The sequence below is a fragment of the Protopterus annectens genome, chromosome 4.part0, assembly GCF_019279795.1.
Source record: "Protopterus annectens isolate FY-2018-M chromosome 4.part0, PAN1.0, whole genome shotgun sequence".
Lineage (NCBI taxonomy): Eukaryota > Metazoa > Chordata > Ceratodontiformes > Protopteridae > Protopterus > Protopterus annectens.
This window is the reverse complement of record NC_056733.1, coordinates 1,283,851,518-1,283,923,606: the sequence shown is the minus strand read 5'-3', so window position 1 is coordinate 1,283,923,606 and position 72,089 is coordinate 1,283,851,518.

The following is a 72,089-nucleotide window of genomic DNA, read 5'->3' as shown; positions in this document are numbered from 1 at the left end:
CTATGATACATTTGGAGGTTTCACAGTAAACACAGTATTAACCTGCTACTTTGCATTACCTGTGTTTGTGTCAGCTGTTGCTGTGTCACTGGTGCTACTTGCTGTTTGCTGCTGCTGCTGGTTTTGTTGCTGTGATGATGCAGTTTTTTTTATCACTGCCTTTATTGCTTTATTTCTTTCTTTCTTTCTTTCTTTCTCTCTCTCTCTCTCTCTCTCTTTCTCCATCGGTTTGGTGCAATGAATGTATTGCATGTGTGGAGTGTTAGTACTGGATGCTTTTGTAGGTATCTGCATAGGTCCATGTGATGGCCTCTGCACCAATTGTAAGGCAGCATTTGCTAATTGCATGCAGCCAGTTGTGTACTGATTGCATGTCTCACTGTGATTTCAGGACAGTGCTATAAAAGGGTATGTGAGATAGGCGTTGCCCTTTCAGATTGTAAGGGCGTGGACCATGCTGCTATGCTGTCGACAGTGTTCTGTGAGTGTGAAGGTTAGTAAGTCTCTCATGATTCATGCTGTGTTGTAAATTCAGGTTGCTGCATTTCTCTCACCTGTTCCCTGTAGTGAGTGTGTATGCATACTGACACCTACAACTATATTTCATATGTATTAATATATATATATATATATATATATATATATATATATATATATATATATGTGTGTGTGTACATATACATACTTTCATATATGTACATTAGCTGACATTATTAAGTACAAGCTAACAATTAGCAGGGCTGTTTCTGTTAACACTAAACTAGTATGGGAATCCAGTAATTAGGACAGTAAAAGTCTACTTGACATGCTTTGGGTAGTACACATCCTATATTGCCTTTATCTTCATTCCTACTATTACATGTTCTACTTATTTTAGCACTATATTCCTGTATGAGAGTCATGGCTTAGTGGTAGGTCATACAGACTAGTGTTACAATGGTCTTGTGGTAGGGCCTAATAGTATGCTTTTATTTTGCTCTCAAATTGAGTACAGGGCCTATCAATCAAAGTGCTGAAGGCACCTTTAAGCAGTTAAAAGGGTTAGTAAGTCTCACAGGAGTCAGGCTGTGTTGCAGATTCTGGTTGCTGCATTTATCTTCACTGTTTCCTGTAGTGAGTGTGTATGCATACTGACACCTACCACTATATTTCATATGTATTAATATATATATATATATATATATATATATATATATATATATATATATATATATATATATATATATATGTATGTGTACATATACATACTTTCATATATGTACATTACCTTACATTATTATGTACAAGCTAACAATTAGCAGGGCTGTTTCTGTTAACACTAAACTAGTATGGGAATCCAGTAATTTGGGCATTAAAAATCTACCTGACATGCTTTGGGTAGTACACATCCTATATTGCCTTTATATTGATTCCTACTATTACATGTTATATTTATTTTAGCACTATGTTCTTGTATGAGAGTCATGGCTTAGTGGTAGGTCATACAGACTAGTGTTACCAAGGTCCTGGGTTCAAGACTGACAGTGGGAATTTATTTTTCTTTCAAAATGAGTACAGGACCTGTCAATCAAAGTGCTGAAGGCACCTTTACGCAGTTAAAAGGGTTAGTAGGTCTCACAGGAGTCAGGCTGTGTTGTAGATTCTGGTTGCTGCATTTATCTTCACTGTTTCCTGTAGTGAGTGTGTATGAATACTGACACCTACCACTATATTTCATATGTATTAATATATATATATATATATATATATATATATATATATATATATATATATGTGTGTGTACATATAATACTTTCATATATGTACATTACCTTACATTATTATGTACAAGCTAACAATTAGCAGGGCTGTTTCTGTTAACACTAAACTAGTATGGGAATCCAGTAATTGGGCATTAAAATCTACCTGACATGCTTTGGGTAGTACACATCCTATATTGCCTTTATATTGATTCCTACTATTACATGTTATATTTATTTTAGCACTATGTTCTTGTATGAGAGTCATGGCTTAGTGGTAGGTCATACAGACTAGTGTTACCAAGGTCCTGGGTTTGAGACTGGCAGTGGGAATTTATTTTTCTTTCGAAATGAGTACAGGACCTGTCAATCAAAAGTGCCAAAGGCACTTTTAAGCACTTAAAACCAGGTCTGCGCTGCTTGCTGAGCTCACTCATGCACTGGCGGTGAGCTCACACACAAGCGCACACCAGCTATTTTCTTTGAAAGAAAAGAAAAGGGGTGACAGGAAAGTGGTGAAAAGGGGTCACAAAGAGGGTAAGACAGTAGGGAAACAAGCTTGGGATTTGCAGGAAGGATGTAGGTGAGGCCCATAGCTGCCCATGTCTTTCTCAGCAACAGCTGTGCATTTGTATGTAATTTGGTGTGACATTTGAAACCTTCCACCCGAGAGAGGTGTCAGGACAACATTAATACCTGTTGTACAGCCAATTGTAATTAACAGTTTCAATGTCCAGCGGACATGTGTGCAACATGGACAGCTATGTATGGGGCGTAATTTTTTGTGGGTACAGAGTGCCCTTTTTTTTTTTTCAGGTGAGAGTGGTATGTCAGGTGAAGGTAGTCGGTATAGCTGGGGAGGTAGGTTGGGTAGGTTAACAGACAAGACAGACAAGACGCATACAGGGGCGGTGTATGACACATGTGGGGGGGTTACACAATTGACGGGGACGGAGGTTGGGATATCCAGGGCACATGAGCCCACAGATGGCAACAGTGGAACTGATATCCCCACCCATAGGCAGTTGCCACTGTTCCTTCACAGCCCAGGATGGGGCTGTGCTGGGGCTGTGCAGGCGGGACAACGGCCATGCCCGTAAGCTGTGCCACCCTGGCCTCAAGCTGGCGTAGGGGCCCAAGAACAGAGTCTTGAATCTCCCTTCGCACCACAGACCGGACACCTTGGAGGGTGAGTGGACAGGCTCCTCCGGCCACGCTTGCAGAGGGGGGACAGGCCCCATCCCCTTGCAGCGCTTCCACCCGAAGGTGGCACAGGGCCACCGGAGGAGGGTCCGGCCTGGGCACTAGTGCCAGGTGCAGTCGCCAGATGAGGTGGGAGAGGTGGGTCCGCTGGGACCCGCCTTCCCAAGCGTTCTAGGTTTGTGAGTATGTTATGTTAGTTTGGGTTAGTAGCATATTATTCCATTCAAATTAGTTGTAACAGCATGCATTGGTATTCCCATTAAACAAACACCCAGATATTAACACCATTGAACAACAGGCATATCAATATCACATGCATTATTTGAACAGAAATACACAATCAAACAACATGCAGGGTTGATTAATGGCAACAGGCCATCAGGTTTGCAGGTATGAACAGGGCACATGCAACAACGGACATGCATATATTTTTGAAACAACAGGACAAATGTCCATGGTTAATGAAATGTTCACATACCAATATTTAGTGAGTTTTTAATTTGCAATTATAGGGTGGGGTGGAGAAAGAAAATGATGACACATTCATAAATTATACATTAATATACATTTGTAATAGAAACACAATTAACTTGTGGGTGATAGTTTCCAAATGATTTTTAATTGACTGTCATGCTAGACCTGTTACAGATACATCACTATCCTAGTTATTTTGAATTTGATCAGATACATCATCCTGCTACACTTTGATGACAGGGCAGGGGACAACTATGGATGTTTAGTATGTCAGACAATCATTCATTCTATCTGAAAATTGTTGACTGTCATCACCATATACAGATTTTGGCTTAAACATTCAAGATTCAGACACACTGAAATCAGTTTGGGATGTTAATTCTTAATTCCCACATGCATTTAGTTCTGTAGAACCACACTGAGGCTTATATATTCAGGAGTTATTACTACTTTATTTATTGATACATGACCCTTTCTGTCACTCTCACACATCCTGCTATTTCACAGTTCAGGTTGGTACTTCTAGGCTTTGTTCACATATTAGACCTGTGGTGATTCAAACACTTTCCAGCAGCCTCACTTCTGTCATGATTCAGCATTTCAACAGGGATATATCTCACATGTGATTAACTCAGCTTCTGAAGCTGTACTCTTGAGACTACTGCAGGTTATACTACATTTAATTAATGGTGGGACATCTGTATTACAGAACTATTTATTTCTATCAATTATATTTCCAGTTTCACTTGCATACTGATGAACTTGTTGCAGCCATACCTGCAGACTTTCACTTGTTGCTTGCACATTCTATTACTTTTAATCAATACACTGCAGTGTTCTGCTACGTGCTACACTATAATATTTATTTACAAGTACTAGGTGGGGTTACTAACCTGCATGGTGGCAGCCGCACCAGCCTGCGGTCATGTGCCCTGCGATTACGCAGAGCGGACACCTGCAGCTGTAATACAAAACAAGTAATATTGGAATACACATCTCCATGGTATCAGCTAGTTGAATTCCTTACATACATAAGTAAAATGTAACTTACTCAGTAGTGGGGCGTTGGGCATATCCCGGCCTCCTGGATCCATTGGGTCAACTGGTCTTCTTTACGTCGCTTCAGGTCCGCATGGTGGTGACGGACCTGCTCACCAGTACGTGGAATCCCAGTAGCACTAGTGAGATCATGAGCCAACTGGTCCCATGCCTCCGCCCTGTATGCTCCCCATGAGACCTGGCCCTGCATGAGTTGGGCCTCATGATGGTGAACTAGGAGCCAGACCATGTATCTGGACTCCTCAATGCCCCACCGCTGTGCTCGAAAGCAACGTCCCTCCCTACTCCACTCATTCTGCCTGCAGGTCTATTCTACAATCGTTTATGCTGTGTATTCCCGCCTATGGGGCTTATATATGCTGATTTTCCTGCACATTTCTATGATTGGCCGTTTTGGAATTGTATCTACTTCACAGAAACTGCTTTATCATGCTCCATTTTGGATTATATCCTATATATATGCTATTTCTGCATTTCTAAGTACTGCTGTCATGGCTTATTGGTTTAGTACCTTGACTCTAGTGCATGGTATCCTGGGTTTGAATCTGACCACTGATTTTTAATTTTTATGACTGTCTAGAAATGAGTTCAGGACCTGTCAATCAAACATGCCAAAGGCACTTTTAAGCACTTAAAACCAGGTCTGCGCTCGTTTACGCAGAGCTCACGCATGTGCACCGGCGGTTAGCTTGTGGGCGAGGCGCGCACATCCGCGCAAACGGTGTGCGCTGAGTTAAACCTTAATTGGCTAGTAACACGCATGTTAAGCTAAGCACAGCTAATTGCACACAGTTTGAGCCTGTTAAACCAGTGCTTAGCTACAGGCAAGCAATTTGCAGCCTTTGAAACACTACTCAGCTATGGGCACTCTGTCTCACAGCAGCTTAGCTATCAGTACATTTCTAAATATTTTTATTATTGTATTACTTAAAAATATATGCTCCATTTCATTCCATTTTACAAAAGGAAATACTTTTACATTTGTACAATACTGTCAGGGGCCTTTTTAGTGCTTATTTACAAAAAAAAGGTTGTTGTGTGGGCTCGAACCTTGCCTGCCTGCTCTTAAGCCGACAACTCTATCGCTATGCAATTACTTCTTGGCTTACTTTGCATATTTAGTTCTTATATCCTTTTCCACTGATTGCTAACTGCAGTTGCGCTAGTAGCACACCCACGCACGAGCGCAGTAGCAAACATTTACGGGGTTTTATAAAAAATAAAACAGTTTTCATTTTCATTTTATAACATCTGCTCACTTTTTACATTGCTGGTCTGTGGGGGCATGTGTTGTGTAGTGTGTTTATTCACATTTCCATGGCCTCTCTCGTGGCTGTTTACTTTCTGCCATTCTAGACTTCCGGGGGCGTGTTCGCTTGCAGGGCTTAGCCTACGGACACGCCCCCTACTGTCTTACATGGACCGTGTAAGAGTTACAGTGTGATTAAGCATGCCTCATGCACCTCATGCATATGCATGACATGCTGACATCACACCGTTTAACTGCAGCCTCCGTGTAAGAGTTATAACTCATACACGGAGGCTTCCTGAATCCTGCCCAGAGTCTTACCACAAAACCACATGGCAATTAAAACAAGAAGTGTCACTTTTACAAGAGTATAGAAGAGCGAACAAATCAATAAAATTGCTCGGGTAGATAGACGTGATATAAGCAACACACAGTATTAGAACAGATCAAGATCTATATCGTACTATCACAAATAACAAACTAAAAATATCAGCACAGGCAGTAAAACTTAGACAATATGCAGAAAAATATAAAGGAAAGGTACAAAATAAGCAATTTATTGATGACCCAAAAAAGTGTTATAGAGAATTGGGAAAAATTCAAAAGGAACTGAAACACCACCAAAAAAAGAAAAACAGATACATTTTGGAGAAATATCTATGAAGATCCTCTGGAATATAAAGATGGTGAATGGATAGAAAAAGTAAAAGAAAGACTAAGAAGTTTAAATGTACAGGATATGAAATGAGATGAAGTAATGACCAGGGAAATTGAAACAAAGTTAAGAAAAACCTCTAATTGGAAAACCCCAGACCCAGATGCAGTACCTAACTTCTGGCTAAAAGTATTAACATCTTTACATGAAGATTTAGCCATGAGTAAGATTTATTTATATGTGCACCCTGAACATACACCAGTCTGGTTAACAATAGAAAAAAACAACACTCCTACTTAAGAGTGAACCTGCAAGCTATCTTTAAGACTATAGACCAATAACTTGCCTCCCAACAATGTATAAACTATACACTGTAATTGATGCTGACAAAGTTTATAGTCATTTAGAAGAAAAAACATCAGTCATTGCAATAGAAAACAAAAGGGTAACAGAAGGAAGTCATATGGAACAAAGGATCCTTCGTTAAATAAAGTTATAATAGGGAACTGTAAAAAAAGAAAGAATATAAGTATGGTGTAGATAGACTACAAAAAGCATTTGAAAGTATCCCACATTCATGGATAAAAGAGTGCTTAAAAATGTATAAGATGCACCCAAAACTGAATATTTATTTTACAGTGACCATGAAACAGTGGCATACCACTTTGCAGTTAAGCCATGATAAAGAACAAATTATTATTCCAGGGATAAAAATTCAAAGGGGTATATTCCAGGGTGACTCTTTGTCACCGCTGCTCTTTTCTGTTGCCCTTAACCCATTAAGCTGTCTACTTAACAGATTAGGTCACAGCTACAATTTGGCTGCCAAAAAACAGCAAAGTGTAAAGACTTATTTTCTTTTTGTGGATGGTTTAAAACTGTATAGCTCATGAGATGAGGAACTGAAAGCACAACTACAAGTGGTCAAAACTGTTTCAGATTATATAAGAATGTCATTTGGTCTTAACAAATGTGCACAAGCAACCTTTAAAGCAGGAAATCTGCAGCATCAAGAAAACACCATCCTGGGGCAGTAATATGATATTAACAAAAACTCAAGTAAGAGGGGGTGTATAAATACTTGGGAAATTATGATGGATCAACAATAAAACATGAACAAATGTGCATAAAACATAGTAATGAATATTTTAGAAGACTAAAATTAATACTGAAAACAGCGCTTACATCTAGGAACAAAATTCAATCTATAAACCAGTTTGCTCTTCTTATCCTAACTTACAGTTTTGGAGTGATTGACTGGCCCCAAAAGGTGTTGGATCAGATGAACAGGAAACAAGAAGGATGATTCATGTTTATCAAATGATTTATAAAAATCAGTGTATACCAAGGTTAAATATTCCCCATTATGAAGGAGGTGTGGGCCTCCCCAAACTTGATTACAAATACAGCTCTGCAGTCATAGGAGTGTATACATATCTGCTAACCACAAAAGAGACAAATGTAGTCAAAGTTTTAAACCATGAGGACAGTAAGTCTAAGATGACTTCCCTGCTTAGTTTAGCAGAAACACATCAGTGTCAAGTGGGATTGGAAATTAATCCAGAGTTAGATAAGATCAGGCAGCATCTGAATGTTCTAAAAAACAAACAAAAAAAGAATGTAGGGTGAAGGATCAGATGAGAAAGCAAGAAGTGTGGAAAATGCATAAATATAACCTCATGTTGATAAGGATCGAATGCAGGAATGGTTAAGGTTAGGTGAATTTAAACCAAAAAATGAAAAGTTAACATTGGCGGCCCAAGACAGTGCAGTATGTACACAATGGTTTACAAAGTCCATCGAACATGTGAGAGAAGCAGACAAATGTAGGTTTTGTAAAACAGAATTGGAAACAGTCACAAATCTTGTTGCTGGTTGTGACATACTAATAGCAGAAGGACTGTATACTGAAAGGAAAAATAATATGGCAAGGCTGTTGCATTGGGGATTATGCAGACATTATAATGCTGAAGTAGTTGCAAAACATTGGAAACATGAGCCACAAAGAATTATAGAAAATTATGAAGTTTATATCACATGGGTTTACCCATTACCAATAGTTCAAAAAATAGATGTGAGAAGACCAGATATATAGTAGTCCATGAAAAGAAGACAAAAGTAGCATTGATCATTGAAATTGCTATATGCAGTGACTACAGTGTCATATGTATCGAGAAACACCAAGTCATAAAATACCAGGATTTGTAGGCAGAAATGAGGGCAATGTGAAAGAAAGATACCAAGACAGTTTCAATAGTAGTAGGAGCAATGGGTCTTATAAAAAACAATTTACAGTCATACTTAGATATGTTACTGATACATGTACCTCAATATGAATTGCAGAAGGAGCCATTACTGGGCACATTGCAGGTGCTGCAAAGAGCACTTCTGGCTAACATCAAAGATTGAAACATTAGTAATTTCATGAACTTTAATCATACTTTGACTTAGGAATGGGGTCCATTCCTGTTATGGTATTAGAAATCCAAAAGACTTGGAGAAATTAAAGGGGACACCCTAACACAGGGACATGACATGAGGTCTATACCCCACACCCTGACATGGGGACTGTACTCCCGTGATAATATGGTGACTGTACTCCACACACTGACATGATGACATGGGGACTATACCCCACACCCCTACAATTTATATATCCTCACTGCTGTTTCTGACAGAAAGGACAAATCTCTTGGACGTAGTATATATTCATTATATTCATGCATGATGTTTCACTATTTTCTGGATTACAACTCTTTAACTATGTATATAACAACAAAGGAGATACAAGTATCAGAATAATGAAACCTGATAAGAGGGAGGGCTCATTATAATGCTTAAGTCGGATTACATATCCAAAATGAGGTGGATTCTCCATAGTGGCACATATTAGAGGAGTTCAGTTAATGAAACTTAATAGTGCATATAGGAAAATAAAAGGATTCGTACAGGACTTATTCACTGATGGGTGTATTACTATTGATGAGTATAATTATCTCACTATTCTCTATCCAGTAACCTCGGTTATTTTTGGGGTACCGAAGCTGCATAAAACTGTGGATCAACCTCCAATACGTTCAATAGTGGATGCCAGAGGTTCCATCACTTACCCCTTAGCTAAAATTTTGGATATTAAATTGAAAGAACATGTAATGAGTGAACCAAGTATATGTAAGCATTCTTAGGATTTCCTAAAAAGAATTAACGCCATAAAATATGATGATACCTTTCTGTTTATAACAGTGGATATTAAAGATCTATACACTGTTTTTCCACATGATGTTGCTGTGGCTTGGATTTGTGAATATTTGTATGGAAAGGGGATATCCCAAGAAGCTATTAATATGCATGAACAATTACTTGATATGGTTTTGAGGAATAATGTCATCTACTTTGAGAGGAAATTGCATATACAAATGGAAGGAGTAGCTATGGGCTTTTCATGTGGTGGATTATATGCTGACATTATTATGCTGGAATGGCAGAGAAAAGTCTTCTTTAATTCTGTTTTTTCCATTTTGCCATCTATACACCCACTTTTTGGATGATGTTTGTATCCTATTGCGAGGTCCTAGAGAGTAAATAAAGAGGTTTTTAGAGTATATTAATGGGATAATCTTTTTTTCTATGGTTTACCCACACAATTAATGAAAGTGAGATTCCATATTTGGATATTTTGTTAAAGAAAGATTCCCCTAATAAGAAGTTTGTTTCTGAGATATTTTGAAAGGAAACTTACTGCAACAGTTTATTAAATTTTAGTAGTGGCCAGCCCTATAAACAAAAATGTGCCATTATAAAAGGTCATGTTGTATGTATGGCCAACATGGTCACTATGAAGGAGGCATTTTTAGATGAATATGAGAAGTTCAGGGGGGTGTTTTTTAAATGTGGGTATCCTGTGGGATTGGCCAATGATGTTATGGCCAAAGTCAGAATTAAAAGGGAGAATAGGCATTTTTCCTGATCCTTGGCAAAAACCCTGAAGGCTGTAAACACTTTGCATTAATAGAGGATAGTATATCTGAGGCTGAATTTACCAAGGAACAACCTGTACTGGATATAGATACCCAGATAGGGACATTCAATAGTTCACTTATCACTACATTTGACAATAATAGTAATTTTGTTAGGGATATTTTGTTTAAGAACTGGTATAAGTAATGACAAGGATGTTGGAGACTATGTAGGAAATCAGCCAACAATTATTTATAGAACAGGCAGAAACCTTAAAAATATTTTTGAAAACCAGAACAGGTCAATAATGGGAGGGTAAATGCAGAAATGCGAGGCTTGCACTTATTGCCCTTATATAAAGGAAGTAAATGAGATTGTTATTAATGCCTTTAAAATTGAAATACATGGGAAATTTTCATATAATACTGAAAAAGTAGTCTACTGTGCCCTCTGTTCATATTGTGCATGTTTCTACATCGATAAAATGGAAAGGAAACTAAGAAATAGGATATATGAAAATTTAAGGGACATATGTCCTTTCCAAGCACTGTTTGGAGAAACAGAGGCAGTTGTTTAAGTTTCTAATTTTAGAAGCTCTGAAGGTAACTGAAAGAGGTGGGGCATGGCTATTGCTGTTAGAAAAGTGCAAACTTGTCTGGCAGATGCCCTTGAATGCAATTCATTGGCCAGGCTTAAATGACAATATTTCTCAGTATTTTACAAGTTTGTTTTTGTCTTTCGGCTTTTCCCGGTTAGGGGTCGCCACAGCAGAACTCCAGTCCGCTAATGATTGGCAGTAGATTTTTACGTACTGGCTTGCTGGGCCTAATGCACAACTTTCAATGAAGGAACGCCCATTCACGCATGTTGCTACACAGAAGACACTCTTAACCGAGAATCAAAGGGGGCAGTAAAAGCCTTAAATCAATTACTTTTAATAATAATAATTTATTGCATGTGACTATTTATGAATATTTTAATTTCCTGAGTTGAATGCCGAGTTTATGCTATTTGGGGGCGTGGACAGCTGTTGAAAATAAAAAACAGTGCAAAGCAGAAAACTCGGTTTATACAGACCACAATTTTATTATTAGTGCTTTTGTTTAAACGTTGCCAAACTTCTTCAGATCTTTTTACCAGTTTTTTGGTTTGTTTGTTCAGTTTATTCAGTATTTGGGGGCATAGGAAAGGTTGTATGATTTTGACTAGTTCTCTACGGTGTAGTGCCTTTTTAGAAGTTCAGGTGATGTATAGAATTCATTCATATAAACGGATGGAAATGGGCAGCTGCCTTTTATCTGGTAAAGTTTCTGTATTAACTTAGAAATGAAAGTGCTTATCTTTTCATTAAAGTGGAGAATTTGTTTACCAAAGTAGAGAATACATTTGGATTTTGGAGTATATATATTTTTGGCCTGCTTTCTGGATGTTTTTATTCATTTTGTTCACATCAGGATTTGTTTAATAATGATCAGAAATGTAAGATTTGTAAGCAATATTTTATGTTAAGATTTTAAACTTTCTTGTCTATGTGCATTTATGAGGAAGACATTTGCTTATTTAATAAAATATTATACATTTAAAGGTCTATTATAATTTTGATTACACCTAATAAACTTAAAAAAGATTGCATAGGGTAATATTTACACATATGTACAAGCATAAAGACACACAGACACATATATGTATATCTATCTATTTATATATATGTGTGTGCCCATACATACACATATACACACACACACATACACACACACACACACACACACACACATATATATATATATATATATATATATATATAGACATTGTTTATATATATATATATATATATATATATATATATATATATATATATATATATATATATATATACATAGACAGAAAGTTACAAAAATGGGAAAGTATTTCCAGTGAGCTATAGAACTGAACAATGCGTTTCACTTTAATGTTCTACATCTGTTCAGGCAAAGCATGCACGCCCCAAGGCAAACAATATGTTATCCAAATCATGCTAGACCATTTCAGATTTTGAATTCTGTGTTCAAATTGCATAAAACTTAGAAATCTTTAATAGCACATATTTATATATCAATCAGTGTTTCCAGTAAAATGTGAATGACACTCTAAATTCCTGATGTTATTTTATTGTTAAATGCAGAGTAAAATACTGTCTCTCGTTTTAAGGACCATAGCTCAGCTAAACAGATTATTTTTTCTTGTAATTTAGAATGTCACTCTTTGCTTGTTGTGAGCTTTCTAGAATAGGCTACATTATTGCCCACTACAAGAATGAGATCACCACTAGTTAGAAGACTTCAACATGTGCTCATTCTATAAATAATTCAGACCAAATCAGTATTTAAATGCTGGGTCCGTGTTATTAGATAAGGTGAACATATCCATTTGCCTCTAGGATCTACTTGAAAATGAGATGCTGCATATTAACTGCCTTATCTTGGTCTACCCATATTTACATAAATAAATTAATAAATCTTTGCTTGTGAAGGGCATTGCAGAGTATATTGATTTACCTTGAAGAAAATCAAAGCAGGATAAAGTGCTGCTTCCTGGAGAGAGGATTACAAGAACAGATTAGGCAATCACAGCTATCCAGGCATCAATGGAATATTTTTAATCAATAGCATGACTACAGTTATACTTGTTTTTTTTTTTATTTTGTTTTTTTTTTTCTTTTTGTTGTTATTGCATTTTGTCATATGAATGCATATTTCTGTATATATTAAGCAACAAAATATTCAGGAATAACATGTAAAAAGGATAGAGTGTTGCAATAACTTCCAGCTATAAACTATGAAAAAGAATACTCTGAGATCTAGTTACTGTTATATAGATTTTTTAAGCAGAGGTTGCATTTAAAACTACATGCTATGATAGTCTGAACTATAAGGGGAAATGCAATCAAATCATAACACAATTCTCTTCAGCTCATGTTGGTGAATAACTCCTGTGACATATTTTGGACCATATCAGTTTATTTAACAGCATCAGGAGGAGTTTGCAAGTATACCAGATAGCTATCAGATTTTCTACAAAATCTTTATTTTTTTATGTTGAGTTGATATAAGAAATGTAGTTGTACTCAAATTAAAATTACAAGGTAAAAGGGTCCGGAAGCTATGCTACAGCAATGCAGAAAAAAGCATCCAGTGTTAATTAGCTGCATGCATAGCTTAGGGTCTATTGATAAATGATGAATTGAGGAAAAATTAAAAAAAAAAAACATTATGGCTGTACTTGACAAAAATGCAGGATAGGATGTGGAAGAATATTTTTTTTCTCCAGTCTCATTACATTTTCCAGTTTGCATGCATTAGCATTTGCTGCCCATCTAGCTGCAATACTGAATTTTTTGCATTAATGCCTATTCACCACCAGTGGTACCTTCAGATCTGAATGTCACTACCAGTTATTAACTTGGCAGTGCTTCCTTCTGTAAAGAGGCTGCACCCTCATGCAATGAGATAGAAGAGTACTTCTGCTCTATATTACTGAAATAAATAATGGCAATATATGTATGTCTACCCATTGTACTTTCCTGCAGTAGCACTTCTGCTGTTGTTGTTGTGCCTTTCGGCTTTTTCTCGGTTAGGGGTCACCATAGCGGAACTCCGGTCCGCTAATGATTTAAAGTAGATTTTTACATGGTGAGTTGCTGGCCCTGATGCACAGCCTTCAACGAAGTTACGCCCATTCACTCATGTCTCCACACAGAAGATGCTCTAGCTGAGAATCGAACAGGACAATGTCTTACTGTGAGGCAACAACGCTACCACAGCACCACCACCGCATGACCTAAAACTGAAAATTCCTCCAGTCCCCAGTGCCTTTATTCCTTTAGTTCAGGACTCTGGCAGATGCAGAAGGTCAGTATCCAAATTTGAAGAAAACACTATGGACAGGATTCACGATGGCTTGCACGGAGTCTAAGAGCCGTGTAAGACTCCATGCAGCCATTGCGATCCAGGAACATCCCGAAATCCCGTGTAAGAGAAAGCTAAAACGACTCTTACATGGGCAGGGTGTGGATATGCTAATCACAACACTTGCAGCCAAAAGGCATGCAAATGAGGTAGATTAAGCAATCCACGAAGCTGAAACCAGCCCGTGTAAGAGTCGTGTTAGTTGCAGAAATGTACTCAGTTGACAATTGAGTACATTACTGCAAATAACACAACGGAGCCATGACACCTCCAAATAAACTGTGCAAATGTTACAGACAGCATGCCAATGGCCAAATATGTGGCCATTGGCATGGTAAACCGATGCAAACATGAAAAAAAAGATTTTTTTTTTATCGGAGATCGGCGATGTTTAAACACAGCGCAGCTCTGCGCCAACAGGCTGCGCTATATAAAACTGAAAAATGAAGGTTTGAAACCCATAAATGTGGGTTTTATGTAATGCATGGATTTGCAGTGCAGGGACTAGCAGACCAAAAACAACATGGCCACCGTCTAGTGTTTGCTAAGGGGGGAAGCTGAGTGTAAGACATGTAACTAAGTATTAGTAGCCAATCCTATGAAAATGAATGGTAGGATAGTGAATCACACTGTCACATAGCAAATGAGCACAGTCCGTGCAGTGTAAGAGTTAGATAAGGGGGAGTAACAGAGTAGGCGATAGGTGACATCACAGGGGGGAATGTCAGGAAGAAATCAAGTTCATTGGAGCAAAGTGGTATGTGAAACATATCAATCACACAGCAGAAAAAGAGGAGTGTCAACAGATAAGCATGGGAAAGTCAAGAAATGAAAGGTGTACACTGTGGCCAATACCAAAGTTTCTTGCTGTACGTGCATGCGCGTGTGTGCACGCTGGGAGCCGCGAGTAAGACAGAGTGTGCACGTGTAAGACAGAGTAAGCATGTAGGAGCCTGTTTAAAGATCTGTAAACCTGTTTGCACTGGTGTGCGTGCGTTTTAACCCGAATAAGCATATTCTAGTCTGTGTAAGCATGTGTGCGCGTGTGGTAGCCACTGTGAGCGTGTTTTCACTGGTATGCGCGCTGCTTCCCCTGAGGAAACAGAGAGGAAATGGAAGCAGAAGAAATAGTAGGAAACTAGCAGGGAATACTTGTAGAGGTAGCAGGTGAAAACAATTAGAAGCAGGCAATTACACAGGCAGAATATAAGCCCAGCCCAGCACTTAAAACACTGCAAACAGCATTGCAGTATGTTTCTCTCAAGAGACACAGCAATACAGGAGTAAGCTAGTAGATGTGAAAACTGAAAAAGCTGCACTCAGACCAAACATGGTAGGGGCTGCCATAGCTGTCATAAGGAGACATAGGAGACTTGCTGAGGGTGGTGACAATGGAAATGCTGCCAGACAACCCACAGTGAGGAGACAGAGAAGAGTATACAGGCCCAGGGTCACCTACCAGGGGTTACATGAGCTGGAGATAGTGGAGAGCTATAGAGTGGACAGAGACCTCCTGCAGCAAATTGTTGAGCTGTGCAGGCCACACCTCACACACAGAACCAACAGAGGGAAACCCATCCCAGTGGTAACCAAGGTATGTGTTGGCCTAAGAATACTAGCAACAGGTACCTTCCAGAGACCAACAGGTAATATGATGGGGATATCACAGGCATCAGCCTCCAGGGTACTGCACCAGTTCCTGGATGCCATGTCAGCACATGTCAGTGATCATGTATATTTTCCCAATGCCCGTGAGGTATTGGCCAGCAATATGTGTCTCTTCCAGCAAATAGAGGAATACCCTGAGGTAGTGGGGGCAATAGACTGCACGTACATATGCATCAAAGCACCAGCCAGTGAGTGGGGTAGGGCCTACATTAACCGCAAGGGATTCCCCTCCATCAACTGCCAGGTCAGGTGTGATGCCCAGGGCATAATAATGAATGTGTGTGCTGGCTGCCCTGGGAGCTACCATGATTCCCATATCTGGCATTTGACGCAGCTGTACCAGACATTTGCCAATGGGGACATCCCACATGGACACCTAGTGGGGGATGCAGGTTATGCACTAGAGCTGTGGCTGATGACATCCATCAGAAATGCACACACACCTGAACAGGAATGCCATAATGAGGCACGCGCACAAACACGTAATGTAATAGAGCATGTGTTTGGGCTGCTCAAGTCACGGTTCCAGTGCCTGGACACATCTGGTGGAGCCTTGCAGTACTCACCAACTACATGTACCCAAATTGTCATGGTATGTGCTATGCTACATAATATGATCCTGTGAAAACAGCTGCAGCAGGACCATCATAGGGCCGGGACAAACAGCCCCCAACCATTGCCAAGGCCATCACAGGCAGAGCGTGACTCGGAGGAGGAACAACCTGTGCCTGCCCCAGTAGGCAGAAGGAGGCGTGCCCAGTATGCCCTGGCCTTGGCAAAGAGGCAACGCATAGCACATACACTGGCTCAGTAGGAACCCTGGGAATGATACCCCTCTCTGACTCACTCATATAGTAAAAGGGATGCCTAACATGACATAACCTGCTCTCAAACATGTACAGGGAGTGTAGTATGTGCATCCGACAGAGGCAGCCCTGCAGCACCACCTGAGGCATGATTACCATGTGTTAAGCAATGTAACACCATCTAGTATATGCAAACATGAAGACCCAAGATAACATCTCACCCTTACCAAGCATGAGGCCACACTATGAAGACAACAAGATCAAGTACAATAAATGGCTGAGGTATTGCTGTTAGCAAGGGGGAACACATGGCTGACAGCCTGGGCTGACATGCCAAGCAAGACATGATGCCCCACCTGCTAGGGATGGCACGCACCCAGCACACCTGGCTGTGTAAATACTGGCAAAGGCTGCTGTTACCCCCACTGTGCCTGGAATAGGTAAGTCTGGGAACACAAACCCACCAACATAGGTAGCACAAGGGATAATAACCTGGACGTAATTCTACCCATTGCCAGAAGTCTAACCTGCAAGGTGCATGCAGACCAAACTCACCACAGCATGGAGAATGGTAATATGTGTTCTGTAACAGAAACCTGGGCAAGGCCCAGAAGAGCACCCTAATACTACCAGGTTATGCCTCATACCATGCTCTACAGCTCCAAAACATGGAACACACAGGAGTGTGGCTACCAGTAATTATCAAGAATAGCCACACCCCCTGGTTGGTACCACAGCAAGAAGCAGCATGGACTATCCACGGGCAAGTAACACTGTCTCAAACTGTGTACCTGTTTGAAGCCTGTTACAGACCCCACACACAAACCCAGGTACCCCAGCCAGCCTTCCTGAAGACACTTCAGAGTATGAATGTCCCATCAAATACCAAACAAGGCACACACAAAGTATGACATAGGGGACAATCCATTATGTATGGAAGAAGTAATCATGGACCTAGGGACACAAGTGGATGGTGACCTGTTCAGTGACACACACATTGCCAAGGTGGCCAGGAAGACCTGCTATATTGCCATCCTTAATATGAAAGGATGCACATATAGAGTTACAGAGGTCACTGTGCCCCCATACCCTTCCCTTATCAGGCCCGTACGTGGCAACTATGCCCCAGTTCACATGTACCTTACCTTACACATGCAGCAGTCAGAAAGACCCCCAAATGTACCCCACCAACAGGATAAAGGGTCCAAACATTGGACATCTGCAGCCTGGCTGAAGAAACCACAGCCCAATTCAGAAGCATACTGCACAGTCAGATGTGATGTATTCCTGATGTACAAGGCCATGTCCAATACAGAATGAATGGACATGCTCCACTGCAGAAACCCCAAATCCAGCAGACACACCACAGTGAGATATCTGAACCTCTACACATAGATTAATAGGATGTGCTGGAGGGACAGATCCATAACCCAGAGGCTCAGGACACTCTGGAACAGAATCCCAGTCCATGATAGGCTGAGCTCCACACACAAACTCAACAAGAGAAATCTGTTGAAGTGCATGGGAGATAGTAGGTGTACACTGGGGGCCATCCCTGTGTCACATCTAGGAAAGTAAACCCTACATGGGCATAATATGCACATTGCAAGAGGTGTTGAGACCCACACACAGTCTGTTTGTGCTCAAACAAGGCCAGGGCAGATAGCCTAGTACGAACCTATGAACAAATTGTGCAGGACACAAAGGATTATTACACAGCTGTCCTACCTGATGGTAGGAACCATGGTGATAATCCACAGATATGCTCTGCAGCACTCTAATATCACAAACAATACACCAAACCCACACACATTGCCAACATCCTACCTAACAGATTCTTTGCAAACTCCCCACCAGCACCTAACTGCCAAATATCTATCCCAGGAGAGTGCTGGCCCCCCGACATTGCAGATGCTGAGGTAACAGCCAGCATCCACAAAGCACAGCACACAGCATCAATGGTACCAGATGGTGTCCTGGGTTGTGTCCAACAAGTACTGTAAGAAGAATGGAACAGCAAATAGCATTACTGTGCAGTATCAGTCCTAGCACAGGATATGTACCCAAAGAGCGGTGTACAGCAACAGTGGTCCCACACCACAAAGGGGGTGCCGGAATGGATACTGCAAACTATCACCCCTCAACCCCGAATATCTAGGTTGGCAAAGTAATGGAGAGGATGATCATGGATCCCATGAATAATGAGATTGGGTAACTACAGACATTGGACCCTACCCAGTGTGGCTGTCATAGGGAAGATCCTGCCCTGTACACATGTCTGACTCATGTGAAACATGCACCAAGCCCAATGATGTGGGGAATGTTGATCACACAGCCTATCTGGACCTTGCTAACCCCTTCCATACAATACCCTAGTTGGCGGTACAGATAAGCTCACCAGCCTAACTGTAAACCCCTATGCAAGTAGACAGGTTGCAAACCAGCTCAAGGACAGAACTGACCTGGCAGACATGCTGTAGTCATGGCAGACTGCAAACCAGGTACAACTGGCATCCCACAAGGCATGGTCCTGGGACCCCTCTTGTATGCTATATATGTCACATAGGTACAGGCCAACATGGAAGGACTCTGTCTGAACAGGTTTGCAGAGGACTACAAACTGGCCACCATATCGGACCCTCCAGCTGACACAAGCAAACTACAAAAGGCACACATAGAAACACACAAGTGGTGCAACAGCCATGTCAACAAGCTAAATGCAGAATAGTGTATAGTCAACCCCTGTGGAAACACAGTACATGGCCAGAAATTACCACATAGGTGTTAACCCAGTAAGTACATCAGGAGCAATAAGAGACCTGGGGACACAAGGTGATAGATATTCTGCATGTGACAACCATGTGTCTGTAGTGGTTACAGAAACATACCATATACCCACCTAATCATGAAGGTAAGCACAGCTTGGTTAGGGTAGGTCAATGTGCCTCTCCAGGCATCCATCAGCAGCCTCACAATTGTGTACAATGGCCCTTCAGGGATGTACCATAGCAGACACCTGCAGCAACTGGAAAGACCACACAAATACCCCGTCAGGAGAATCGCAGAGCTGTAACAGATGCCATGTGTCACCTGAGTAAAGAAACTGCAGCTCCACACAGTGCCATACTGCCTGGCTGGAGGTGAACTGTGCCTGATGTATAGAGCCATGACCAGCCTGGTATCAATGGACATTTGGCACCATGTAAACACTGAATGCTGGTGACCTATGCAGCTGATAGGCCTGAACCCCAGCACAGACATAAACAGGACATGCTGTACTGATTGGTCCATAACCCAGAAGCTCACTCCACTCACGACTAAACTCCCACTACAGGATATCCAGGGAGTCCCTCAGTGACTGTCATCCAGAGGAATCATGATGACTGTATGGGAGATGGTAGGTGTACCCTGGATATCACCTGTATGTCACGGGTAGACAGAGGCACAGCACACTAACCATGACATATGGCATGGCAAACACCAGTAAATGTGTGTTGAAGGACAAACACTCTCTGACTAGCATTACAAATGGACTAGGGCACATGGCCATTGTTTGTCACTGTCCACATAAGTTGTGGAATACATTAACAATGTCGGACAATCATGTACTAAGCTGTCCATATCTGAACAAAATGCAACATGGTCATATCTGCACAACTGGCCCTCAACCAGTCTGGTGTGCTCACTATAAACATTACAAGCAGTGATAGGACTGAAACCAATTATACTGTCCACCACAGTGAAAGTTTTGCACCAGTACACTATACAACAATACAACTGTTTGGTCAGCAGGGAATGATGATGACAACTGTATGCAAACTATCCCATGGCAACCCTGCAGGCACAGCATAATGCCTGTTAGGTTCAGACACACAGCAGTTGGGCAGTAAGAACACAACATGATGTCCAACACTCAACTGTACATGTGATATATAGATGGCATCCACACACAAACAGAAATGTGGTGGTCCACAGATCCAAACACAAGGAAAGGTCACACTGGGCATGCTCACACACTTAGATAAATGAGATGTGGCAGTCAAGAAGCCATACAAACTGTAAACTGGGCATGCTCACACACTTGGGCCATATCACAATTCAGCAGTTGCACGCACATATCTGACATTTCTATGTGTTAACACAGGAACCTCCCACAATACAGACATCTGCCCAGTGCACACAGTGAAGTTACAACAGAGACATAAGTAAAGTACTGGATCCCACTCATATGCAAACATCTCCCACAGTACACACGTTATTTATAGAGATAAGGAAGGCTATGGCAATAAAGACCCACAAACAGTATATGAGCAACAGATACTTGCATCTGACAGGTAAACATATGGCCGTAGAGTGCAATACCTGACTGTTGTCCCTAGGGAATACAGAAGGCTATCCACAGTGTATTTGGTGTCTGCCTCCACAGTACAGTAGGCCACTGTGCCTGTGCAAAGTTAATGCATAGATATGCTCTCCCCCTTACTGATGGATAGTAACAGATGTACATGCCTCTTCATCCATAATGATGTCAGCACACTATACATATGTCAGGAGCAGGAATTACACCCATTAATGTGAATAGCACGCTCCGCTAATGCATCTCTCACTAGTGTCGTAACATAATTAGGTAGGGGTTTGAATCTTGCAAATGCCCAGTGTGTGACTGTGTGGGGGGAGAGTAGTGTGTACAATTCCATGTGTATGAAAAATGTACCTTTTGGCAACTATTACTACACAAAACATGCTGCATATTCCACTGTCTAAACACTGATGATATCAGCACCCTATAAGTACAGCAGGAGAAAGTAATCTACCCAGTAATGCAACTAGCATGCTCTGCTAATGCATTTCTCACTTGTGTCATAACATAGTTAAGTAGGGGTTTGAATCCTGCAAGTGCCCAGCCTGTGTGTGGGGGAGTAGTGTGTGCAATTCCATGTGTATGAAAAATGTCCCTTTTGGCAACGATTACTACACAAAACATGCTGCATATTCCACTGTCTAAACACTGATGATGTCAGCACCCTATAAGTACAGCAGGAGAAAGCAATCCCCCCCAGTAATGCAATTAGCACGCTTTGCTAATGTGTCTCTCACTAGTGTTATAAGATAGTTAGGTAGGGGTTTGAATCCTGCAAGTGCCCAGTGTGTGTGTGATTGTGTGTGGGGGAGTAGTGTATGCAATTCTATGTGTATGAGAAAAGTCCCTTTTGGCAACTATTACAACACAAAACATGCTGCATATTCCACTGTCTAAACATTGATGATGTCAGCACCCTATAAGTACAGTAGGAGAAAGTAATGCATCTAGCGCACTCTGCTAATGCGTCTCACACTAATATCACAACATAGTTAGGGAGGAGTTTGAATCCTGCAAGTGCCCAGTGTGTGTGTGACTGTGTGTGGGGGAGTAGTGTGTGCAATTCCATGTGTATGAGAAATGTCCCTTTTGGCAACTATTTCTACACAAAACATGCTGCATATTCCACTGTCTAAACACTGATGATGTCAGCACCCTATAAGTACAGCAGGAGAAAGCAATCCCCCAGTAATGCAACTAGCACACTCTGCTTATGCGTCTCTCACTAGTGTCCTAACATAGTTAGGTAGGGGTTTGAATCCTGCAAGTGCCCAGTGTGTGTGTGTGACTCTGTGTGGGGAAGTAGTGTGTGCAATTCTATGTGTATGAGAAATGTCCCTTTTGGCAACTATTACTACACAACACATGCTGCATATTCCACTGTCTAAACACTGGTGATGTCAGCACCCTATAAGTACAGCAGGAGAAAGCAATCCTCTCAATAATGCAAATAGTACACTCTGCTACTGCGACTCTCACAAGTGATCTAACATAGTTAAGTAGGGGTTTGTATCCTACAAATGCCATGTGTATTTTTGTCACACAGTTTGTCCATGTGTGTGGGGTGTTGTTGCCAATATTGCACGACATACATTATATCAGTAATGTCAATGCACACATGATGTAAGTGTGTGCCACCTACACATATGTACCTGTGAACTGCAAGAGTTCCCATGTCCGAAGCCTGCCTCATGTGAATACATGGAATATGCATCAGATAACTGTATCACTGTGGTGTTATGTGCAGGGGCTGCATGTGGAATGTGACTATACAGTGCGGGTTGTAGATGGTGTCATCCCACCAGCGAGGGATACATGATTGGTCTGGAGCATATAGTCCACATGTTGGTGATGAACAGGTGCAGCATGTTGTCACCACTTGTGGGAGTGGTAACAAGTTGTTCCATAGCAATGCAGGGAATGAATGATAAGAAACCTTCAGATAGGGTCTTACACCTAGAATCATGCTCACACTGTATGTTTGGATAGTTGCAGTACAACCATATAATGGTGTGTGTAGAGACCATCATATTCCCAGTGTTGTCACGAAGGCCAAGTGGGTTTCCTGGATATGGGAGTGTGGTATGTGCCAGGCTATGAACCTGAAGGCAGTCTAACCCACTGTGTGTTGCACATGGAGAGGCTCTGATGCTTTGTGCAGTGCCACCAACCTGGGGGTGTGTGTATCTGAGGTGCCTTTGGATACATCCCCCCTGTTCTGTTTTGGTGCATGTGTAAGGGATGACAAGCATGATATCAGGAATGACCTGGCACTGATGGTGTGCACCTGGGAGCCTTGTACCAGGAGTCTGTTACTGCACGGATATTGCTGTACCCCATGCTAAGGACAGTTTCCACTGCATTCATCTTTAGGTTTACACTGCTGCTGTTGAGTAGCATTGCTATTAGTGTCCCATCCCGTGTGATACCTGTGTAGGTGGCTATGTAATGTCAGCCTTGCATACAAAGGCACTATGTGTGCAGCAACAGCCTGTGCCAATATACAATGGCCCATGGGTGACAGGTGCAAGCTGTCCCAAGCAAAGCAATGTGACATGTCCAGCATGTAATCCCACACTGACAGGCATTGGATCCCCTTTGGATGTCACTGAAAGATACGTTAACTGCAGAAACCGATGATCCTGTCTACATATTGTGGCAACATTCATGGTGAGGGTGAGATGCTACTCAAGGCCAGGGTCATACCAGCCTGTGCCACAAGTTCAGAGAGCCCCTCTATGTCCCCTAACATGTAGTCCAGGGAGGTGCATCAGAGGTCATACACACTGGCACAGACAATGACTGAGTCATACTTCTACATGCCTTGGAGTGACCGCTTTGCTTGTGTTATGTGGTGGATCATAGTGCCCGACGTGCAGCTCAGCGTGACCATCACCTTGTTCAGCCTGGGAGCAGGACCACTGTGTACGTGACAATAGAAGTACCTCATACATACGTAGCAGGTGTGTTGTCTAGCCGTATGGCCTGAGACTGTTTGGCACACAGGCTTTGTGAGCTATGTGTTGCATGTGCTCTGCTCTGGCGTAATGTTTGCTTGTGTGTCTGCTGTGCAGGTGTCAGCTGCTCAGGCAGGATGCTACTCTGAGAGCCCAATAATGTACCTGTGTGTTTCTGTGTTTGGATTGTGGTCATGGCAGGTCTATGGGAGACTGGTACTGTATTCACTGTAGTATCCCACTCCACCTGACAGGGAATGCCAGTGCTGTGTAAACAGAGCTTAATCCCCAGTTTGGCTATGTGGTTGCATCTCTCACATGTGTTGTACATGTATGGGAAGGGGAGAGGGTTGTCTGTGTACATGAGGCAGCTGTAACATTGCCACATGACTCACAGATTCACCATCTGGACCTGAGAGTAGATCGACAGGTGACCTTTGCACATGCTACCATAGCATTGTGACTCCCATACTAAGTAACGACACATAGGGCCAATGGCGAACAAGGTACTCAAGGTGACCATGTGAGGGTGTAGTGCTCCTGATTTGTTAGTGCTGGCATATATGAATGCTGTCTTGAGCAAATGTGAGGTAAGTCATATGCAATGTGTTACAGGCAAGCTACATGCAAACAGGGCAAACAGTGACGTTCTGTTAAGTGACACATAGACATCAGTACAGTAAGCAACACAGATGTCACTAGGGATCCACAGAGGCACTGTATATCTGCACTGCAGGTGGAATCAGTGTTTCAGGAACATAACAGGCAAACATGCATACAAACAAAGCTACAGTCAGCAGACCTGTATGTAGACTATGCTACAACAAACAAGGTGTATGACTTCCAGTATGTAACAGTGCATATATGCAGGCACTCTAAGCCAGTACCGAGACATTCCCAGGTCAGATGGGCTGGGTCCAGCCGCACCCCCCACAGGTGTATAGACCACGTACCTTCGTAATGTTGAATAACTGGCCTGATACCCAAGTGCTCATACCTGTAATAATACACATGTCAAATAACAGACACTGAGCCCTCACTCAGCAGTTCCAGACTTAGTATGATGTATGCTACCTGTCATGGCACCACAGTATCCTTGACATGTATGGACACTCTCCCTCCTGTCATAGTTAGTTCTGTGTTTTGGTGCTGTTATGCATGGTATGAGGTGTGACCTTGTAGTGCTAATGTGCTCTTGTGAGCCTTGAACCTGTTGTGTAGTACTGCACAGATATCAACATCCTGAAACATCTGCATTGCAGAGTCGTGTGTGGACAGCATGCAACTCGTAGTTGACATGGCCATCATTGAGTATCAATATGTACATTGTTGTATCCCCTGTGCTACCTATGTAGGTGGCCATCCCTTCACAGCCTCACCACCAGTATGCAAAGATGTGCAGACAGAACACTGTGGTAATTACTATGGGTGTACAAAACAATACAATGACATTCATACTGTAACTGCATCAGGCATGCTGGTATATACCCACAATGCTATAATTACACTGTACTGTTGTCAACATCATACTATTACAATATGTCTATGTAGTCACCCTGTGCATCAGCACTATGTTAACCTGTTCCTGCACCGGTTTTACAGATTGCAGGAGGTGGCACAGTTTCATTATATGCACAGGGTGTGTACCTGGTATGCCTGAGTCTGCCACTGATACAACCAATTGACATGTCTGTGTGTGTGTGTTGGTGAGGGACAGCAGTACAAGATGGGGCAATGTTGATGCAGTGTGTGCATGTATGCGGTAGCCCTAGGTGTTATCACTTTGCATGTGTGTATAAATTCACACAGTCCCACCTCATGGCTGCCATATACAGGTGTTTGTGGACAGCCACAGACTGTACCTGACAGGTCATACAGATCACTGTCTGTGGCCACGGACATGGTACCTGTGCCTGGCAGGGGTGCTACGGACTGTATCAGGTACCAAGCCAGACTGGGTACTGTCATCAGAAGCAGGTGTTTGTTGACTGGAGACAGGTCCCTGTTGGGACTGTCCAGTGCCATGTGCACGTGGTCTCCTGGGGCGGTCCGATGACAGCACAGACCCAGCATTGCTGGGGCTGCTGCTGGCACTATGTGAGCGGCCGTGGCCCTGTTGTCATCCGCGATGGCTGCCAGCTGCTGCTGTTGCTGGCATATCGCCACGTCGATGCCTCAACTGTCCACCATTGCCCTGGCTCATGGACATATAGTTGTGGAACAGATCTAATGTGTCCCCCCCAACGTCTGTCAATGACCTCGGTGAAGTTGCGGATGGCAGCCGCAACATCACGCATACTGTCACTCATGGCTGTGCGACATGCTCTCAGCTCCCTCAGACCCTGTCTGGTGTACCGTTATATACGTGACTGTGCCTGCATTACAACCTGAAAGATAGCTTAGGTTGAAAGACCTCTGACAAGGGCGGTACGCCCACGGATGCTCCCACAAGAACCCATGGACATCTGCCTGTGTGGTACCGTGTCAGGGCCCTGGCCATGACTGCAGTGTGGGGATGCATGTGCCACCGGTACCACATTACCCTGGTTAATGCCCATTGTATCCTGTCCATCACCTAGGGACACTGGTGACAAAGGATGTATTGGCAGGATGACTGTGCGCATTGATGGGGTTGACAGCTGTGTAGTGTCAATTGGCTGACCAATGACAGACCCTGGCACACCTACCTGTGCCATTACACAGGTATCATCATTATCACTATCCACAGCAGCTGATTCAGGTTCCCTGCTGCACAACACCAGAGCAGCACCAGAACCTGTGGGAGTAAGACAGGAAACACAGTTTACAATGTGTACACAATGCCACCACTGATGCGCACATGCACACATGGGCACATGCACACATGCACACATGCACACATGCACACATGGGCACATGCCCACATGCACACATGGGTACACGCACACATGCACACATGGGCACATGCACACATGCACACATGCACACATGCACACACCTCAGTATATGAGATAACCCACAGACACAAACACACCTGCAATCAAACACATAGCACTACTGCTTCAGTCTATTATTACTGTTAGTATACAGAGTAGTGAAGGTAATGGTATTACACACTCACCAGCATGGATAGGCTGCCTTGCTGTTACACCAGAGGGACCTGTGGAAAAGAGACATTTATCGTCAGTGGGCACAACTGTACCATTGATACTGTGGGCATGATACAGTTCAGTAGTGCAATAGTTAGCTTTCACAGGTGTACTGCAGATAATGAGGTTATCACTAATGCAGAATAATTACCAAGATTACAGCTACAAATCGAGGACACACCCCACACATGCATAACCTAACAGTGTACAGAACGGTCAACTATACACATGGCATGTTACCTGCACGCTCTGTGTCCTGCTGCTGTGTGGCTCCAGCCTCCATCATTACACATGCATGCTGTTGTTGTTGCTGCTGTGCTGGAGCCACAACACTCAGGAGTAGTCCCTCAAGTCTGGTAAGGGGGGATGTCTAGCCACCCCACCACCTGTGGCAAGCTGCTGCCTGTGGATATCCGACGCACGCTGACGGACATTTCTAATTAAATCACTGCAGTGATGGTGTACCTGCTCATATGTCCGGTTATGTGTGCCTATGTCATTTACCCGATGGACCAGGTCTTGCCACAGTGCAGCCCTCTCCTGCTGGTTCAGGCTGGTGCGGTAAAAGAGTACAGCGAAATCCTGCACCAGGCTCTGGTGTATCTCCTCCTCCTCTGCAGCGGAGTAGACTGGGTTCCGCTGGTGAACCATGGCCCTGAAAAGGAGAAGGGAAATATGTCAGCAATATCTGTCAGCAGACTATAGCACACATAATACACATAATACGTGACTGCAGTGATATAACTTAGGCACCATATAAAGCACCTGTCTGTCTATTGGGGGATACACATGCACATGACCAGATATCAGTTGCTGCTGTGCTGGAGCCACAACACTCAGGAGTAGTCCCTCAAGTCTGGTGAGGGGGGATGTCTAGCCACCCCACCACCTGTGGCAAGCTGCTGCCTGTGGATATCCGACGCACGCTGACGGACATTTCTAATTAAATCACTGCAGTGATGGTGTACCTGCTCATATGTCCAGTTATGTGTGCCTATGTCATTTACCTGATGGACCAGGTCTTGCCACAGTGCAGCCCTCTCCTGCTGGTTCAGGCTGGTGCGGTAAAAGAGTACAGTGAAATCCTGCACCAGGCTCTGGTGTATCTCCTCCTCCTCTGCAGCGGAGTAGACTGGGTTCCGCTGGTGAACCATGGCCCTGAAAAGGAGAAGGGAAATATGTCAGCAATATCTGTCAGCAGACTATAGCACACATAATACACATAATACTTGACTGCAGTGATATAACTTAGGCACCATATAAAGCACCTGTCTGTCTATTGGGGGATACACATGCACATGACCAGATATCAGTGCCCATCCGACAACTGTGCAACAGTACCTGGCACACTCCATACAGCAGACTAGTATACTGCAGCAGTCAACGCACTGTTTCAGGTACAATACACAACCTCACACTGGGGGTTTGAATCAAGGTACTGTATGGGGAACATTATCAGCCCATGCACTGCACACAATGCACATTACATATTTCACTGGTAATGCACACTACTCTTACTTGCCATAACCCTACCTACACCACAGTGACATACAGGGTAACAAAGCACAGCATATGACAATGTAGTATGTGTTGATTGCAATACCCCACACACCTGTCTCTGGCCTCACACCAAGGGCACACACTACCATGACAGACAGACAGTCATGGTGAGCAATCACACCAGTACACAACATGCATCCAGTCACTAGCACACTCATTCTAATTCACATATTCCGTTTGCAATGTGTTCATGGGTGTGCACTGTGTCCTAGGTAGGTAGTGTGCTTTAGGCCCTGGGCCTACAGCAGCATACTGTTATGCTACCCTGCCCCTTGTGACACATGTGTTATGATCATACCTGCTCCTTACAAACAGTTAAACAGGGTGACTCATATGGCATATTACCTATCAGCATAACATTCAGCAGGGGTATGTCTGACATCTACTCATGGGGAGCCTTGCTTCTTAATTCTGTGTGGTCTACTACAGGGTATGTCATATCTGTGGGTAGGGTCCTGTACCTCCACCATGTGCTCTATACTGCAGTGACAAGGACGACAGACATAGGTAATTTGTGTTTTGGATGTTGTAGGTGTTACCATGGTTGGTAGACAACTGTCATGGGTGTGACCGAACTATGTATATCCAGCAGTGGCAACCTCTATGTAGGTAGTCTGTGTGCGCTCTGTGGTGTTTGAGTGCATTGACACAGTTACTTGCATATGTCTGTGTCCTTCACTATATCTGTAGCTGTAATGGGAGGTACATACCGTGTAGGACATTGTGGGGTGTGGAGAGGTACAGTGACCTACATGTCCATAGCTGACACACCATGTCCGCTGACACATTCCATGTACAGGTATTACAGGACTAGTGTGCCACTGTGTATATTGATGTGGAGCCTATTGTACACTTGTTGACCCTGTTCCCTCCTGACACATGCAGTAGTGGGCAGGCATGTACATATGTGGTGGTTACTGGTGTCAGTGTTTTTGAATGGGGTATGGTACTCCAGTATCCACACTGGTGTTCACTCCATGCCTGTGACACCAGGAACCTGTAGCAAGACATCTGCACACATGTGCCTCACACAGTCTATATATGTATATATATATATATATATATATATATATATATATATATATATATATATATATGTATTGATATATTTATATCTGTATATGGATATATATCTGTTTGTATATATGTATATATAATATGTATATATAGATGTAGATATATACATATAGATGTGGGGAGAGAGGGGGAGAGAGTGAAAGAGAGACACAGGGTGAGTGTGAGTGTGAGGGGGTGAGACAGAGAGTGAGAGATAGTCATGTACAGACATATCTGTTGTCAGTCAGATCTATCTGTATGTGTATAAGTCTCTACAGATATCTATATATGTATGTGTGTATTACATATATCTGTACGTACATATTCTACCAATCTCTATATCTGTGCAGTAAGTGAGAACCTGGTTCAAGGATCCTGAGAGCACACCAGCGGTGCCAGGCTATACCCCTTATCATGCGTTTTGGCCCCAGGACTCGGGACAAAACAAAAAGGGAGGGGGTGTGTCCATATTCATGGATGACACACACACCTCCAGGTTAGTGGCAACACATGAAGCATCACAGACCATCCAGGTGCAGATAACCGTAGGCAAACCTGCTATACAACTGGTAGCATGTTACAGACCACCCTCCCAATCTCAAGGAACACAGTCAACCTTCCTGTAGACATTGGAGGATATGAATGTCCCACCACACACCATCATATTAGGATACTGCGACTACCCTAACATACACTGGGTGCATTATTCTACCCCAAACACCCTAGCCCAAAGATTCCCAGAATTCACTATGTCAAATGCAATGGAACAGCTAGTCACCTCTCCCACAACAGGAGATAATATACTAGACCTTATCATCACAAACATGGGGACAATGTGCTACACAGTGGAAGTATACCCCTCACTAGTCACATCTGACCACTGACTAATCCTCCTGGATATACATATCCCACCTCCCCCACAACACAAAAGACTACAGTGGGAAACCTCTCACATGCCAACTTTAGACGTCTTATAACTGAGTTGGTATCCTTCATGCCCACTGGGCCAGTGTAATCCACTTCCCACAATACAGACACCTTCACATATGCTTCTACAGACATCTCCAAGAATGCATGGATCATGCAATCACAAATTAAACCATGACCCTCTCCACCAAGGGCAGGCGTCCTGTCTGGTGGACCCCAGCATTGAACAAATTGTATAATAACAGAAGATAGCTACTGCACGGCAGAGCATACTTCCATAGAGCTACAGCATCTCTCATCAGCAGTAGTAGAAAGATAAGTTTTGTCGTACAAACATGCAAGGCCAACAATGAGAGGGACATCGCTATGGTCACTACAGATAACCACAAGGCCTTCTTCTGCTATGTTACACACCTGGGTGGGAACCCTCAGTTGTGTTCACAGTTAGTTCACAGTGACATACGCTACACTGAATGCACAGATAATGCCAACAGCCTGACAGACAGGTTCAGTGCAGGTTTCTCCCCTCCCTCACCCACACATGTGGAATTACTTATCCCAGCTGACTGTAACCTCCCTGTCATCTCAGATGTCCAGCTGGGAACCACCTCAGAGGAGCTGTAAACACAGCATCAATGGGACCCAACGGCATTGCAGGTTGCATGCTACGTGAACTGCAAGAGGAGCTACACATGCACATTACATGCTATTCAGCCATAGCCTTACTACAGCATATGTACCTGGACACTGGCATACAGCAACAGTAGTCCCACTCCACACAGGAGGCACCTCTACAGAACCTGATAACTACCACCCCATAAGCTTAACCAGCTTGGTCTGCAACATTATGGAAAGGATCATTATGGTACCCATACACAGAGACATTGGGGACTTAGACACTTGATCCCACACGGTTTGGCTTTGTAGAGGGCAGATCCTGCCTTATGAACCTGGTTGACCTTTTCAAATCAGTCAATACAGCCATTGCTGAGGGCACAGGGGTCCATACAGCCTACCTGGACTTGCCTACAGCATTCGACACAATACCACACTCTGCCATCATAGACATGATCAACAGCTGACATGTAAATCCATATGTCACATGATGGGTTGCAAACCAGCTAACGGATAGAAACCCTATAGTCAACCTCACTGGTGCCATGTCAAACTCAGAGCCAGTCACATGTGGTGTCCCACAGGGCTCTGTCCTGGGACTGCTCATGTTCGGCATATCATTCTCAGATGTGGAAGCAGACATGGGAGGGTAGTGGCTGACAATGTTCAAAGATGACTGCATACTAGGTGCCATAGGCGATACACCTGCTGACACATACATCCTACTGACAGGCCTCACGGACACCAACTGGTGCCGGAGTCATGGCCTGACACTGCATGCCACGTAATGTATACTCATACCCTTTTGGACGGATAAGGTACCTACATATTATGACATAGACAATAACCCACTGAGTACAGACAAAGTAATCAGAGACCTGGTGACACTGTGCAATGCTGACCTCTCATTTGACACCCACATTGCCAAAGTGGTTGGATGGACTTCCTACCTTGCCCACCTTATCATGAAGGTATTCACATCCACATCAAAAGGGGTCATTGTACCCCTATACTCCTCCCTTATCAGGCCCATGACTGTGTACTATGCCCCATTTGGTATGTACCTCACCTGGCACTTGCAACAGCTAGGGGGACCCCATGAGTACATCACCAGGAGGATCAAGGGTCTGCAACAACTGTCATATGCTGCCAGACTAACGTAACTCATGCTCTATTCCATAGCATACAGCCTACGTAGGGGGTGATCTGTGCCTGATGTAGTAGGCCATTTCCAATCTGGTAGTGATGGACATGTTCCACCTCATACAATCCAAATCCATCAGAAGCACAACAGCTATGGATTTAAACCTCAGCACACATATGAATAGGACATACTGTAGGGACAGATCCATCACTAAGAGGCTTCCCATACTGTGGAACAGGAGCCCAGTTCATGTTAGGCAGAGACCCTCACTGACACTCTTCATGTGCATTCTTGACAAGTGGATGGGAGATCATAGGTTTACAGCAGGGGTCTTCTCTATGTCACTACTAGACAGAGGCACAGTAAACTAATGCTATTATGTAGGGGAGTCTTCACTGTGTCACTACTATACAGAGACACAAGTTTCTAAATCTATTCTATACACTGTCTGCGGATAGCCTAGTACTAAACTATACCACTGTGAAACTATATCTGTCTATGTATTTCTACATCCCTCTCTATCTATGTATACATATATGCATATTATATATATATATATATATATATATATATATATATATATATATACATACATATCTCGATATACATACGTATACATGTTATTTATATATATATATATTTATATATATATATATATATATATATATATATATATATATATATATATATACTCCTTTTTAGTTCCACATATGTATACACACAGTAACGTACTGCTGAACACCCATTACTGTACAACCTACTTGTACATTGTACTACAACCTACATTGCTATGTGCACATAGCTATCGTCACATACATATGTATGTGGAGCCTTCAGTGACAGTTTCAGTATGTCCCCGTCCCTATGCACATCCTCATATACATAGATACAGACCAATAACACATCTGGAGGGTTCACAGTATGTAGAGTATTATAGTAGTACTTTACATTACCTGTGTTTGTTGCAGCTGTTTGCGTAGGCTTGCAGTTACTTGGCCTGCTGTCAGCCTCTTTGCTTTGTTGTTTCAGGTTTTTTTTTTCTTTCTCTTTCTTTCTTTCTTTCTTTCTTTTTTTGTTTTCTTTTTTTTTTGTTTTCTCTCTCTCCCTCTACCTCCAGCGGGTGCAATGGCAGTATTGCATGTGTGGACTGGGAGTACAGGATGGTTTGTAGGTATCTGCACATTTCCATGTGATGGCCTCTGCACCAATTGTTAGCCAGCATTTACTAATTGCATGCAGCCTCTTGTGTAGTGATTGCAGTTCTCACTGTGATTACAGGCCTGTGCTATAAAAAGGTCTGTTAGGTAGGCATAGCCCTTTCAGATTATCAGGGTGGGGACCATGCTGGTTTGCTGTGGACACTGTTCTGTGAGTGTAAGGGTTGGTATGTCTCTCATATTTCAGGCTGTTTTGTAGACACTGCAATGCATGTTGTTCTGTAAGCTGAGTATTCCTTCCTCCAGTGTCCTGTTCTCCGTGTGTATGTAAACTGACACCTACGACTAGTAATACTATGTATATGGGTGTGTGTGCTTTCCTGTGGGGATTGCGGTGTAACTGGTATATAGCAGTGGCTCTTGCAATATGTTGTTATGGCTTCAATATTTGGCCTTTACATTCACTCCTTGTATGCCTGCTAGGTGTCTTTCCTGTAATGTGTTGCTATGGCTTCCCTGTTTTCCATTTACATTCACAGCTTGTAATGCTTGCTAAATCTGTTTGGCCAGCAATTCCCTATGTGTTTGTTGTGGTAGGGTGTTACTACATGCAGTATGGTCTGGCCATGGTGTGGGCCTTGACACTTACAGGGGAATTTGATCATATTGCTGAGCAGGCCTCAGATACTCTCTGGTGCATCTTTTATTAGCCTCATGGAAGGGTACATAGCAGTGGGTTACTCCAATGACATATTCTGATACTCTGCAGTTGTGACTGTGGGTTATTTCAAGCATATGTATTAGTACACCATTTGTGCCGTGCAGGTGGTGCATACCTTCAGTCAGTCATAGTTACCATTGCATGTGTAGTTACACCTTTCTGCCTACTGTTAGTACATTTGACAGGGTGTCAGTGAGGCACAGTTGACATTTGTTTTCACATCAGGGACATCCCTGTAACTCAGTCACAGATGCTATGTCTGAACTCTTAACTATTCAACTATGGCAGTGTTTATCCTGCTCTGAGTATGTGTGTGGCTTGCCAGATGCTACTGTGACATTATTACCTAGTAGCTACCAACTAGCATGACTGTTTCTCAGCACACAGTACTATTTTACAAATCCACTAGATTTGACAGTAAATATACATGACATGCTTTGTGTACTAGACTCGCTATATTCCCTTTACATTAATTCCTACTATTTTATGATATATTTCTTTCAGCACATTGTTCTTGTATAGCACTTATGGCTTAGTGGTAAGTCGTGCAGACTCGTGTTTCCAAGGTCCTGGGTTCTTGACTGAGGGAGGTATTTTATTTTGCTGCTGAGAAAACTACAGGCCTTGTCATTCAGAGTGACTAAGGCACTTTTAAGCAGTTGTAAGCGGGTTAGCGCTGGTTTGTGCGGAGGTCACGCATGCGCACTGCTGCTTAGCTTTGAGCACACCCACTTACTACTGCTTAAAAGTGCTTACTCCCGCGCACACCTGCGCTATTTTCTTTGAAAGAAAAGTAAATGGGGAGATAGGATAGTGGTGAAAAAGGGGTCACAAAGAGGGTAGGACAGTAGGGAAACAAGCTCGGGTTTTGCAGGAGGGATGTGGGAAAGACCCATAACTGCCCATTTCTTTGTCAGCAACAGCTGTGCATATGTTTGTAATTTGGTGTGAAATTTGAAACCTTCCACCCCTGAGAGAGGTGTGAGGACAACAATAATATTTGTTGTACAGCCAATTGTAATTGCCAGTTTACATGTCCAGCAGACATGTGTGCAAAATGGGCAGCTATGTATGGGGCGTAATTTTTTTGTGGGTACAAAGTGCCCTTTTTTTTTTTTTTTCAGGTGAGAGTGGTATGTCAGGTACAGGAAGTCGGTACAGCTGGGAAGGTAGGTAGGGGAGGTTAACTGACAAGACAAACAAGACGCATACAGGGGTGGTGTATGACACATGTGGGGGGGTTACACAATTGACGGGGACCAATGTTTGGATATCTTGAGCCCATGAGCCCACAGATGGCAACAGTGGAACTGAGATCCCCACCCATGGGCAGTTGCCACTGTGCCTTCACTGCCCAGGACAGGGCTGTGCTGGGGGCTGTGTAGGCCGGGCAGCAGGCACGCCCGTGAGTTGTGCCACCCTTGCCTCAAGCTGGTGTAGGGGCCCAAGCACAGCGTGCCAGATCTCCCTACGCACCACAGTCCGGACACTATGGAGGGTGAGTGGATGTTCTCCTCCGGCCACGCTTGCAGAGGGGGGACGAGCCCCATCCCCTGCAGCGCTTCCACCCACAGGTGGCACATGGCCACTGGAGGAGGGTCTGGCCTGGGCATTACTGCCAGGTGCACTCGCCAGCTGTGGTGGGAGAGGTGGGTCCGCTGGAAACCGCCTTCCCTGTCGTCCTATGTTTTGCATTATGTTATGACAGTTTGGGTTCGTAATGTACAATACCATTCACAATTAGTTGTAACAGCATACATTAGTATTCCCATTATCCAAACACCCATAAATTCAAGCAATTGAACAGCAAGCATAACACATGCATAATTTGAACAGCAATACACAATCCAACAACATGCAGGGTTGATTGATGGCAACAGGCCATCAGGTTTGGATGTATGAACAGGGCAGATGCATCAATGTACATGCAAATATGTATGAACCAACAGGACAAATGTCTAGGGATGTTAATTGTGAATGCACATACCCATTTCACGTGGAATGGATTATTTGTGGTTATAGGGTAGGGTGAAGAAATATTTAATTAACAACTTCAAATACCTATACATATGATGTACATTTCTACTAGCTGCAGATATATACACACTACAGGTCTGCCTACAGTTTCCTATGTGATAACTACTTCAGGTTGGTGATAGGAATGTTACTGCTACATCAATTTACATTTCATATTTATTCAAACACATTCGTATCTGGCTCTGTTCAGCTACATCATCCTGCTACATTTGCTTTATATAGCTATAGACATCTGTGGGTGTTTGGTATTTCAGACAACCATACTATCTGCATATTGCAGACTGAGAGCAACATATGCAGATTTTGGGACACACATTCCAGCTTCAGTACCTTTTTCAACACACGTTGCTGTTTGGTTCTGCCTGTCACATTCATTTCATTCTGTACTGACTGCAGTATACTTTATTCAGGAGTTATTATTACTTTATTGGTGGATTCATACCTCTTTCTCACACTCTCTCAATTGTTTTATTTTTACAATTCAGGATGGTACTTAATTCTAGGCTTTATTGACATGTTTTACCTTTAGTTATAACAATCGTTTCCAACAGTCTCACTTATGTCATGTTTCAGAATTTCAACAGGGATATATTTCACACGTGTTTTACTCAGCTTCTGCAGCAGTACTTTTCAGCCTGCTGCAGGTTATGTACTATTATATTACAGGTGGGACATCTTTATTTCAGACTTGTTTCATTTTTATGTCTGGATTACAGGCTGCATCACACTTTTGTAATCAAGCAATACTTGCAAACTCTCTTACACTGTTACTTGCACATTTTATTAATTAGTGACTACACTGCACTCTTTTGCTAACTGTCATACTTATATATTTATTTACAGTTACAGGGAGAGAATTACTGACCTGCCTCATTGCGCAACCACACCAGCCTATCGCCATAGGCGAGATGGTTCACAGAACGGACACCTGCAGCTGTAATATAAATGAAGTAATATTGGAATACACATCTCCATAATATCAGCTAGGTTAATTTCTTACATAAATAATTACATGTAACTTACTCAGTAGTGGGGCGTTGGGCATTTGCCGGGCCTCCTGAATCCAACGGTTCAGTTGGTCCTGCTTCCATCTCTTCAGGTCTGCATGGTGGTGACAGACCTACTCACCAGTCCTTGGTATTCCTGTGGCACTGGTGAGATCATGTGCCAACCGGTCCCACGCCTCAGCCCTATATGCACGCCACAGGACCTGGCCCTGCATGAATTGGGCCTCATGATTATGGACGAGGAGCCAAACCATATATTTGGAGTCCTCAATGCCCCACCTCTGTGTTCGGAAGCAACTACCCTCTCCTACACCTGACATCCTGGCTGCAAGTCGGTTCCACAATCGGTTATGCTGTGTATTCCCGCCTATGGGGCTTATATATTCCATTTTTCCCACGCTTATCTGTAATTGGCCATTTTGGAATTGTATCAGCTTCACAAAACCTGCTTTGTCATGCTCCTCTTTCTATTCATTCCTATATATATGCTATTACTGCATTTTTAAGTGCGACTGTCATGGCTTAGTGGTTCAGTGCTTTGACTATGGTGCATGGTATCCTGGGTTCAAACCTGGCCGTTGCTTTTTATATTTTATGACTGTCTACACAGGCTAGGAGGTGTGTCTGTGTAAAGGCAGTTTTGATACAGCTTGCTCAACGTTGCCCGTCGGTTAACTTGTTGGCGCGGTGCACAGCTCTGCGCAAAAGGATCACGCTGGTTTGCACGTGGTTTGGCTGTCAGCACGCATATTATGCTCAACTCAGCTACAGGCACACAGTTTCAGCGTGTTAAAATGCTGCTCAACCCCGGGCACTCATTTTACACCTATTAAACCACTGCTCACCTATGGGCACTCATTTTACACCTGTTAAAACACTGTTCACCTACAAGCAGATATCCTCAACTTGTTAGACTGTAGCTCAGCTATAGGCACATCTGCCATTTTTTTTATCTCACATTTCTTCAAAATACATGGCCCATTCCATTACATTTTACAGAAAATATAATTTTATATATGTACATATATGTCAGGGATTTGTTTCATGCTTATTTCACTAAAAATAAAAATTGAAGTTGTGGGGGCTCGAACCATGACTGCCTCCTCTTCAGCCGACGTCTCTACCACTACGCTATTGCTTCTTGGCTTACTTTGATTATTTAGTTCTTATATTCTTTTCCACTGCTAACTGTGGCTAAGCGCTGGTCACGCCCGCGCAAACGAGCACACTCACGGGCAAACATCTTTACAACTTATAAAAAAAAAATATAAGATGTTCATTTATACATTTTATGTTCATAGTCTGTGGGGGCATGTGTTGTGTTGTGTTTATTCATATTTACATGGAATCTATCATGGGGGTTTACTTTCGGGACTTTTACTCTTCTGGGGGCGTGTCCATTTGCAGGGCTCGCCCTATGGACACGCCCCCTACTGTCTTACACAGACCGTGTTAGCCTTAGGTGTGATTCAGCATGCCCTCATGCATATGCATGACAAGCTGACGTCACACCGTTTAACTGCAGCCTCCGTGTAAACCTTGTAACTCTTACATGGAGGCTTCGTGAATCCTGCCCAATGCCATGTTTATTAATACTATTTAGGAGTGCCATAAGTTCTTCCTGAAACAGAGAACATCAGTAGTTTCAAGACTAAATATATAATTCTGAAAGTGGAATGCAGCTACCTTTGTCTGAAGTGAGAATAAATATAAATGGGGTGTGGTAGTACAACCACACAAACACACATATTAAGGTGCATCAGGAAGCCGTGGTTTTGCACACAACAAATGCTAAATTGTTTTGCTTTTAAGATTGTTTGTTTTTGGGAAATCTACATTCTGTTATCAAAGTATCAGTGTGTTCTCAACTTTAATGATCTAAACTAGAATTTCAGATAAAAGAAAGAAAAAATAGGACTTTCCTTGCTGCCCATGTTAAATATTCTGGAACACTAAAATGCATCCAATAACTATTATTTGACCTACTCAGTGCACATTCACCATCACAGTTTACTTTCATCCATATTTTTTAATCCAGATCTGTAAGGTTATATTTTGCCTGTTCATAAATATTTTCTACATTTATTGGAAGCTCACTAGATGTTTTCACCAAGTGTTGTCAAAACATACATCCTTCATATTCTATATTAGTTATGAACTCTGTACCCCTTACCAACACCTGATGTATTAAAGGGACATCATATATTTCAATACTTAGCATTGCTAATAACAGGATTCCTTTTTCAATATGTTCATCTCTTTCTCCTTCATGTACATTCTCAGTGACAGCCAGCTTGCTTGAATATTTCAGTCAAGTGGATAGGTACAACATCTCTAGCTATCAAATGCAAGCTATTAAGTAAATATGATCTCTCCCTTCTCCACCTTGCTGAGTCTGTTCTTCCCACTCATCCTCACCTGTTCCTTTAGAAGATCTAAGTGGTTTAATTTCTTCTGCATCAGTCAGATGTTGGAATCAATCCTTTAGCTTAGCCATCACAGATTTCACATGACTGAGTACTTGCCTACAATGTGGGAAAGCAACTTCTATACCATTAGGAAAGTCAACATGTTTTGAGTATACCGTATTCTATATTTTGTCATTACCTCTGTAAATTGTAGCTTCTTTGCAGTATAACCTCAGAAAAATCATGATCAATAAAGACTACTCAGTTTTCTACAGTATATTTATTGTCAGTTTGCCACAATTACTCCAAGAAGTGCTCCCTTTCATACCATGTCACAAAATGAACTAATATCATTATTAGCATCCCATATTTTTACTCAATTATAGATAATCACATGCAGTAAATTCCTGCAACTCCAAGTGACTATTTTGTGAAACTAGCCCAGAATAACATTTTATATTTTAACAAAATCTTAGCATTTACCCCTTCTAGCACTATAATGAATCTTGATTTGTATCATCTAACATAATCTTCTAGTATGACCAGCTACTGATCAATATAAACTAAATGTCCATATATCTTAGCTGCCTTGATATATATCGCTCATGCGCTTTTTCCTTGGCTAGCAACAGCAGTTTCTTTGAAATTGGGGAATAACAAGGCAATGCAGTAAGATAATCAGTCAGACATTTTTGGCAAGACAAGCTCATGGTTAATGTATTAAGCGCTGTATTCAATGGAAATACAAGTAAGAGTACAATATTTTGCCAGAAAATATGCATAAAGTATTGAGACTGAAAGGCACTGAAATGATAGCAGTGTGCACATTGTTGGCTTATTCAAGACATAATGCAAAGGTAATGGTTCAGAAACTACTGATATAAAAAAAGAAAACTAGAAATGACAAGATTATCATTAGGATGGTGGCTTGCCTAATAAACCATTTAGGTGTTGGATTCTTTGGCTAGTGAGAAGCAGGGGCTATTCCCAATATGCAAGCAAAGAGTAGTTGAGAAACAGTTATATGATTACACAACCATTTTGAATACTGTGTAGAACCATAGAAATATGAGACACACCTAAGTTGATTTATTTACAGACTTGAGTAACTTGTCAGGAGAAAGTTGCATTAATAAGTTCAGATACTAGATCCATAAAATATTCTACAATAATTTTTTAGTAGCTCTTGGGAGTTAAAATGAGCAGGAACTGAAGTGAAAAAAAAACATAAATGTCATTAGGAAACCTACTGAAATAAAATAATAAATAAATAGTACAGTTACTTTTATGAAGGAGAACAAAGTTTGCATTTGCATTGATCCACATAATCTGAGTAAAATGATCATAAGAGAGCATTGCATTCCTACGTATTGCCACTGGTACCAAATAAGTTATTGTTGTATGAGATAGATACAAGATAGGGATTATGATTAAATAAACTATAAGTTATGTATACCTAATATACTATTAGGAAGATACAGATTCCTTAGACTTCCATTTGGTAATTTGTCCATATTGAATGTAAGTTGCACAAGTAATTGTAGTTTTAGAAGGCATTGAAAACATAACTTATGATTTGCATCTGTGGGTTCAGACAAAAAAGAAGTATATGATAAGAGACTGACTTAGCTGCTTAACAGGCTGAGGCAGTAGAAATTTAAATTAAACTTAGCACAGGTGTTAATCATAGAGACTAGTCTAAAACATTTCAGCCAGAATGTAATACAAGAGGGATGGCAAACAGATTCAAGAGAAAATCAGAATAATAACAATAATAAATAACAAAGGCAGAAGACATACAGACAATGACATTTTGGGGAATAATGCAATATAAGGAAAAGGAAATGGCTTACAGATCTAAAATAAATATGTTGTTTAGAAAACCTTTGGAGCATATGGCATCTAGAAATGGAACTATTAACAAAAATATATTTTTAAAACACTTAAGACTCTAGTAAAATAATTACCTACATTGAAATGCTGTGATATAAATAAGACAGCTGTGCTGTAAGTGCACACAAGTCAGAGTTGTATAGGTGCTATGTTCTTACTTAACAGCAGAATTGCAGATGTACAACAGACATATTCTCATATTGCAAAATAATTATTGCTAATAGTATGTGGATAATAAGAATATCCATGGTTATTTTATGACAAAAAAATTTAAGCAAAGAAAGAGCACAAACTCTTGGAAAGTATATCCAGAAAGTGTTTGAAAAAGGCATCAATGAGATTAGCCAGGATAATCCATAATCTGCAAAAGAATGACCCAAAACTGAAATGCAAACTAGGTAAGGAGAGGGGTTTAGATAAAGTAGATAAGTTGAGCAAAAGATATGCACTAGAAATTCCATGCAATTAACTCAAGGAAGCTCTTTTACACAATCACCCCGCCAAGAATCTGGTTTCAGGACAGGGTAGTAGCAAATAGTAAATGCATCTAAAGGATGCATATGCCTCTCATTCACAAGCATGGATGATCAAACATGTAGTGTTGTAGTAGTCACTGTAAGAGAAAAGGTCAGAATAAGCAGCACAGAATAAGACTAGTGTAGGGATGTTTTATGGCACATCAAAAGGCCTTTAAAAGTGCTATGAAGCTATAACCTTCAGGACCTAGCCATAGTTTGAATATCAAGCAGCAATTAATCCAGTCTATATAGTTAAAGAATATCTTTAGCTAAAACTGGTGAGGTTGAAATGAAAACTTAAAATCTAATGATTTTACCCTAAAAAGTTTTGTAAATACAATGTTAGCAATAGTTTGTTGATTCAAAATACATGTATATGTGTGGTAGCAGTATCATGAAGCCTGTTTGGAGGTTATGGTTAAACAATTATTCTAGTGGGACCAATAGGTCATGTTTCATGCTATTAAGGACGCTTCCTGTGATATTATCAAGTTCCATCAATATGGTGTTTTTGGCCTTGGAGAGTGCTTAGAGGATGTGTTCCTCAGTGATAATTGGGGGAGCAACGGTTGGAGTTATTTCTTGAGTGGTGTCAGGGAATGACACTAAGGTAAAACTGGAGCTTAATGTATTGGCCTGCAGATTTGCTATATCATCCAGTTCAGTATAAGTGGCTTTGTTTACAATTACTTCATCATATTGCTGTGTATTGCCTTTTAGGTTGCAGGCATAGCTGAAGAATGCCTTATGACTGTCTTTAGCCTGGGGGGTTACTTTTATATCAAACTGAGCTTGGATAGACTTAACTGGTCCCCTGAGTTTCTTATTTACTTTGATTAGGAAGCTTTCACCTTACACAAGTTGTACTTTCAATTTTTGTACATGATTTTATTCCTTCTGTTGTACAATATGTTAGTTCTGAAATTCCACCATATTGGCTTGTTCCTTGCTTATTTCAGGTATGTATCAGTGCCTCTATTCAGCTATATACATGACTGAAATGGACTTTTGTGAAAGACTCTGCAAAGGCTGAGGTGTCCAATTGGTTTGCATCAATGATTTTGCACCCTTAGTGGGTGTTCAGATTTGCTGATCCATTGTGCTCATGTTGACAGAATCCGGGAATCTTTGGTCATGCAAGTTTAAGGTTTTATATGATTACCGGTTTATAGTGGGGTAGTTGCAGTCACCCATGAATATAGTTTTGTCTTAAATGGGGAGTGACAACAGTTGGGTTTCCTGGGTCATACAGGGTGCCTTATAGTTCACAAAGAACAGCTAGGTTCTACAGAGTGAGAAGAGCTTGCAAAGAATGGAGTTTTTTGCTTAGATTCCTGTCATTGAGCAGTATCACATTTAGATTATCTTGAGTTGGTTTAGTTATGTTGAATGATTTGTCAAGATGGCAATCCCTAAAAAAGGCACTATGGGGTGGACAAGGTTTTATACAATGTTTAAAAGTCTAGACGGGACAGGTGCAAAACCATCCCTGGCAAAGTATTGTGCTTTGTCAACCATATCCTTCCAGCCTAACAAGTAATGGACACCTTTTTAATGATACCAAAAACTAAGCCAATTACTGAATATCAATTATCTTCTGTTCACACTGTGGCATCATCCTTGGAAAAGGTAGAATGCTGATCAATGCTAGGTACATACTGGCCTAGGACACATTCCAAGAGCTCCATCATGTCTCTCTTTACATAGTTCAGGGAGTTACATCTCAGATGATTTACATCCTTTGTGGACTATGACTGAGTCTTCCTGTTACATGTGGTTCAATGACTTAAGTGCTTACATGATCTGGTGAATCCTGGACCCTGATAGGCAACTGGTTATAACCCTTTCCTTGCTCAGCCTGGTGAGTGGAACATCAGTAAGCCTCACAATGGAGTCTCCTATGTTCGAGATATTGGATTGTGAGGTTGCCTACCTTATGGGCTTAGACAAAGTACAGTGAAGTGTGGCTAACTGTGTCATGGTGGGTGTTGCTTCAGTAGTGCATCTTTGTGGTTGCTGAGGATACTTATTTTGATGTTTGTGTCTGGGAGGCTTTTGAGGTTTGGGAAGATTACTTTTAGGGGCCTCAGCATATGTGGGTCTATGTGTTTGTCCTATAGCGTGTGCCAGTTATTGTGTGGTATTGTGTGTTTCTGCCAACCTGTTTAGTGATTTTAGTGGTTTTATGTTAGAGCATTGCATCCATAGACACTGTACAGGTGCATCTCACATACTGTATCTGCTTTTTTTTTTTTTTTCTTTGAGAATTAGATGGTTGTCCGTTAACATAAGACAATTTCTATATTGCCTAAGAATACACAATTTTACTGACTTGGCTAATGAGACATAAAAAGATCTGTGGTTTCAGAAATCAATGTAATGGGCTTCAGTGGGAGTGGTACTATGGATGTTAATTAAATTAAATAAGTTCCAAGGACTATGTAAGAATTATGTAATTACTTGTTCTCCATAACATTTGGTGGCTTCTGCTTGAATACTTTACTTTATTTCACAATTGAAGTCTTAAAACTGATCTTCTGATTAGAGAAGAAATAGGCCATTCTCATACCCAATGGCTAACTGCAGATTAAGTAAACAGTGCTAAGCATATAGTTAGCTAATGAAAACCTACATAAGCTGTATCTTTGTACTCTAAAGTATTGCACATATGAGTTTTGTTTTTGTAGAAACTGGAGCTTATTTTTAAAAAGATAAAGAGCAGCCTAAGACTTTGAGGTATCTGGAATAACACTGTTATATGCATATATCCTGGGTTATGAATTTTTAAAGTAATGTTACCAATATGTAAATAGTACCCTAGACTTTAAATCTAATTTTACTTCAACCAGTGTGCTGAACATTCTTACATTTTTAGAAAAGACTATGTGCTGTGGGAGATATTGTGATGTGTGTTGTTTCTGTCCAAGTTTTTAAAAAACTGCTCATTGCATTCTTTTCTGAGAAATATAATTTGCTACTGAAATAAATCAGGCACAGTTATGTGCTATACTCTACATTAACTACTGTCACATTTACTCCATTGACCTTTTCAGCATTTCTCAGATTTATGTTTGCTGCATGTATGCAACCTCTCATTGTCTGAGTCATGGTAATCCCTCTCCATATTATCCTTCATGACAATTTTCATTCCTGAGAAAAAAATATTTTTTTTACCTGTGAAGGTTACATTCAAAATTCAAATCCTGCATTATTTTATTATAGCCAACAGTCTGGACTCTACATGTTTATGTGTGAATAAATAGGGAGTGCAGTTTTGTGTTTCTTTTCTTATTCTTTACTGTGAGAGCCAAGATAAACTTAACATAAAAACATTGATAATGGGCACTGTTTACTGTTATTCCCTTGCCATATCACAACACTGGTCATAACTACAGGCAGTCAAACACCTCAACATCATAGCTGTAAAAATTAATTTATGAAGTAAGATACTTTTTTCTGATCAAAATTACTGTTGTATGTGTGCATGTGCATGTGTTTGCATGTGAGTGAGCTGGGTGGGTGTGCTTATATGTGTGTGTGTGTGCGTGTGTGTGTGTGTGTGTGTATGTGTGTGTGTGTGTGTGTGTGTGCGTGTGCATGTACATATATTTATTACTGACCTGGCTTGTTAAAATGCACTATAGTATTAATGTGTGTGCTTCATGCTTTTAAATGCCAGTCATACACAAGGTGACCCTTTTATTAAGTATGGATAGTGTGGTAGCACTACTGGAGTTATTTTAGCTATGTAAAGTATCCTTAAAAACTGAATATAACAAGGGAATACAAGTGCAAACCAACTGCAACCACTACATAAAAAAATCACTTTTTAAGTATAATCAGATATGCCAAAATGTGCCTTATGATGTTAGCACAAGTCAGTGGTAAAGGCACTAAGTGCATGTCCTTCATACTTTGTTATGTATTAAGGCATGTTTATCATACTTGTCTATCATAAAACACATACTGTCATGTCTTAATCTCTCATATGACCTGGCTTGTTAAATTGCTTTATGTATAAACCATTAGAATACTAGACACTGTCCTGAAAATTCAAATTATTTTAGTTTTTTCATAAACTTTTATTAGGAAGTTGCCACTACATTTTACTTTAAGGTGAAATGTATGCTACATCAGATGTATTTAAGCATGATAAACTTTAAATATATTCAGTAAAATGGTGCACATATGTGCTGAGAATTTGTATTAAAATGTGCACATACTTGAGCCCTATATGATTCATAAACTTTATTAAACAATCAGGTAAGTTGTGGCTTGACTTGCACAGTTAGCTGCAGTGCTCTGTGAATGGAGCAAATTGACCCCCTCCCCCCACATACATACTCAGCAATACCTGTGTTTCAAATGGCAGACATCAACTATGCAACGGCTGGCCATACTAAGAGAACCAACAGAAGCACAACGACTTATCAATAGGTGGTGTTTGCAGTGAACTCACTAAGATCATCCTTATATGCTGATGTGCTGTTCAGCATTACAGACCTGAGCAACATCAATATAAACTGTTAAAATTGGAAAGAAAAACACACTCTTATGTGGTACCAAAATGCCACCAGTAATGTACAACCTGGGGTGCATTAAAACCTGCTACCCAAACCACACTCTGCAAATCCCCCCCCCAGCTGGCATGCAACTACAATCCTGTCAAAGAGGTGCTTGTTCAACCAAGTTACCTCATTACACTACATAACAATGAGGTGACATTCATAGTTATAAGCAATGTGATATTGTTTTTGATGAATTACACTTCCTTCTGTCTATGGAAGATTAAATAGAAAAGTGCTCTGCAACTGGCAAGAGGTTTGGTACCTTAATGAGTACTACTTCACCTTTTGTTTTATCTGCTGAGTATTCTACACCCCTCTCTACTGCAGGACTAACACTATATATATATATATATATATATATATATATATATATATATATATATATATATATATATATATATATATATAGATGGGTCTACGTTGTTTCATTGAATCTCATTTCACCCTGACCACATCGCCGAAAACACAAACTACTGAAAACTCATTTCACTGAATTGAACTTAGTATATATGGCACTGTGTAGAGTACTGTAAGACAGATAAAAAGTATATGCCCTTTTCCCCACTGTAGTGTGATACTGGAGTTAGTATATATATATATATATATATATATATATATATATATATATATATATATATATATAGTTAGGGGGGGTGGGGGTATAGCCTCTCACCTTATTTGTTTTATATTTTATTTTACCAAAAACTTCAAAACAATAGACGTGCATAGTTGCAACACCAATGACTAACTCTGTCCAGAAGACAGACCCCCAGATTCAGCAAGCCCTGCACAGTATGCAAGACTAGTGCAAGAGCACCAGCAGGCAATATGTCTGCTGTGCGATCCAAGAATAAGCTGTAGGGATGTGCACGAGTACTCCAGCACTAGTCCTGTAAGGACTCAGCCCTTGTTTGCAAACTACCCCATTTGCAGGAGAAATACCTGCAAATGAGGTGAATTTGCGATCCAGGAAGCTGGAAACTGGCCATGCAGGACTAGTGTAATCTGGAGAAATGTACTCTGCTAGTAACAGAGTACATTTCTGCAAACTACAAAACAGAGCCATGACATCTCCAAGTAAACGGTGGATATTATGTAGTAATCATGCCAATAGCCAAATATAAGGCCATTGGCATGGAAAACAGTTGCAAAAATAAAAAAAAATCAACTTTTATTTTTTTAGCCGATCTTGGCTGTTTAAGCATAGGACAGTGGCTCACAAACGGGATCGGGCGAAAAATAAGAAAAAAAAAACTAAAATACAAATTCTAATCAAAATCACTTGTTTGCCATTATACTCAGTGGCAGGCAGAAGACAACATTGCTAGTGAATAGTGGTTGCTAAGGGGAGAGGCTCAGTGTGGGACATGTAGCTATCAGCAAGAAATCCTATGCAAATGAGGGGAATGATACTGAATCCCAGATTTCCCCTGCATGCTAGTCAGCACTCAACTGTGTAAGAGCAGGAACAGCTTGGTGCAAGCCTCGGAGTTAGCTGACATCATGGGGGGGGGGGTGTATCAGGCACACTGTAAGCAGATTGGAGCCCTGTGGCTCGGGTTTGCCCTTAGCTTAGTAGAGCTAAGCAAGGGGGTGTGTCTGAGGCTGGCTAGCACTCTTTACATTACCTAAGTGGGTGTGCGTGCCTCACATCAGGTTTTAAAGGGAAAAAAAGAAGTAAACCAGGAAATAACAGCTCTGTGCACATTTGAGCACTGTGTTTGCACAGCACTCCCCCAGGCTTAAACAGGAAGGCAATGTGAAGGGAAAACAGCAGTAGGAGGGCAATCAGGGAGAAATAGCATATCTGTCTGGTGAAATGTATCAGAATCAGCCAATTACACAGGCAGCAGACCAGCCCAGCCCAGAACACTACTATAAACTATGCAAACACCTTTCCCTCTAGTTTTTCCCACATACTCTACACCACCGGTGTATACAATTCTGGAACTTTTAACATACAAAAACAACAGAATAATAGGGGCTGCAGCAGCTATCAGACATCAACATGTGGAAGAGGTTGGGGATGGTGAGGATGAGAATGCTATTGACCAACCCGCAGTGAGGAGACGGAGAAGGGTGTACAGACCCAGGATAACCTACCAGGGGTTAGATGAGCTGGAGATAGTGGAGTGCTACAGGATGGACAGGGACCTCCTACAGCAAATTTTTGAGCTGTGCCAGCCACGCCTGACACACAGAGCTAACAGAGGGGAACCCATCCCAGTGAATACCAAGGTATGTGTTGGCCTAGGAATACTAGCCACAGGTACCTCCCAAAGCCCAACTGGGGATATCATGGGGATCTCACAGGCATCAGCATCCAAAGTATTCCACCAGTTCCTGGATGCCATATCAACAAATGCCGGTGAGCACATATATTTCCTCAACACCAGTAAGGTGTTGGCCAGCAATATGCATCTTTTCCAGCAAATAGCAGAATACCCTGAGGTAGTGGATACTATATACTGCACGTACATATGCAGCAAAGCACCACCCAGTGAGCGGGGTAGGGTCTACATCAACCGCAAGGGCTTCCCCTCCATCAACTGCCAGGTCGTGTATGATGCCCAGGGCATTATAATGAATGTGTGTGCTGGCTGCCCTAGAAGCTATCACAATTGCCACATCTGGCATCTGACACGGCTGTACCAGAGATTTGTCAATGGGGACATCCTTTACGGTCACCTAGTGGGGGATGCTGGATATGCACTGGAGCCGTGGCTGATGACACCCATCAAAAATGCACACACACCTGAACAAGAATGCCATAATGAGGCACACGCACAGACCAGAATCATAATAGAGCGTGTGTTTGGGATGCTCAAGTCATGGTTCTGGTGCCTGGACACATCTGGTGGAGCCTTGCAGTACTCACCAGCTACATGTACCCAAATTGTTATTGTATGTGCCATGCTACATAATATGATCCGGCGGAAACAGCTACAGCAGGAACAGCATGGGGCAGGGCCACACAGCCCCCCACCAATGCCAAGTCTTGCACAGGCACAGAGTGACTCGGAGGAGAAACAACCTGAGCCTGCCACAGTAGGCAGATGGAGACATGCCCAGTATGCCCTGGCCTTGGCAAAGAGGCAATGCATAGCACATACATTGACACAGTAGAGACCCAGGGAATGTCACCTCTCTCTGACTCGCACATACAGTAAAAGGGATGCCAAACATGACATTACCTGTGCTCAACCATGTATAGGGAGTGTACTGTGTGCATCCAACATAGGCATCCCTCAGCACCATCCTCAATACTGGCACACCCACAGGGTAAGTCACTCTCATTACCAATTGCTGATTGGAGTAGTATATGTTGTTATGTGTATCTATGGTAAGGATGTGAACATGCAAGAGTATCAGGTGGCTGAATGGGATGCCAATAGATAGTAGACACCTATAGTGGCAGAATGAGATCTGTAACAAATACTGGTGTCACCATAGTAGTCATTACTACACATATGTTCATAGGTTAGTACTAGGCTAACTGCCCTTGCGAGCCATTTTAAGCCTTGCCAATTATCTCTTGTGAGACTCAAACCCTGCACCTTAAGTTTGTAAGGCAAACACCTTAATCATTAGGCCACCCTCCCAACCCTTGGTGACAAAACCCACTGCAGGAAATGTGCTGGGCCACATGTGTGTCCATATGACATACACATGCCAGTGAGGGAGGTTCACATACCCAACAACAGTCTCAGTCAGCAGGACAAACACAAACAAAGGCTGTGCAAGGTCTCTGAATAATGCCTATGGGTAACCTCCCCCCAGGCCTACACAGACATACTACATCAGGTCAGGCAGCGGGATGTTAGTTCTGAAGGGTAGGAAGTCAGAAACTGATATGTAGGTCAATCAAACCTAAGACCTGTAGTACACTGCTATGCCTCTAGTCAGCATGATAGGTTAGAATACAGAATGAAATGGAGTACCTGACATACCAGTATAGACATAGCAAATGTGCACAAGTGTCAGGTGTGCCCCCCCAATCATATGTAGAAATGTAGAAACAGTCAGGTGTGCCCCCCATTCCTGTGTAGAAATATAGAAATAGTCAGGTGTGACCCCCCCCATTCCTGTGTAGAAATGTAGAAATAGTCAGGTGTGACCCCCGCCCAATCCTGTGTAGAAACATAGTAACCGACAGGTGTGCCCCCTCCCCCAATCCCGTGTAGAAATGTAGAAACAGTCAGGTATGCCTCCCAACCCTACTTAGACATATAGTAACAGTCAGGTGTGCCCCCTAATCCTATATAGAAATGTAGTACTGGTCTGGTGTGCCACCCCCCGAAATCTGATGTACACACTTTGTAACAGTCAGGTGTGCCCCCTGATTCCTATGTAGAAATGTAGTAGCAGTCAGGTGTGCCCCCAATCCTGTGTAGCAATGTAGAAACAGTCAGGTGTGCCCCCCCCATATCCTATGTAGTAACAGTCAGGTGTTACCCCCCAGTCCTATGTAGAAATGTAGTAACATGTATGTGTAGGTATAATACCAGTGGAGCACAGATGCCCAGAGGTGGCCAAGGTAGCAGGATAGATTGTAGCATTTGTACAATATGCAGGTATGTGTGTATTAGGTTAGTGCGTGTTTCATATTGTGTAAGAGTGGTCAGTATGTATACATGTTGAGGTATGACCTGGTGGCCATTGTCCAGTACTGCTGATGACAGGGCCAAGTCCTCACAACTGCAGTGCCATAGACAATCCCCACCAGTATAACACATGCTAGCAGTAAGCCATTGTAAATGTATGGTGGTAATATGTGTCACTATCTGAAAGATTGACATGGCATGGCTGTTGGGCTAGATATACAAGCAGTACACAGGGGAAAGTACCCCAGACATGCAATATATAATGTGTAACTGTGAAATGGAAAATCAAAAAGGCAAAAAGGTGAAACAAATGAAGTGGAGTCAGCAAACAAATATTTATTTATTTATTTATTGCAGTTGGTTTATTTATTGCAGTTGGTTTACCAGGATAGTCCATTGGGCCAAATGAACCCGTTTTCAATGGAGTCCTGGGGAGAAAAGCTCCAAAATACATTCAAAGTTACATAATAGGTACAACAGATAGTAAAAAAGAAGACAATATCAAATAGTACAGCAGGTATACAGTTAAATACATTGTGCAGAAAAACATATTAACTATTTAGCACAGCAAAAATTTCCATTTATACAGAAAAGTTAGGAAAACATAGTTACTAAAAGGAAGAGGAGATACAAAGACATAATATAGTGGGGGAGGAAGAAACATAAGGACTTGTTTAATAAATTCTATTGAATTTTCAGGGTATATTAAAGATGTGAGCAGAGCAGGGAGGGGTGTGAGAAGGAGTAGAGTAGGTTATGTAGGGTGGGAGCAGGAGCATTCCCACTGTGATGCTAGATGTGTATAAAGAGATTTTTGAAAGCAGAGTGATTAGAGGCGGTGCGGATGAGTGGAGGAAGGGAGTTCCAGAGGCGAGCTAGGTTGAAGGATAGAAGGTTTTTGCCTGGGGGATGTATAGGTTTATGGACTTTGAATAGGTTTTGATTGTTTGATCTTAATACTCTATTGGGTAGGTGCATTTTAAAGGCAGTAGAGAGGGAAGGACAGAGGGAGGGGTTGAGAATAAGCTTATGGGCTAGAGTTAGTTGAGTGTAAGTTAATTGATTGGGAAGTTCTAGCCATTTTAGTTTCTGGAGGGAAAGACAGTGGTGGGTGGAAGACTTGTGGCTGGTGGCGAATTTTGCAATTTTGTTGTACCAAGAGGAAACTTCTTTTTTGAGAGAGGACTGAAGATTAGTTAGGAGTGGGGCCATAGAGAAGGGAGGGATAAGGAAGGAAGTTAAGAGTTATTTTAGTAGCAGAGGTAAGGTAGGCATTTTGTCTATAAAGCATGCCAAGTTTTTGATGGGTTTTGATATTTTTTTGTAAGTGAGAGGTAAATTTAAGTTGGTTGCCAATTAGTACCCCAAGTAGCTTGGTCTCTGAAACCATTTCTAGGGGTGTGTTATTTTGGCTACTGATTGAAAATGTATTCATATTGAGAGAAGTAGTTTTAGAAGGAGTAAATATCATAAGCTTGGTCTTGGAGGCGTTGAGAGCTAGGTGATTATTTAACATCCATTGCTCTGTTGTAGAGAAAGCATCTTGAGTTAGTTTTTGAAGTGTGGTGATAGAGGTGGATGAGCAGATGATAGTTGAATCGTCTGCATATTGGATGATGTTAGAGAATGGGATTGATTTGTGGAAGTCATTTATAAATATGTTGAAGAGAACGGGACCTAGAATGGAGCCTTGTGGAACACCTGTGGCGGTACTAAGGAATGAGGAGGTAGCTTTTTTCCATTTTACTGCTTGAGTTCGGTTGGATAGGTAACTAGAGAACCAGTGTAGGGAGGAGGAAGAAATGTTAAGTTCTGAGAGTTTAGTTAAGAGCAGGCTGTGTGAGATGGTATCGAAGGCTTTGGAAAGGTCGAGTAGTAAGGTAGAAACAAACAGGCCAGAGTCACGAGCTCTATTTACTGTTTCAAGGAAGGAGAGGAGGGCTGTCATAGTACTGTGATTAGGTCTGAAGCCGTGCTGTGTGGGAGTTATAAGATGATTTTCTAGGAGATGAGGGAGAAGTTGAAGATGGACACATTTTTCTAGGATTTTAGAAATGGGGGGACAGAATGGCTATGGGACGGAAGTTAGTGACATTGTTGTTGTTGCCCCCTTTGTGGAGGGGAATAATATATGCCTGTTTCCAAATTTGGGGAACTGTGCATTCTTTGAGGGAGCGGTTAATTAAGATGCTAATGGAATATGCAAGTGTTTCAGCAGCTATGCTAAGAAAGTAGGAAGGGATATTATCAGGGGCGTTGGTACATGGTTTCAATTTCAGAAGGAGTTTCTTTATAGTAGATGTAGGCATGGGATTTAATGAGAGGATAGTGGAGTTGGGAGAGTTGGGAGAGTTGGAAAGTGGAGGTGCTTGGGGTAAAGGTTGGGTAGTAGAAGAGGTAGAGGAGTTAGAGGATGGGAAGCAGGAAGAAGAAGTGGAGAAAGATAGAGTGTGAGGGGGGGTGAGGGGGTGTTAGAGAATATGGTGGGGTTGGAGAATGAAGAGGTCAATTTGGAAATAGAGTCAATAAAAAATGAGTTAAATTGGGTGGCCAGATCAAGTTCAGAGGCATTTGAGTCAGGGGTGGGAGTAGCTGGTGTACTAGGATGAAGGAGAGTAGAGATCCCTTTCCAGAATTTCTGAGGGTTGTTTATATTATGGTTTTGGAGTGCAGAGAAATAGTTTTGTCGATCAGAAGTGACAAGTTTCTTTACTTTATTTTGAAGCATTTTATATTCGTTAAGGAGCAGATCTGTCTTAAGTTTCTGGTAGCATGCCCAGACTTTATCTCTATGTCTCATCATAGCAAGAGTATGTTTAGAGAGCCAGGGGGCCGATTTTGTTTTTACTCTCTTTGTCCTTAAGGGAGCTTGTGAATCAAGTAGTTTTAAGAATGTTGTATTGAAATGTGACACTGCCATGTCTAGTGGTAGTGTTTTTAGACAGTTCCAATTAATTGCTTGTAAAGAATTTACGAAGGTAGTTGGATTGAACTTTTTCTGGTCACGGATAGTAATGTAGTTGTGGGTTTGTTGAAGGACAGTGGGAAGTCGGTTGGTGAATATGGGTGAATGATCACTAAGGGAGTCTGGAAGGGTGCCACTGTTTGAGAAATAGTGAGGATGGGAGACAAGAATCCAATCCAGTATACTTCCACTGGAGAGGTTTTTTGCAGGGTGAGTTACTGAGTTGATTAGTTGAGAGAAATTGTAAAGGTTAATATTTAATGAGTTTGTTGGAGATTGAATACAGGCCCAGTTGATGTTTACATCTCCTAGGATTATGGTTTCATTGCTAATGTTACTAGAAATCCAAGAAAGGATAAGTTCGAGAGTGGAGATATTATCCCCTGGGGGTATATAAAGGGAAGCTAGACATATGTGTTTGTGATTGTTGATTTGTAGTAGAGTAAGGAGAAGTTCAGCATTGTTAAAGTGTGGAGTAGGTTTATTGTAGGGAGTGACTGCTAGGGAGGTTGAATATATGAGGGCAACCTCCACCCTTTTGAGAGACCTGTCTTTCCTAATGATGGAGTAGTTTGGGGAATGATCTCAGAGTCATTTATATGTGGTTTTAACCAGGTTTCAGAAATAGACAGGATGTCAGGTTTATTGTGTATGAGCCAAGCATGGAGGTTTGGGACTTTATTTACTATACTTTGGGAGTTTAGGAAGTAAAAATAATGATTTATTTGTGGCTGTTATAGGAGGGGCCTGGGTTTGGGTGGATATCACCAGAAATGAGAGTGCTAATAAGATGTAGTATGGAACAGTTTATGTGGGCAGATAGCAAGGTAAAGAGATTGGGTTCTGTTGTAAATTGGAGGGATTTGCTAGTAGTTATAAAATGGGGAATGTATGGTAGGAGAAAAGTTTGAATTGGAACAGAAGGAGAGTGTTAGAGGATACAAAAGGAGGAAATAATAGAGTATGAATGTGAGAGAGGTGAGTTCTGATAATTAGTTATGTGAAAGTGTTGGGAGTGTAGGGGAAAAGTGGGTTGGGAGAGATGGTGGCAATAGAATGAAGAGAGGAGAAATAAAAGAAAAAGGGGGATGAGACAGAGTTTTGAAAGCATGTTGGGAAAGAGATGACAGAATAATAGTAGTGAATAGAGTTATATGGTGTATAAAGGACACTAAGTATAGAGCAGCAGGTAGATTTCCTATATGGGGGGGGTGTGGGTGTGGGAAGGAGTGGTATTGGGACAGGAAAGATGATGATAGGGGTTTGTATGAGGGCTGGTTTTGGCGGGAAAACAAAGGAAGGTGTGCCTAGATGTATGTTAGTGATTTGAGTAGAGTAGCAGTGGGTGTGGTTTATGGAGGGATAAAGGTAGAGGTGCTGGGGGTGGTATTTGGGGGCAGGGTAGGGGAGCGGAGTGAGCCTGAAGGGTGAACGGAGCGGGTTGAGCCCAGTGGAGCAGAAGAGGAGCGAAAAACTATCAGTAGAGCACTGTTCAAGAAGGGTAAGTAGTAGAGGGGTAAATGGAGAGGGCCTAGATAAGGTAGGGAAAGTGGACTAAAAGTATCAGGAGAAGAGTGAGGGACTGAGATGTGAGAAGTATGAGTCTGAAGGAGAGAATGTCAAGATCAGTATAAGTCTATTATCAAGGGATATCCTCTAGTGGATAGAAGCTATTTACTCACTAGGGGATAAAAATAAAATAGGGCTAGGAAGATGAGGGGAGAAGGGAGCAACAGTACAGGGAAAAGAGTGAGGTATGGAGGACAAGGAGTAGAACTGGGGGGGGGGGTTTGGCTGCTGGCACTCCAGACAGGGAGAATATGACTTCAGCTAGTAGGATTACAGGAGTTTCAGGCTTAGCAAAAACACATACTTTCTTGAGATCTTTTAGAGAGTCTCTCGGGAGCGTTATCCTCAAGGAAGTTGAAGCAGCACAGGGTATCCAAACAGCAAGAAAAAAGGAAACTCCACAGCATTGTACAAAACTGTAAAATGGACACACCCTTGGAATTGTACATACAGGTATGCATCACATTATCTGGGCCTGTAGTAGGGTATACTGTTGTCACCTGCCCATAACTTGCAGATCACAAAGGTGGTAGGACTGATGTATTGGGAAACAGCTGATGTACCTGTACATGCCAGCATAACTGGAATGCTCCATGCATATCTGTGCATCAGATGCAAGTAGTGTCCATAGCACGCATACACCCAGCTTACCCAAACACCACCCACAAGTACCTCTCTGGTCGTATCCCTGCTGTAGAAAATGGGTACAATATGACCCCCCACCTGTATATGGCAATAGCTAAAGAATGCAGCATGCAGTGCAGGAGTCCCATGCAGGTGTGTCCCTAGCAGTAGGTAGCACCCTGCCAGCATCCACACCACCTGATCAATACTGATAGAAAGTATTGGCATGAACACCTAGCATACCTACCCTGTCACCCCAGGGCAATATACTGTATGGCGGTCTGGGACTGTAGGACTAACAGAATGCAATGGCCTGCCACAGCTGGCCCACATCACCACCAAATGGCCAACAGGCCTCTGCCAAAGGCCTGTGTCTCAAACATACTGCCAATGCATGTTATGTCATGGACACCCAAACAACAACATACAATCCACATAAGCCATATGCAAGGCCATGTGGGCAAACCACAGTAACATGTCCACCATGTCCCACTGAATGAACTGTGGACCAACACCAAAACACAGCTGTGATGAGGTGTTAACCTTAGGGAAAGTATCAGAGAATGTATGCATAATGTATGGAAGTGGATAGTATAATAGAGGGGGGTGGGAGCATGGGCAGCATGTAATGTCCAAGGTCTGACAGACAGCTGTGTGCACACATTATCCCTGGCTGCAAACACATAAATGGGTGGCTACAAACCTGCCCGTACACCACAATAGGGGTAATGGCCTGACTTATGGCCCCTGCCTCTGGGTAACCTGTGTGAATTTGTACAGCTGTGAGGCATTGCCACAACAATATAAGGCCATTACTGTCATGTCGATGAATGTACAAGTATGGGATCCTCTGCCAGCACTGTACCAAGGTGCTGAACTGGATACACAGACCCAGCAGCAAGTGTCTGCAGCCCCCCCTCCAGAATGGCATAACTTACCATGAATATGTAGGCATCTGCCCACAATACCAGACACAGTTGCATTCACCCTTTTTTCCCAGGACATCACTGTGAGCAAGAATGTCCACCTGACAGTACTTGAAGACATAAAACATCACAGTGTATAACAGTACACATGTCTGAATATCTCTGCTAACACCAGTATCATGTAGCAGAAGCAGCACAGACACCATCACCTACAGTACACACTATCTCTTGCCCAGTTTGCCCCCATATTGGCAAATGATCTATGGATATCCTGCAGAAATGGTTTCCTACCTGTAGGTGTACAACACAATGGTCTGCACTGGAGTACAAACTACCTGGAATGGATCCACACATTCAATACAGAAGGGCATATTGGGCATGCTCACACACTTAAATAAATAAAGCCCATGTCTGCAAACAACAGTGGATCATACATATCTGACAGCTGCAGATGTTAGTGCATACACTCCTCAGTATGCACCAGTCATGCTTTGCTCACACATTGGATTGGAATACAGACACATATCCAAGGATAACACACTATAATAAGTCAAAAGTAGACATACATAGATTTGTGGAAGTGAGTGACTGTGACAGAGAGCCATCTATCATGAGGCCTGTCCCACCCAGCACACAACTAAATTGCTACAGCCACAGAATGTGTAAATGTCACTCACTGTAGAAATTAGCCACTGGTATCTGTCACCATTAAAGTCTATGTGGTGCAAGTGCTAGCTGTGTGACATGACTGTACAAGGCAGTTGTAATCTAGTAGCTGTATACACATACCTGCAGAATATAACACTGTGTGTGCCTGCATGCAAAGTGTCAACCTCTAGATGAATGGGTTATGGCCCATGCACACACACTGCCCTCCCCATAGCCCTATGACAAGCCTGCTGATGTCATCCACTTTGAAATACACCTTTGGGAATGGAGTAACCCAGTAATCTCTGCAGCATGTCCTAAAACTGTGTAATGCTGTAGTGTGAAAAACTAGTTAGGTAGGAGTTCTAATCCCAGACATGGCAACTGTGTGTGTTTGTGTGTGTGTGTCTCTGCCTGGGTAGGGAACAATGCTTTTTAGGCTAGTCACGCCCACTACAATTCAAATGCCCTACTTTGGCAAGGTTGCTGATGTCATTCACTGTGAAACACACCTTTCAGGAAGATGGAGCCCAGTAATCTCCATGGCACATCCTATAACTGCGTAATGCTGTAGTGTAATAAACTAGTTAGGAAGGAGTTCTAATGTCAGACATGGCAACTGTGTGTGTGTGTCTCTGTCTGTGTAGGGAGCAATGCTTTTTAGGCTAGTCTCACTCAATACAATTCAAATGCCCTACATTGGCAAGGCTGCTGATGTCAGTCACTGTGAAATACACCTTTGGGAAATGTGTAGCCCAGTAATCTCTGTTAAGCGTCCTATAACTGCATAATGCTGTAGTATGATAATCTAGTCAGGTAGGAGTTCTAATCCCAGACATGGCAACTGTGTGCATCCCTGTTTGTGTAGGGAGCAATGGCTTTTTAGGCTAGTTACACTCACTACAATTCAAATGTCCTACTTTGGCAAGGCTGCTGATGTCATTTACTGTGAAATACACCTTTGGGAAAAGTGTAGCCCAATAATCTCCATGGTGTATCCTATAACTGCGGAATGCGGTAGTGTGATAAACTAGTTAGGTAGGAGTTCTAACCCAGACATGGCAATTGTGTGTGTATGTTTCTGTCTGTATAGGTAACAATGTTTTTAGGCTAGTCACACTCACTACAATTCAATTGCCCTACTTTGGCATGGCTGCTGATGTCATTCACTGTGAACTACACCTTTGGGAAAGGTGCAGCCCAGTAATTGCCGTGGTGCATCCTTTAACTGTGTAATGCCGTACTGTGATATAGTATCCTGGTAGGGGTTCTAGTCCCACACATAGCAAGTATGGATGTTCGTGTGTGTGTTTCTTTGTTTGTGTAGGGAGCAATGCATTTCAGGCTAGTCACACTCACTACAGATCAAATGCCCTACTTTGGCAAGGCTGCTGATGTCATTCACTGTGAAAGGTGTAGGCCAGTAATCTCTGTGGCATGTCCTATAACAGCGTAATTCTGCAGTGTGATATAATACTCTGGTAGGGGTTCTATTTCCACACATGGCAAGTGTGGATGTTTGTGTGTGTGTTTCTATGTCTGTGTAAGGAGCAATGCTTTTTAGGCTAGTCACACTCACTACAATTCAAATGCCCTACTTTGGCAAGGCTGCTGATGTTATTCCCTATGAAATACACCTTTGGGAATGGTGTAGCCCAGTAATCTCTGTGATGCATCCTGTAACAGCGTAATGCTATAGTGTGATGTAATACTCTGGTAGGGGTTCTATTCCTACACATGGCAAGTGTGGATGCTTGTGTGTGTGTTTCTATGTCTGTGTAGGGAGAAATGCTTTTTAGGCTAGTCACGCTCACTACAATTCAAATGCCCTACTTTGGCAAGCCTGCTGATGTCATTCACTGTAAAATACACCTTTGGAGAAGGAGTCTTCCAGTATTCTCTGCAACACGTCCTATAACTGCGTAGTGCTGTAGTGTAATAAACTAGTTAGGCAGGAGTTCTAATCCCAGACATGGCAGGTGTGTGTGTGTGTGTGTGTGTGTGTGTGTGTGTGTGTGTGTGTGTGTGTGTGTGTGTGTGTGTGTGTGTGTGTGTGTGTGTGTCTGTGTTTGTCATTCGTATCTTGTGTGGAGTTGACTGTGAATGTGTAACAATTGGACTCATGGAGTGGGTTTTGCAAATTTCGTATATGGTGCCCTATTATATGTCACAATGTCCACCTTACAAGGATAACAGATGTAAAATAGTAAAGAGGCTGGGGTTCCAATCCATAAACCTACATGTGACACCAAGGCCTGGGGAACAAAGTTAGCAACCCTTGTATTACCCAGAGAACACTCTCAACCCATGTCTCATACACAAACACACTTGCCTAGGTAACAACGCTAATTTGGTAGTAGCCTGCATATTGCCCACAGATAGTAACCATGTTGTGATTGCAGTGGACTACAGAGGACATGGTGCCCTGTCCATCAGTACAAAAGGCACGTACATGCAGAAAGTGTGCCTTCACTATGTTCCCCACTGGGCACCTGCAACACCTGTGGTGCCATCAAATGTGACCCACAAAGGACATGCCATGTCTTAAACACATGCCCTGTATGGACAGATACCACTGACACCAGGGAATACCTGTGTCATGCTATCAGTGTAGGTGCAGGGTCAACCTGCTGTCCATTACCAGTTCCCACCACATGAGGCCAGGACTGGCACATCTGATGATAACAATCTGTGTACACAACATGGGCCAGCCACCCCAGGTACAGTTCCACATGCCACTGTACATTCATGTGGCACGTGTGCACATCCCAAACACAGCCCATGTCATGGACTAAAGAACACATACATGACAAGCAATGCACAGCAATGTCCACACAACAATAGTTACCCAGGTGACTGGATGGTGAATATAATACCCACCTGCATGGGCCAATCCAGATACTACACCCCTGGGCCACACTGCAGACCATTGTCATGTGGCCTGATGCCAAGATATACCCGTCACCTAGCCTTGTATAGCCTTCTGGCACAGTCAACCACTACACACTCGTGAAGCAATGTACCCATGCATGTCAGTACTGGCACCCTGTGTCTGTGTGTGTGTGGTGTATGATGCTTTTAGCCACATTCACACTCACTACAACCCCCATTGGCATACTGAAGCATGCTGTCTGATATCAGACACCTTCACATACCCTTTCCCCATATAACCTCCGGATAACCCCTGTGGTGCATGTGATACCTGCACAGTACTGTATTATGGCAAACTGTGAGGAGGTGTATTCCTGACCCTGCCAAGTGTGTCAATGTGTGTGTGGGCCCCTGAGAGAGTGTGGCTGTGTTGATGCTGAGACCTACTCAGGCTGACAGGCATGTGTACTGAACCTACCGTATTGCTACCATATCACTGCTGCAGATATCACTCACCATCACATATATGTTTGGAGAGCTCCTCAACATGTAAGCTTTGTGGCGCATCCAATAACTGCATAGACATGTGATAGCAAAACATAGTCAGGGGTTTGATACCCTATACTGGTAGGTATGTGACACAAACATGCGTAGGCTTTACTCTCCCACCACCTACCTGACTTATCTTTGCCTCTGTCTACCTCTCTCACTCCCTCTCTGGTGGATGTGGAGACTTACACCTGCTTTATTTAGGCAGCAACATGTGATTTCTAAGTGATACTCATGATCAGATGATGGCCTCTGCAGGAACTGCAGCCCTTCTCTAGCTGATTGCATGTGGAACAGCTGTGGTAACATTCCCATAGCCAACTGCATGGAAACATACTCCAATATCTAGGAACATCATGTTGGGGTTGGGCCTTTTCATTCACTGTGAGCAGGACCTAGATCTCTTGTTTGGCAAACAGCATCACCGATGGATTGGGGATTTACCTCTAACAACATACACTGTAGAAACAGGCCAACACACAGGAGGGGGATGTGCCTGACATGACTTCAGAATGTAAGTGTTGTTATTCTGCATTTGGAGTAATGTTGGTTTAACAGGGTGTGTGTGGATATGGCTGGTCTACATGTTTTAATGCCTGTTATGACAGTGCTATGTTTCTGAGGAAACCCCTATCTGTAGGGTCATCTGCAGACTGGCCAGTTTGTGGTGCCTTTTGTTTCTTGTGTTTCTCACAGAGCACCTATCTGTGAACTGCAGAAACATAGTGTGAGGATTGCAGTCAGTACATGGTGACAGACATGATTGTTACTGACTTAATATCCCTCATAGGACATATGTCACAACAAACCCTGTTACAACAGTAAATGTATGAGGTTATCACAGCAACCTGTCAATAGTGACCCTGTGCTTGTGCCTCCAGTCACAACTCTGTTAACCTTCCTACATATGTCAGGCAGTAAGAGGTGCACATGTTCTGTACACCATAATTTATTGACATCATATCTGATAACAAGCCAGGGAGATATCAGACTGCCACACATGTTATGTATAGTAGGGGTTATATTTAAAGACATAACCTGGGCATTCTGTGGTTGTGTGTACAGTACTGAGGTCTGTGTATTCATGGTGATTGTCGACAGTATGTGTATTGTGAATAGGTACCTTGGCCTGAGTACAGACTGTGGTAGATGTCATTGTTCTTGGTCCTGTTCTATCTGATGTTACATGCTGCTCCACTGTATGTTACCCTATTGGCTTACATGTTTGTAGGATCAAACACACACATGTCCCATACAACTGACAGGCATTGGACCACACTGTGTTGTGGCCCAGTATATGTAGGGTTAGTGTGTGAGTGTCACATATGAGGATGGTGTTGATTAGATAGTCCATATACTGTAATATTATGCTAGCTACTATATGAGGTTGTGACTATGTTCACATTCACAGAAATACTGGTCGAAGAAGGAAACAATCCGTGCAGCTTGCAGTTGGCAGAAAGTAAAATGCACAAACTGTGAATGCAATGGTGAAATACCACTCAAAAAACCAGCAAAATAGAGTAATAAACTTTACAAAATAAACGCTTTCGTCAGAGACTTCTTCAGAATACATTTAAAAATCCACAATCACTATTTAAATAATGTCACCAATAATTAACATCCAATCATTCAATAAAAATAAAAGTTCTCTTAAAAAGACATACTACTTAAAAAATCTCATTACTACGTTTTTGTCAATGGATAATTTGTTGTTTTTTAAAAAACATTTAATATTGATTGAGTCATTTAGACCGGGGGGTTTATCTGATCTTAATCTTATTTGCCACAGAGTCTCCCTCTGTTCGACATAATTTTTGAAATCACCCCCCCTCAAATCTGATTGACAAACTTCTAGTACTGAAAAAAGAAATTTTTTAAAATTATGACAAACTAGAGAATGCTTAAATAAGGCGTTGTTTGTATCCTTACTTTTAATGCTATACAGATGTTCACGGATTCTAGTCTTTAAACATCTAGTTGTCATACCTATATAAAATGAGGTGCAACTACTACAAAAACATATATATATATCACACCTTTGGTGTTACAGTTGACATACTGTGGTACCTCAAAGGTTCTATCCATGGTGTCTATCACTACATAAGGCCCTTGCAAAATAAACCTGCACATATTGCATCCAAGGCAAGGAAACATACCCTTCATTCGTGTGGTGCTGACTTCTAAAACTTTGCTATGGCCGTTGCTTTCTAAAGCTCTCTTGATGTTATAAGTATTCCTCAATACAAAATTGGGCTGTTCCCCTACTATTTTACTGATGTCAAGGTTCCCCTGTAAAATTCTCCAGTTTTTTCTCAAAATTTGTTTAATATGTTCACTATCTATGGTCATGTCTAAAGAACAGACCACTTTTTTACATGTGTCGTCATTTAATTTTCCTAAACTAAAAAAACTATCTTTGTTGTTTAATATGGCCTGAAAGTGAGTATTACGTTTTTCCAACACTTCTTTCTTTATTTTTTCCAAAAGCAAAGTGTTATATCCCCTATTTATGAACATTTTTGTAATAAAATGCACTTCCTCATGAAAATCACTGTCTTTTGTGGTCATTCGACTTGCTCTTATGAATTGTCCTTTTGGTATATTCTTTATTGTGTGAGTTGGATGTCCACTTTTAAAATGCAAGTAGCTATTAGTAAAAGTTTCTTTTCTAAAGATGCAGCTATGAAATCTTGATTCTGACAAATCCCACCAAAAGAAAATATCTAGGAAGTTTATTTTCAAACCTATTTCTCCCTTAGTGAATTTCAAAAATTCAACTGTGTTATTAATAACTTTAAGGAATTGAAGAACTGTGTCATTATTTCCTTCAATAATAAATACCAGGTCATCCACAAATCTGTAATACAATAAAATATTAAAGATGTTTTTTATGGGTTTAAGGAATTCTTCTTCCCACCATGACATTACAATATTGGCATACGAGGGAGCAGCTGGTGACCCCATGGCCACCCCTTTTCTTTGTCTGTAATAGATGTCACCAAAAATAAAATAGTTATGGTGTAATAAAATGTCCAGGAACCTACAAATTGTAGAAATCTGTCCGGTTTCATATTTTTTATTTTTACTTAAGAACTGTCGTATAGCTTCAACGCCTTCCTCGTGGGGGATACATGTATATAGAGAAACAACGTCCAAACTAAAAATAATGTGTTGAGTGGGATCAAATATATTACTCTCATCAAATTCTTTAAGTTTTTCTAAAAAATGCCAAGAATCCTTAATAAATGATTCTTGTTGTGAAACCAATGGTCCTAAGGTGTAAATTTAATTTTCTCACATATTTCTTGACATCCACTACAGTTTTAAAATTTGGCCTTAATTTTGTGCCAACAAAAAGAGCTGATTATAGTAAAACTGTAGTGGATGTCAAGAAATACGTGAGAAAATTAAATTTACACTATTTGATGCACGACATTCCCATGACAGAAAAAAGTTTAATTAAACCTTCTACTTTTAATCCACAATTAAATCATACTATGAAAGTCTTTGAGGACATCTGTATACAGGAATTGGAAAAAACTTTAGATGAGAACATCAAAGTTAACCATAATTTATCATTTAAAGATAGAAAGGCATTTAATGAGTTGCGAAAGAAAAATGACACCATCAGGTTTATGAGAAGTGACAAAGGTGGGAACTTAGTTATAATGACACAAGAGTCATATAAACGGAAAATGTTTGAAATATTAAACAATACCGATGAATATGAGGTAGTTCCATTTTATGAGATAAATAAGAAATTTAAGATCATTCATTCTCTCTTATATGACGCCCTTATGACAAGTGAGATAAATTTGGAAGTGTACGAATTTTGTGTAATTGACAAACCCAGAATAGGCATTTTCTTCGGAATACCGAAGATACACAAAAATCCAGTGGACCCACCATTTAGACCTATAGTCTCCTCACCTCATTCAGTTACAGAGGGAATTTCTTTAGTTATAGACGCCACCTTAGGACCATTGGTTTCACAACAAGAATCATTTATTAAGGATGCTTGGCATTTTTTAGAAAAACTTAAAGAATTTGATGAGAGTAATATATTTGATCCCACTCAACACATTATTTTTAGTTTGGACGTTGTTTCTCTATATACATGTATCCCCCACGAGGAAGGCGTTGAAGCTATACGACAGTTCTTAAGTAAAAATAAAAAAATATGAAACCGGACAGATTTCTACAATTTGTAGGTTCCTGGACATTTTATTACACCATAACTATTTTATTTTTGGTGACATCTATTACAGACAAAGAAAAGGGGTGGCCATGGGGTCACCAGCTGCTCCCTCGTATGCCAGTCTTGTAATGTCATGGTGGGAAGAAGAATTCCTTAAACCCATAAAAAACATCTTTAATATTTTATTATATTACAGATTTGTGGATGACCTGGTATTTATTATTGAAGGAAATAATGACACAGTTCTTCAATTCCTTAAAGTTATTAATAACACAGTTGAATTTTTGAAATTCACTAAGGGAGAAATAGGTTTGAAAATAAACTTCCTAGATATTTTCTTTTGGTGGGATTTGTCAGAATCAAGATTTCATAGTTGCATCTTTAGAAAAGAAACTTTTACTAATAGCTACTTGCATTTTAAAAGTGGACATCCAACTCACACAATAAAGAATATACCAAAAGGACAATTCATAAGAGCAAGTCGAATGACCACAAAAGACAGTGATTTTCATGAGGAAGTGGATTTTATTACAAAAATGTTCATAAATAGAGGATATAACACTTTGCTTTTGGAAAAAATAAAGAAAGAAGTGTTGGAAAAATGTAATACTCACTTTCAGGCCATATTAAACAACAAAGATAGTTTTTTTAGTTTAGGAAAATTAAATGACACATGTAAAAAGTGGTCTGTTCTTTAGACATGACCATAGATAGTGAACATATTAAACAAATTTTGAGAAAAACTGGAGAATTTTACAGGGAACCTTGACATCAGTAAAATAGTAGGGGAACAGCCCAATTTTGTATTGAGGAATACTTATAACATCAAGAGAGCTTTAAGCAGCGGCCATAGCAAAGTTTTAGAAGTCAGCACCACGAATGAAGGGTATGTTTCCTTGCTTTGGATGCAATATGTGCAGGTTTATTTTGCAAGGGCCTTATGTAGTGATAGACACCATGGATAGAACCTTTGAGGTACCACAGTATGTCAACTGTAACACCAAAGGTGTGATATATATATGTTTTTGTAGTAGTTGCACCTCATTTTATATAGGTATGACAACTAGATGTTTAAAGACTAGAATCCGTGAACATCTGTATAGCATTAAAAGTAAGGATACAAACAACGCCTTATTTAAGCATTCTCTAGTTTGTCATAATTTTAAAAAATTTCTTTTTTCAGTACTAGAAGTTTGTCAATCAGATTTGAGGGGGGGGTGATTTCAAAAATTATGTCGAACAGAGGGAGACTCTGTGGCAAATAAGATTAAGATCAGATAAACCCCCCAGTCTAAATGACTCAATCAATATTAAATGTTTTTTAAAAAACAACAAATTATCCATTGACAAAAACGTAGTAATGAGATTTTTTTAAGTAGTATGTCTTTTTAAGAGAACTTTTATTTTTATTGAATGATTGGATGTTAATTATTGGTGACATTATTTAAATAGTAAAACAAAATCAGCAGCAAAAGCTCCAACGGAAGAACAGCGATCCGTAAGTAAAATAATCAGCACAGACAATCACGGATGGAACGCTGAGGCTTGCAAGGCAGTAAAAAAACTGCCGTTACACAAAAAAACAGTTCAAAGCAGTTCAACTACGGCAGTGTGAGCTTCAAAGGAAGCTTCAAATAAATCACAGATACAACTCAGATGAAATACCAATACTGGCAATATAGGTAAACCATTAAAAATGCAGATGAGCTTCAAATCCAAGACCACATAAGCCACGAACTCTACAAAATAGATGTGAACGTTCTTTATTCAGTGAGCGCTTTCACCCCAGGCGGGTTTCTTCAGACTGTACAGTCAGCGCTCACTGAATAAAGAACGTTCACATCTATTTTGTAGAGTTCATGGCTTATGTGGTCTTGGATTTGAAGCTCATCTGCATTTTTAATGGTTTACCTATAGTATTGGTATTTCATCTGAGTTATCTGTGATTATTTGAAGCTTTTGAAGCTCACCGCCGTAATTGAACTGCTTTGAACTGTTTTGTGTAACGCAGTTTTTACCTTGCAAGCGCTCCGCGTGATTGTCTGTGCTGATTATTTAAATAGTGATTGTGGATTTTTAAATGTATTCTGAAGAAGTCTCTGACGAAAGCGTTTATTGAGTAAAGTTTATTACGCTATTTTGCTGGTTTTTTGAGTGGTATTTCACCATTGCATTCACAGTTTGTGCATTTTACTTTCTGCCAACTGCAAGCTGCACGGATTGTTTCCTTCTTCGACCAGTATTTCTGTGGTTCTGACTTTTGCGGTATTTATTTGACTATGTTCACATTGCCTGTGGTTATGCACTTTCACACAGGTATCTGTTACTCTGGGCTGTGACATGCCTGTAGAGCCTGCTATATATGTAGGTACATGTGTATTCCCCCATAAGAAATGTAGGCCAGTGTTGTGTCAGTCTGCCTGTAGCCTGCACAGTGCTTTGCTACATGCCTAGCAGCTTAGTGTACTTACCCAGTGTGATGTTATGTCCAGATACTTGCCAGATGTACTTCTGCCAAGCCTCCATAACAGTCATGTATGTCAGACAAAGCAGTGGGCTGCTGTACAGATGTATGTCATTAACTAGTGGGTAGTATATGGCCATGGCACCTCTGGTTAGTATGTGTCACGACAGACAAGGGTATGTGAATGCATAACCTATGGGGGCAAATGTATACCAGTATTTGCGTGATATTCTCATCTACATGGCTGTTAACATCCACATTGTCAGGCTTGTTCCACATGTCTTGCACTAAGGGGTTCTGTGTATACCACCGGACTGACCAAAGTGTGTCAAACTGTCCACATTTATTGGCCATATCCCTGCTGTAGTCCACAGGATCATTACTGTGCTAGCAGTGGTACTGTACTATGATGTCCTTAGGATGTCTGTCAGTGGCCAATGGCACACACTCCAAAAAGAAAGCCAAATAAACCAAGTAAATCCAAAGGTACAAGCATAGGTAATGAAGTGAAAACAGCAAAATCCACAAATAGCGTACCAGAAATTTTATTTGTCTGCTTTCATCAAACGACTTCTTCAGAATAATTCCACAGTAAAAAAACAAGTCTTAAATACATTCACTAATAAAACAATAAATCAATTAAATGTAATTACAAACTAAGTGAAATTAATTGCAATTAAAAACTTAAAGACAGACCCCGGGATTCATGAACCTTGCGCCAGGCGCACGCATAGCGTAGACGCCACAACGCCAGATATGGCCGCCGAGCGATTCAGGTACGATCCAATTCCACGTGCACTACCGGCGTGCGCCTGAGTTGCGCCGCCTCCGGCATAGGTATGATAAACACCCCATATGCGGTGTTGCACCATGCAAATGAAGGCATATAGCGATCCACGAAGTGGCGCAGGCGTAGCATAAGGGCACGGCAATGTAAACCAAAAAAAAGGTTTACATATATCCAAACATGACATAGGAGTAATGGAAGGCTGTCAACGTCAGGTATCATACTGTTGCAATATGCCAATGGCGAAAGACACCGAGAATGTCAAAAGAAAACATGCACAAAATGTAAATAATGACATAAATGGTATGTCCGCAGAAACCACAGCAGAACCCCAGGACATGTCCGCGGAAGGTGCGAAACAATGAAATAATATGACAATGTCATAAAAGAGCAGTATAATACACATCAGCTTCACAGCCACAATACACCATAGTATGCATGGAAAGCCACAACCACGGCGCAAGGGTTGCCAAAGAGTGGCGGCAGTGTTCGGCGCCGTAACTATGTATTAGTAGTCAATGCCATGCAAATGAGGCAAATAATACTGAATCGCGAAACCCCCGCCGGCGTAAGGCTGCACCAAATGGCACAGCGGTAATACACCGAGGAGTGGCCCAGAGGGATTACATGTCAACTGCAGAGGGGTGTGCCACTGTAGGAGGAAGCACATTGGAGCCCAGCAAACATGGGCTGTACAATGCACATCACAGCAGCAGGACCGGCGTGTGGGGAAATAGTTGCGCTGAGAGCACACAATGCGCGCAGAGATGCATGTGCACGAGGATGACTACGTTCCCCTAACCCAGTCATGTGACGGCCGCCCCGTCAACAACAACGGATACAGGAAGGTGATGCAGAGAATATGAGGAAATGCGGAAGCAGTGTAATTGGAGTCGTAATGAGCAATCAACACCAATCAACCCACAAAGGGCAATTGGTGACAGCTGACAACTCTGCATACAGAAACCCGCAAAACGGGATAGGGGAGGCATATGAATGCAAAGAAAGTAGGGGATGTAGCAGAATTGCAAAGAGTGAAGAACCGATACAGCACAGCCAAGTAGAGAGGTAGCATAACGGCGGTGGCAGACAAAATGCATGATATGCCATGTCCCAGAAACGACACATGACAGGGCTCTGCAGGATGCAATCCAGGAAATAGTATGCGCAACGTGCAGAAACAGTAAGGTAAGGTCTAAAGCTAAACCAATGCAGGCAAGTGTAATGTAACACCAAAGGCAACAGCGTTGCAGTGCCAACGGTAAAACACCGAAGATAATCCACAGATACGGCCGCACAGGCACACCCAATGACATCACCGGGTGTACAGCACAGCAGTATAAAGTGTGAATGCACACAACACACAGTGCGTATTCCCAAACGCCGACTTTAGGCAAACACACGGGAACTTTTAAAATGTATATGTTGGGTGCCGTGGCGTGATACATCAGCATGTGTCAGAGACAGACGGAGTTGGGGAGGAGGGTGCCGACAACTACCGTAGGCCTCAGAGGAGAAGGAGAGTGTTCAGACCAAGGGTAACCTACCAGGGGCTACAAGACCTGGAGATAGTAGAGCGTTACAGGGTGGACAGGGACACGTTACAGCAAATAGCGGAGCTGTGCCGCCACGCCTGAGAACAAGAAACAACAGAGGAGCCCATCCCAGTGGACACAAAGGTATGTGTAAGCTTGCGAATACTGGCTACAGGTACCTTTCAAAGGCCAACTGGGGATATAATGGGCATCTCACAGGCATCAGCATCCAGGGTACTACACCAGTTTCTGGATGCCATGTTATGACATGCCCATGAGTATATATACTTCCCCAGTTCTCAGGAGGAGTTGGCTAGCAATATGCGCCACTTCCACCGTGTGGCACAATACCCGGAGGTACTGGGTGCGATAGACTATGCGCACATACAAATCAAGTCACCACCTGGGAGCAGGGTAGGCGCTACATAAACCGCAAGGGATTCCCCTCCATCAATTGCCAGGTCATGTGCAATGCGCAGGGCATTATCATGGATGTGTGTGCTGGCAGCCCTGGAAGCTACCACGACTCCCATATCTGGCATGCCTCACAGCTGTATCAGGTATTCGCCAGGGGGGAGATCACACAAGGCCACCTTGTGGGGGATGCTGGCTATGCACTGGAGCCGTGGATGATGACACCCATCAGAAATGCACACACACACATGCAAGAATGCCATAATGAGGCACACGCACAAACCAGAATAATCATAGAGCGTGTGTTTGGGATGCTGAAATCACGGTTCCGGTGCTTGGATACATCCAGTGGAGCCCTGCAGTACTCTCCAGGCACATGTGCCCACATATTCATAGTATGTGCCATGCTACATAATATGATCCTGCAGAAACAGCTGCTGCAGGGACATAATGGTGAAGGGCCACAAAGCCCACCACAACTGCCAAGGCAAGCACAGGCACAGAGGGTTCAGCGCCATGAACGCACTGTGCCAGCCCCAGTAGGCAGACGGAGGCATACCCAATATGCCTATGCCCTGGCAAAGAGGGAACGTATAGCACATACTCTGACAGCGTAGGCCCCATGGACTGACACCTCCCTACCTGCACACACAGTGAAATGGACGGCACACAAACATGGCCACCCATAATGTGTACTGTATGGGTGGTCCCATGTGTGACTCCAACATAGGCAGAACCCAAACATTGCACACCCAACAGCCAGCGGAGCATGGAACGCCAGCACCTTAACCGTACGCGGGTCCTACAGCAGACGGCGTTGCTGTATGCTGCCACGTTCGCCGCAAGGTGTATACATATGTACATATGTGCATACACAGATATGGAGATAGATATCATTACACACATAGAAATATATGTACACATACACATATATAAAGTACAACAGGTAAGACAGGGAATCAGAGGGATGCAAGGTGACAGAGAAGTACGACGCGATATCTGTACATAGTAAACATAGTGAACGACAACCTGAGTATCCGGGAGGGTTGACAGAACAGGAAACGCCACCCATGGAAAGGTCAACCTACCTAAATGCATAATCGTGAGTCGGGATGATCGCCA